Genomic DNA, 72,089 nt, shown 5'->3' with positions numbered 1-72,089 from the left:
ACTAAATCTCAGGTTGAAATAAATGTAAGACCAAGAAATCTTCTGAAAAACTGTTTTTAGAATTTATCCCCTAATTTATGAAACTATTTTTTGAAAAAGCTCTTGGGAAAACAGGCTGAATTTCTCCTATTCTTTCTATACAAGTTTTAATATATCCACAATGTTTTAACCAAGGAGTTATAAAGATAGCTGTTTAAATGAGAGCAGATTCTCTGATTTTAATGGGGTTCTATTAATTAAAAAAATGACCCTACCATGAGAGAAGAGTTGAAAATGACCTTTTATAGTTGCATGGATTTATTTTGCTCCATGAAATCATGGAAGAATCAGCAGTCTTTGGGAAAGCTGGCCATCGTGTGTTTACAACACAGCTATTTAGAAATATGGAAAATTGTTTTAGAAAAAAAATAAAGAGGAAGGACAAAAGGGAAAGAGAAAGGGAAGAAAAAGAACAGGAGAAGGAGCAAAAATAATAAAGGAGGCCTTTTCAAGAAAGTGTAGATGTTTGCACATGATAACCCCTTGGCAACTCTAAATGCTTCCTCCCTCCCTTCCTTCTCCTCCTCTTTTTTTTTCTTAAGGTGTGTGAAGAAAATGAATTACCTCAGTGCTGACACTTATTATGCCAAGATTTAGCCTGGAGGAGATTTTTACTGCTAAATTATAAACTTCAGCAACTGTAGATTATAATGGATAATAGACTGAGCGATGTTTCACTGTAGCAGTTCTGACAGGATATCCATGACTGACCTGGCCTATAAATACTCATTAAATAAATAAAACATATACAAAAGGAAAACAGTGTATTATCTTATACAACAAGCTGCATTACAGGTTGTGCTGATTTATAAAGGGAGCTTTGTTATTAAGATGGGCCTAACATGACTAGGAGAGACTCCCAGTGAGATTCAGGTAAGCCCCTGAGTTCACAGGTAGCCTGTTGACACCATCTTGTTTCCTGGGTTAACATTAACATGACCTCTCTTTGGACCCTGCTTTCCATATTATGTTTAAAAGATGAATCCTGGGAAAGTGATCCAAGTCAGATGGAGCAGGATAGAGGCTTGAATTCCAATTCCAACCTTTTCTTTTATTCTTTTATTTCTGAATTGTTTGTTACAAAATAACTATTTTTTCCAGTCCAACCATTTAGAATGGTCAAGCAACAGAGTATAGATAAAAGCACACAGAAGCAAAGTGTCCTGGTTATAAATAAAACAACTAATGAAATAAGGAAAAGAGAAATCATTTGCCAATTCAATAGTACAATTTAATTTATTCATAATTTACAATTATGAAACTTGAAGCTCTCTTTCCAAAGCATAAAAGACATCTCCATGCTAACATATATGTAATCATTATCATGTTTTAGTCAATTGATTAAAAATTCAAATATGGATTATGTGCTATCAACAGTGCCATTTGCAGGCTTTGGGAGCAGTGATATCAATCCTTGTTTTATCACTGGGAGTAATAATCTAAATGTCAAGTTTCCGAGGTATGGGCTTTTCAAGTGACTCTGAGGCACTGTTTACCTTAAAAGTCCTTTATTAGCCTAATACACCAGCAAATACTTGCTCAAAGGAAGCTGGAATCTGAAATCTCCACCCCTTGCACAATATAATTAAACACAATTCTCCACCTTTCTAATTTTGTCATTAATCATATTCTCCAATTAATTTAAAGAATCAGCTTCCCTTCCGTTAGAAGAACCGCCAAAATCTTATCATCTTTAGAGAGACAAATGGCCTTCAAAGTGCATTCCTACTCTTCCCTCCCACGAATTTTAAACTAAAACAATACACAAGTCTTAAAGCAATACACAAGTTTAACATATGAAATAGCTACTTCTTCATCTCATATCAAGCAATAACATTCGATGTTAGCAGCGTTGACACTAAAACTAAAAGAAATGAGTTCCCTCTATTGAAAGAGGGATTTTTCTCAGAGGAATAGAGGATCCTTCTGTAACAGCTTTTGGGCAGCACAGAAGGTGAGAGGAGAAGGAAAAATCTTGGATGCAGAAGCAGAATTCTGATTATTCAGCAATGGCCAGGAAAAAAATAATGCAGTAAAACCTTTTAGCAGAGCAATTTGTAAATATTGCTTCAACTGGTGCAGAATGCGGCCGCGCGAGTTGTAATGGGGGTCTCCCGATACTCCCATGTAACACCTCTACTCCGCGAGCTGCATTGGCTTCCGGTTGCCCTCCGGGTGAAATTCAAGGTGCTGGTTATTACCTATAAAGCCCTACATGGCCTGGGTCCGGGTTATTTGAGGGAACACCTGCTGCCGGCATCAAATGCCCTTCGCCCAGTGCGCTCCCACAGGGAGGGTCTGCTCAGGGTTCCGCCGGTGAGAGATTGCCGGCGGGTGACACCCAGGGATAGGGCCTTCTCAGTGGGAGCGCCTGCCCTCTGGAACCAGCTGCCGGTGGAGCTGAGAACTGCCCCCGACCTCCGATCATTCCGCCGGGGCCTGAAGACCTGGCTCTTTGAGCTCTCGGGCCCAGGCTGAGGAGAAATTTTTAATTGGGGTTTTAATTGTGTACAGGGTCAATTTAATATTTTTTAATTCGGTTTTAACTTTTGTATGTTGGATTTTTAATTCCCTGTAAACCGCCCTGAGTCCTCAGGGAAAGGGCGGTATATAAATGTAACTAAATAAAATAAATAAATAAATAGGGATTGTTGCTAATAAGACCATTTTTAGACAGCCAACTTTTATATCCTCCTACAGAGGTCCCAAAGGTGCTTTTTCAGGAGGCAACTGAACTTTCTTGTTTTTCTTTGAAGACATTTTGCTTCTCATCCAAGAAGCTTCTTCAGATCTTCAAAGAAAAACAAGGAAGTCCAGTTGCCTCTTGAAAAAGCACCTTTGGGACAACCGTGACCTGGATGATGGAGAATCTCCATAGACACTTCCTACAGAGGATCGATCCTTGGAGAAGAGACTGCAAAACAAAGTTGGTATCAGTCAATACATATTAGAAGACACAGCAAGGAGAGGAATTATTATTCCCAGGAGTTTCTTTCATTCAAAATTGCCTGCCAAACTCTTCACTGATATTAGGTGAAAGGCAGTACATGTTGTTAACTATGAAAGGTACTGTCAACTGGTCCAGCATTTAAGAAGAGGCAGAGCCCACTTATTCATTCTATTTCAACTCACTTGTGAAGAACACTCATTTCACAACTGAAATCCTGAATTCTGCATATAAAATGCACTACTCTTCTAGAAATGTGAATTGCTGCTGGACTATGTATGTCATCAGCACCAATTTCTTTGTACCAAAAAAATAATAATCCTGTAATTCAAGTTAATAACACTATAGTAATAATGCATACAAATTAACATTAACTGTTGTTAATGCTGTGTTTGTTAAGTCATCGTGTTCTTTTCAGTTTAAAGAGCCTTTTAATCTCCCAATTTCATTTTAAATGTTGGCATCTCTTTTGTGATGCAGTGCTTTAACCAGTTTTAGCTCTGCTTTTAATTTCTTCCCCATCTGTAGCTGTTTTAATGTATTGTATTTTAATCTTTCTTTTTAGCTACTAAAGGATAACTAACACATTCCTAAATAAATAAACTGTTATTTAGAACAGAAAAAGTGAGTCCTGCCTATTTCCAAATATGAACTGATACCTTGTTCTATCATGGATCCTTGCAGGATTAGTTATGAGTACACTTGAGGCTAAGCAGGAAACTTAAACCTGATAATGTGGAGAATTTCCAGAACAGTAATTAGTTGTCCAGTTAAGGTATTGTGAAACCAAATCAGACCTCAAAGAAAGTTTTATTTTACTTCCAGCAAATGTTGAAATAAGATTGCTGCTTAAAATTAGAATTAATTAAAACTAGATAGAAAACAAATGTTTTTCATTCTTAATTATAGAACTATTCATGTGATGTTATATTTTGATCAATAGTCTTGACTTTCTTTGTATGTAAGTAACCCTAATTACAAATAAACTTTCATTCTTGGAATCCACAAGTTACAATTGTTAATTCTTGATGTTTCCAAAGAGACTTACGGTGTTTATTTTACAAATATGTGAAAGGGTATATGCCTAATTGCTTCTTGGGATAGAAAGTTTATTTTGTGGTTTTAGCATACATTTTTTTAAAAAACACAGTTTACACTTTTAGGGGTTATGAGTAATTTTTAAAACATGATTGTGATAAATCCCCCAGTACACTCCCCATGGAATGTTTTAGGGAAAAACAAACTTTATGAGACAATGAAAGAAAAGCTGAGTACATTGCTAAGAAGTGCTCTCTTGTCTTTTTTTATGTGTATTTGTCTATGAGTATGTAAGTTTCGAGGGACGCGGTGGCTCAGATGGTCGATCTGAGCTTGTCGATCAGATGGTCGGCAGTTTGGCGGGTCAAATCCCGAGTGCCGCATAACAGAGTGACCGCCTGATACTCTTCCCAACTTCTGCCAACCTAGCAGTTTGAAAGCACGTAAAAATGCAAGTAGAAAAATAGGGACCACTACGGTGGGAAGGTAACAGTGTTCCATGCGCCTTTGGCGTCTAGTCATGCCAGCCACATGACCATGGAGACGTCCTCGGACAAGCGCTGGCTCTTCGGCTTTGAAACGGAGATGAACACCGCCCCCTAGAGTTGGAAACGACTAGCACGCATGTGCGGGAAAACCTTTACCTTTACCTTTACTTTTATGTAAGTTTCATAGTTAACATTCACAAATCAGAAGATTTCAAACATTATCATACTGTGAACCCTGTCAGTTAAAAGATAATCCCCAGATCCCCGTTCAAGAGATGAAGTTCTAATGATAGAAAACACTTTTCTAGTGTTAGTCAAGTATCACTGAGGAGAGATATCCTTAGTATCTAACAGAATCCTAAATTTTAAAAAACCTGTCCTGGTCATTATTTGGTATGCATGTAAGCATAATCATCACCATCATCCAGGCACAGCCACCTAATACCACAGACTTAACAACAGCTGATAAGAAAAAAAAATCTGTATAGTGCAGTACCTGGAGATAGTAGAAGAGTAGAGAAAGAACCGGAGAAAATCCCAAATACAAAGATCTGCAAATAGAAGTAGAACTATAAAAAAGAAAGCAAAGATAGTACCAATAGTGATAGATGCCCTGGGTGCACTTCCAAAACATATGGAGCACCACTTGAATACACCAACATTGACAAAACCACCACCAGTCAATTTCAAAAGGCAACTTTATTTGGAACCACTTACTTTCCTCCGATGATACTTTTAAAACCACCAAACAACAACATCTGCCTATCCCAGATCCTTGGGAAGGAGTTGATACCATAGGTGGATAAAAATGAAAAAATCAGTCTAAAAATATGCTGTGTGTGCAACAAACCATAACAATAAATTATATACTGCCCAACTCCCAAAGAGTCCAACAGTTCTAAGATCTCATAAATTTTCTATCTTATATTATATGGCTCTTGATCTCTTCCCATAATTAACTTCAATTCAGATATTAAGATAGCCTTCTCCAAACAGACCCAATATACAATTCATCTGGCCAAATCCCAGATCTTATTTGTCCAGCACAACTATGCCAACAAGGTATGGCAACTATCGATTTACTCCACTTAAAAGTGGATTTGTCTTTTCAAAATGAACTGAGACTCCCTCTCAAATGACAAATGGACTGCACTAAATCCCAAAAATCTGTGAGTAATTTGCTACATTGGAAGCTTCAGCTATTTGAGAGACAAAAATGTTTGCTATGTAATAACAAGTTTTTATATGGAATTGTTGCCTTAAAGTCAAAAGATTAATTGTAATGTAAATAACCTTTTTCAAAAAATGTAATGTTGGCAATTCTATTTCTATTCCTAAGTCTATTAAGTTTTCAGTGCTTTATTTTGTTAAATTGGACATTACTGAAGTTCATGACTTTTGTACAGTGCTTTTTTTGTAAAAGAAAAAGGTGCCGGAACTCACACATGTCATACAACCTGCCTTGCCTACCCTACAAGGTTCCATCCAAAAAAGGTGCTGGAACTCCATTCTGAGCATTCTATGAGAAAAAAAAGCCCTTCTTTTGTACTGACACTGCTGCAAGTGGGCCTAGTGTTATGCAAGGCTTAAAACTGAGCTAAAATCTGATATCATTCTCCTTATAGAAATACATTTAGCTCAGCTTTTTTCAGAGAGATGATATTTTCCTATATGATGAAGGATGCCTTTTTTAAAAAAAACTGCAATTGATTAGTTTATCCTGGTAAAACGTAGTAAATTAGACCACGGTTTGAGGCCAGATTACCCTACCAAGATAGTAGTTTATCATACTTATATATGACCTCTGGTGGACTTTGGATAGGGGTAACGCCTGGTCATCCTTGATTCTCTCAGTGGTGTTCAATGTGTATCAATACATGATATCCTTCTGGGTCAATTGAGGGGTTTGGGAGTTGGGGGCACATTTCTTCAGTGGTTCTCTTGCTCCCTCTGAAGCAAGTTCAAGTTGGTGTGATGAGTAAGGAGGGGTCCAGTACAACATCTCTGCTTTGCTGGGTGCTACAGAGCTAGACTCTATTTCCACTCCTGCTAAGCAAGGTCATCAGTTGGCAAGGGATTAGCTACATTAAAAATCTTAATAAAGTCAGTTGCATATTTCTGACCTAAACTATCCAAATGATGCCATCAGGATGCTTTCCCAGAGCTCGGAGGCTAAACAGAGCCCTATGAAGAAATCAGGCTTCAACTTAACTTTAAAAGGACCAAGTGGCTATGGGTTTTAGGATCCCTGGGTCAAGTGATCTTCCATAATTAATATTGCACAGGTGACATTTCTCACAGACAGAGTTGTTGGGCAATCTGGGGTTCCTCATAAATGTGTGGCTCCTGTTCAAGGAGTAAGTGGCAGCCATTGTCAAGAGGATCCTTGCACAAATAGTATTGTACAACAGACCCTCGAATTTTTAAAATACAATGAAAAATATATCTCAGCTTATCCATAGGTGGCACATTTTTATGGTATTTTGGTTAAAAATATCTTACCTATCCATCGAACTATTTTTCTTCTGGAATAAGAATAACTATTTTGCACTTTTATACAAAATAAAATACAAAATTAGAAGTTTCAATTTCAATTTATTTTCATCAAGGAATCAGTCAAAAGTTCAGTTATACATAGTCATTTAATATGACCAAACTACCTAAATGTACTTTTTAATATACTGGTTGTTCACTTTTCTATTCAGCCTCTGTTCATTTCTCTCTTATTAATTTACCACAATTATTTCCCAAATATCCATTTCCCAGTGCATTCAAATTACTTTTATGTTTCTCCTGATGAACTGATTTTCATTTCCATATAACAAAATTATTCCACCTTTGTTTCCTTTGACAAACATGCATTCCTTGTAGTAGACACATAATAGTCAGTACTTTTCTCCCAGCATTTGCACATCTTAAAAACTGTCTGTCCATTAACTCATCTTTAAACACCATTCTCCCAAGGAATAGAAATTCATCTCCTTGGTTTAATTACTTGCCATTTTTATATAACCTACAATCACCTATTCCATTTTTCTTGCTGGCCACAAGTTATCTTGGACCTTTCTACATTAATTTTAAAGTTCATATTCTTTGTTACCTCATACAATAAAACATTCACTGGAAAATATGAAGGTTCTCATCCATCAATAACATAATAAACATGATGATTGTTCACATCATCTGCAAACAAAATTACACAGAGTGTTGCCTCAAACCACAAGATGGGTGATGTCAAATAAATTTAATAATAAATAAATAATCATCTAACACCACTGCAAGCATTTTTATACATTCATCTATAAATGTAACTAACAATGGGATATCAGATATACCTGGGGGTGTGTGGTTCCTGCTCAGTGTTAAACATATCATTTATTCTCATGTATGCTTTACTTCCATCATATCTCTATCTTAGATATTTAGTAATCAATCTTCAACTGCATAGTTACATAAAATTCAAACCTAAATATGTTTATTTATTAGAGGTGACATGATAGCAGTGTTCCAATATCTCAGGGGCTGCCACAAAGAAGAGGGAGTCAAGCTATTCTCCAAAGCACCTGAAGGCAGGACAAGAAACAACAGATGGAAACTAATCAAGGAGAGAAGCAACCTAGAACTAAGAAGAAATTTACTGACACTTAAAACAATTGATCAGTGGAATGATTTGCCTCCAGAAGTTGTGGGTGCTCCAACACTGGAAGTTTTTAAGAAGAGATTGGACAGCCATTTGTCTCAAATGATATAGGATTTCCTGCCTAAGCAGAGGGTTGAAGACCTCCAAAGTCCCTTCCAACTCATATTATTATTATTATTATTATTATTATTATTATTATTATTATTATTATTATTATTATTATTATTATTATTATCTCCTGCTAAGAACAAAAGATTGCTAGATGTAGCACTAGTCTGCACTTCCCAATGTTTCTCAGTGTCACCTCTTGTACCCTTTCAGTCAGAATGTGCTAAACACTCTCCCAGGCAGGCTTAACAAAATGAATCCCACTGTGGTGTTTTGCATTTACTCTTCCTACCTTTCTTTTTGTGTAAGGAACAATAATGGCATCCTTCCAGTATTCAGGCATGGAAGTAGCTTTTCACATATACTAGATATACCCTTACTAGTCACACAGCCATTCCGTAAGCAAACAAAATCCACATTTTAATATTTTTCAGTTAGGTCATAAGCATAGCCTTGCCATTTTTTTTCAACATTGTCAAAGTATTCATTATTGCCTTTTCAACATTTATTTCTTGAATACTAAAGTTCATTTCAGTTCTGTTCTTTGACATAACCCTATCATTCTCATTCATATTTCTAAAATATTCATTCTAGCATTGTCACTAGTTTCTTAAATCCTACAAATTCTTAAATCCATTTACTCTGCAATAGGGCCCCTTGCTTAACTCTTTTCCCCTACTTCCAAAACCAAGTTTTATTTCTATCAATATCACTCTGCATTTTTTCTGCCTTTTAATCTTAACCATTCCTCATTATCTTTGACTACATTCTCTGAAATTATCTTCTCTACTCTATAAACCATATACAATAATTTTCTTTTTTTTTTTCATTTTACAGCAATTACTCTCTTATTAGCATTTTTTCCTTGTCCACAGGCTCCTTCGCTTCATCTTTCTTCCAAATATCCTTTTTGATGCTTACTATTAGCATAATTACATACCTTTCTGTGTATATAATATATATTATTAAAAGTATAATTTTAGAACAACATTTATTTGAATTTTATCCATTGCTTTTACTTTGGGATTTTGCTTTGATTTTTATCTAAATGAATATTTATTTGGCACACCATGTATTTAATTAGTATTTATATGTTTCTGAGAAACAAAATATGTAGCTTGAATAGAAATTAACAGCATTAAATCTTATGTTAACAAGTTTCTCTTGTTTTACTCTCTTACTAAAATCAGCGGAGCAGAAACTTTCCTACGTTCGGCTGGAATATGTACTAAAGCTCTACACTCTTTTCTTTAAATGTCTGGGATAGTTCCACTACAGCTACAACTAAATGTCATTGGTTATAGGAATCTGATGTTACCTTCCTGGGAAGAAAGAGAATGTTCAGTTTATACATTCACTATTTAAGAAACATTATAACAATGGTAAGCAGGTAGACTTGAGAAGGGAGAGGAGGCTTACTTAAGGGTGTGATTCAGATTGGATTCAACCTGTAGCCTGGAGATTCTCCATCTTTTTTTCTATTTTCCTCTCCTTTTTAGTAGAGAAGATGTGAAATTATAAAAGTCAAAATACAGTATTAAAGAAAATGCTTAATATTTTTCTGATGACATCGTGTTTCTTGAATTCACTGTACATAAATCCTTCTAAAAACTTCTGCACTCTCAGTAATAACTCTGTTCTTAAATATTGCCTCCAAGTTTCCTTGTCCATGTTCTCCTTAATTTTTTGATTATTAATGTTTGATCAAGTTTCATTCTGTAATAATGAATTTGAGAGTTGCATGAAGGACTATCAAATAAATATAGTATTTTTTTTTAAAAAAATGAACATCCTGTGATTCTCTGGTGTACAGAAATACTAATTAATATCATCCTACCAATTATGATAAAGAGGGAAAATTTTCTTGTAAATTGTTATTGAGGATTCTTCTTAAACAGGACTGAGCCTAGCTCTAAAAGCAGGAAATACCCTCGGTAACCTAAAACAGAACAGAGTTACTTGTGGCTAGGCTGGAGGGACATAGAACCTGTGAAGTGTTCAGGCAGAAAAAAATTAGCTTATAGTTTTATTTCTGGTAGGGTAAGGAAAGAGAGAAGAATGTGAAGGGATGAAGTCTTCACTCTGGACAAAGGAATTGAAAGTCTTTTTTTCTTGATATATTTTGTTTTCTTTTCTTATTTTATCTGTAAGCTGCTCAGAGTCACTGTGGAGCTGGGTGGCCTCAAACTTCAAATAATAAATAAATAAAATATAAAATTAAAAGTTCATAGTATTCTCACTGACGACTCAATATCTATTTATAACTGAAACTGTCCTTGATTAGACAAACATTTAGAGAAAAATCCACCATAGATATTAGCAAGTAAAAAAAAAAACCTCTTGTGTTCAGAAGCAGCAGAGTATTTTTGCCTGCCAAATATTAGGTACCTGGAAACCTGGATCATATGAGAAATAATGCTGGAATTGCTAGGAATGATTAAGAATGAGTTGAGCTGTGGAAGGAGTCACTGGTTAAGGGATGGAGGACACTGAACTTGAGAAGAAAAAAGACCCTTACCTATGGCTGTATAGCAGATTAGGTATGCTTACAGATTGGATTCAGCCTGTGGCCTGGAGATTCTTCATCTTTATTTTTCTCTTTTACTGGGCAGCCTTGTCAATTTCTGACAACTGTATACATGGACCCAGTTCTACCACTTGAATTTAAAAGAATAAGTTTTCCACATTAAAAATAATAATAACAACAATCCTTGCACTTCAGACATTATTTTATTGAGTGGATGTAAAATGGGTTTTCTCTAGAATAACCTTCATCATTTCTATGATATCATATTTATAAAGATTGCAGCTTTAAAGAGAATAATGTGAACACTGAGTATTTTTCAGCATAGACAAACCGTTCTCCCACCATCAAAGAATCATCCTATGTGTGATACTAGTTCAAGACTTCCTTTCCCTATATTTCACCACCTGGTATTGATATTCAGTGGGACTACAGTGACCTCAGAAAATAATAAACAGGCACAGATACCATATTTTCGACTAACAAGCATGGAGTTTATTTTATTTTTCCTTAAGACTTCCATACAGAGAAGATTTTCTGGGAGTGGCAGGGCTGAGAGAGGGAAGTTTGAGTTCTTCTTCCCCATTGCAATTTCTCCTGAATAAACAGATCCGCGTGATAATTTACATTATGGTGGGAAAGACATCCATAGGCAGACGGGATTCGGGGAAATCAGTGTGATAGCTTAAAAAAAACAGTTCCCTGCAGAGGATCCCCTACTTAGCAACGCCAGCAACCTAGCCCCTAAGTAAAATTTTCGGATAACTCGGATGCTGTTGTGAGGAAGAAGAAGAAGAAGAGAAGAAGAAGAAAGCATTGCCTCTCTGAGTTCGGATTTCGACTCCCCAAAAAAGCAGAAAAAGCGGTTCTTGAGGAAAACAACACCCCGTCTCAACCTCCCCGCCCCCCCCCCACGGGAATAATACCACGATTCTCAGTCCCCTGGAAAAATGGGATTTCTAAACCGCAAAAATCCATTACAGCATCTAAAGACAGAGTGCTCGGGAAAGCTCTGTTTTCTTCAGTCTGAAAGTCTATATACGCGAAACTGTCTGCATAAACCTGCATTTCGAGGGGAAGCATCGCCCGGTAAGGGTGCACGGGACTGCAACCCTAAAGACACGTGAAGAGGCGCTCCTGCCCCTTGAGCGGGCTTACGTTTAGCTCCGGTTAAGTTGCCAGTCCTCTCGAGAGGCTTGCGCGCTCCGGATTCAGGAAGCGGCGGAAAGCCCGGCGGACGCGCCAAAGGGAGGCCGTGGCCTCTGACGGCCCCTGGGCTGCCCCGCGATCCGTCGCGGTGAGAGAGAGACGGGCGCCGCCGACCCATGCAAGCTCTTTAAGTCTTCTCAATTGCATCTCTTAACTTCCGGCTGCCAAGCCGAATCTGAAGGAAAGCAAAGCCCTACTTCCTGAAACACAGTGGGCCGACCTAGACTTTGGGAGGGTAGCCTTCCCGAGCCGGGCCCTCCAAAAAGATAGAATCGCAATTCCCATCATCCCCAGCCAGTGGGGCCGTCGGCCGACCGGCCGGCCGGCTGGCTGACGCTGAAAGGAAGCGCATACTGACTGGGTAGTCTGAACAGCGACAGCGTTTGAGGGGAGATAGTTTAGGAAAATGTTTGCATCAGTCTCACAGGATAATACTTGGACGAAACGAACCCACCTCTAACGAGAAGCCCTGGAAACTAGCCCTGTGAATAAGCAAGCAAAAGAGAGAGAGAAAGCTGACAGATGTAACTCAGCAACAATTGTGTGTGTGTGTGTGTGTATACACACACGGATATGCATCTATACACCTACAAAAAGCAGAGTACCCCAAATCTTATCCCATAAGCAATTATATAAATTATATTAAATCTTCAATTATATAAAGTAGATGAAATGTTTGGATCAGTTGCCATTTTCCTCTAAACACTTCCTTTAAAAAAAATTTTTGTTAATAGATTTTAGGTAGTTAATAAGAAATACATCCAAAGACAGAAAAAAATATAGCAAAGCAAGTAGAAAAAGTAGGTAAAAAGAAAAACCAAAAAAGAAGATAGGAAAAAAAGAAAAAAGGCAGCATTTTTAAAAAGTGAGTATCCTTTTCAGGAGTTATGCATACAATCCTGGTCAAACCACTACAATTTCGTCACAATTCCCAACTTTCTGTAACCTATTTTTTTTTAATCATCAATACCATAAATCATAAAATCATTTTCTTTCTGATCCAAAAAAGTCCATAAAAGGTTCCAGTCACTGATGAATGTCAGCAATGACTTGTCTCTAATCAAATAAGTTAATCTCTCTATCTCAGCAAGTTTTGTCAATTTCACCAGCCATTCCTCCATAGTAGGTAATGCCAAATCTTGCATCTGTGCTAGCATACAATGAAATAATCTTCCATGGCTCTTTTCTAACTATTCAGCTATCAATCTTAAAAGGAAAGTTCTAGCTTCAGCTGAATATAAATTTTTAAAATCCTCTGAGTATATGTATATATTTCAATACAAATGTTTTTAGTGTTTCAAATGTTCACCAAGCATGATAAAATTCCCTTCATGTGGTTCACATTTCTAACATACATTTGAAATACTTTTATGCATTCTAGATAATTTCTCTGGTGTCATGTACCAATAACACAACATTCTGTAAAGCTTTCTGAGATCATAACATAGTGTAATTTCTACCCTTTTGCCACATATTTTCCAATTCGTCAATCGGTATATTATAACCAAAATTATTTGCCCATTTTTCTAAATACTTTCTTACTTATTTGACTCATGACCTCTGAACACTCCTATGTACAATAACATTTTCTATGGAAAAAATAAAATATTTTTTGTACATGGGGCTTGACTTTTGGTACATGCTTGCTGTGTGTGAGAGAGAGAGTGTGTGTGTGTGTATGTGCACATATATACACTTAGATCTACTTATTCAAATGTTACACATTCATTCACAGTACAATCGTTATAGCTATTATGCTGTATTATTTTAGTTTTTCTGTTTTGTTCCCTGGCTTGCCTCTTGCCAGTCCCCATGACTTCTTTCTCTGCATCTCTGGTCTTCTTAATTCTTTCCTTACTCTCTTTTCACTAGAGGTAGTCCTTGACTTACAACTGTTCATTTAGTGACCGTTCAAAGTTACAACAGCACTGAAAAAATTGACTTATGACCTTTTTTCACCCTTACAATCATTGCAGTATCCCCATGGTCACATGATCAAAATTCAGATGCTTGGCAACTGACTCGTATTTATTATGGTTGCAGGGTACTGGGCTCATGTGATCACCTTTTGTGACCTTCTGACAAGCAAAGCCAATGGGGAATCTGGATTTACTTAACAATTGTGTTACTAACTTAACAACTGCAGTGATTCATATAACAACTGTGGCATTTCTGTGGCAAGAAATGAGGCAAAATTCACTTAACAAGTGTCTCACTTAGCAACAGAAATGTTGGGGTCAATTGTGAGCATAAGTTGAGAACTACCTGTATTTTTAATGCCTTTTTTCTTTTCATACATGTAATCTATGGTGGGCAGGCTTTGCTTTGGTTCATTTTTGTTATCATAGTCCAAAGGATCATATATCATGCCAAGGACTATTGTCTTCCCACCAGCAAAGTGAATCCTGAAGGAAAGACAAAAATGACATGTGGTGTTTTCTTATACATTTTTACAACTTTTATAGATTTTTGCTTTGTATACAGTGGTTTTTCCAGGATAAGGAACACCTTCCTTTTGTTTATGCTGAAATAGCTGGTTTGTCATGAGCTTCCACATTCTGATGGCCACAGTTTTTGATGACTTCTCCTGTAGCCAAAATGGAGAAAATGAAAAGTTTCTTTCTTGGTTGGGCCCAGCAGTGCACAAGCAGTGAAAGAAGAATGGTGTGTTTCTCCTATCCTTGCTGGCTCAGCAGCCACCTCAATAAATTCAACATAAATGTGTGGGATTTAGGTTTATGGGATGGAAGTATGAACAGCAGCAGTGAGAAAATACGGTGGGATAGAATTCCTTCAGTTTAACATAGAAGCATGATCTCCAAGTGGACAAGAGATATATACCAACATAATATTTCAATTTAAGAAGTTTCATAGTGATTTTAGTTTAGTTTCCAATCAGCAGAACAAATGTTTCACATGATCCTTTAGCATCCCACCTTTTCAGATGTGAAGACTAGCCATATGCTGACTTTGTAAACCAGTTAGAGTGGGCTGCAAAGCACTGTGAAGCAGTATATAAGTCTAAGTGCTATTGCTATTGCTACTTACAGGTGGGGAAAAAAGCAGTCATTTCTCTTCAGATTTATCCTGGATAAAGTGTGCATCCAATTCTGCAGCCAGACAAAGCTTCTTTAAAATAAATGGCTTACTCAAATGGGATCTTTTGAAAGGCTGATCTTATCTATGTAAGCTAAAACATCAAGAGAGTGGGATTAATCTAAAAAGTTAGTAGCAGCAGCAACAATAACATTCCTATATCATCTTAGAGAATATAGAACAGCCTTTCCTAAGGGGAGGGTGGGGGGACGAGCCATTCTGACCACTGGCCAAGCTAGCTGAGGAATGATAAGAGCTGTACTTTAGAGCATTTAGGATGCTACACTTGGTCTGTTTTGTTTCTAATGAAGAAAGATTTTGTTCACAAAGGCTTATGACAATTATGTTACTGAGTCAGTGCAGCCTTTCCAAAATTGGTACAACCAAGCGTCCTGGAACAACAGTTCCCAGAATTCCCAGTACATATGACCAGGGCTTTTTTTCTCATAGAACGCTCAGAACGGAGTTCCGGCACCTTTTTTGGATGGAACCTTGTAGGGTAGGCAAGCCGGGTTGTATGCAATGCATGAGTTCCGCCACCTTTTTCTTTTACAAAAAAAGCACTGCATATGACCATTGGATATGCTGACAGGGGATTCTAAGGATTGTAGATCCAACTACATATGGATGATGTCTGGCTTCTTCCTCACATCCTCCTTGTGGCAGAATGATGCCTGACTAGCCATTTTTGCAGGCCATACTATCCAAACGTTGTCTTTATCTCATTTCCAACTCACTACAAAAGCAGCACACATTCTAATTTAGCTGATTCAGTTTATAAGTATGTTTTCCATCTTCTTCAGATGGAAGTATTCACACTTATGCTGGTGATGAAGTAATTAAAAGCTGGGTTTTACTTGCTCCCATGGGCTACCTGAGGCTTCTGCAGACGTGCCTCTGGTCCCTGGGATCTGTTTCCCACAGCTGTTCTGCTTTTGGAAATGAGAATCTCCAGTTTTCTCAACCTGAGCTCTATTTTTTTTTAAAAAAAAAACACCTCACTCTCCCCACCTCACCTGCCAATCCTGCTAGGCTGCTAGGACTTGGAGAGATGGCAAGTATAGTGGAAGGGAAAAACTGGAAACCAAGCAACTGCTTTCTCCCCCTTCTCTTATTAACATGCGTGAGGGGAGAAAGGAGGGGTGTTTTTGAAAAGTGTCCAGTGACCTTTTGGAAGGCTACCAAACATATGTCAGCACTCCTCAGACTTATTCATGTGGTGAGTGGGCACTTCCTGGCAAAGCAAAAAACCTCTACTCTTCTGCTCTCCTGGGAAGCAATACCAACACCAGTGATCAAGCAACTGCCTTTCTGCACAAAATCCTCCCCTGCCGATCAGGCATTCCAGCACTTAATCTTTAGGAGGAGGTTCTGCTTAGTGAAATGAGAGATATTCTGCCAGGCCAATTTGTGCCTGAATCATGGTGAGGAGGGTGGTTCTGCCCGGTAAAGCAGAAGTTTTATTACTTCACTCATCAAAACCACCAACACAGATGCACGCATACCCACGCATGTACTATGTATTAGTTTCAGATCAGAGTTTGACAATTGGACCAACTTTATCTCCTTCAGAATAACAGAATGACATAGTTGGAAGGACCCCCAACCTCCTGCTCAAGCAGAAGACCCTATACCATTCCAGACAAGTGGCTGTCCAGTCTCTTCTTAAAAGCCTCCAGTGATGGAGCACCCACAACTTCTGAAGGCAATTTGTTCCACTGGTTCATTGTTCTCACTGTTAGGAAATTTCTCCTTAGTTCTAGCTTGCTTCTCTCCTTGACTAATTTCCATCCATTGTTTCTTGTGTTGCCTTCTGGTGATTTTGAAAATAGCTTGACCCCCTCTTCTTTGTGGCAGCTCTTTAGATATTGGAACTCTGCTAACATGTCACCCCTAGTCCTTCTTTTCACTATACTAGACATACCCAATTCCTGCAGCTGTTCTTCATATGTTTTTTGTCTTCAAGCCCTTAATCATCTTTGTTGCTCTTCTCTGCACTCTTTCCAGAGTTTACAATCTTTTTATATTTTAGGGACCAAAACTGGATGTAATATTACAAGTGTGGTCTTACTAAGGCTTTATAAACCATACTCATACTTCACATGATCTTGGTTCTATCCCACTGTTAATGCAGCCTAAGATTGTATTGGCTTTGTTGACTGCAATCATACACTGCGGGCTCATGTTCAAGTGATTGTCTACTAGGACTCCAAGATCCCTCTCACAGTTACTGCTACTGACCCATGATTCACCTAATTTATATCTGTACATTTGGTCTAGAACTTTACTTTTCTCTCCATTGAATTTCATTTTGTTAGAAAGGGCCCAGTGTTTGAGCTTGTCAAGGTCCATCTGGACCTTGAGCCTATTTTCTGGGATATTAGCTATTCTTCCCAGCTTAGTGTTGTCTGCAAATTTGATGTTCCCCTTCTGTTTCTTAAGGGGAAAGGTTGGTCATTGGTGGGGTTTTTTCACCAGCAAATGATACAAGGAGGAATCAACAATCCTTAAAATAATCATCATCGTTATCATTATCATCAACAACATCAACCTCATAATTATTTTAGCCATTGTCTATCCACTGCAAGATAAAGGCCTCTTCTGCATGTTTTCGACCAATATGGTCCTGAGTTTTCTTTTGCCAAATGGGATCGCAATACTTGCTGATGTCATCGACCCATCTTGTTTTAGGTCTTTTTTATGGACACTTTTTTTCAAGTGGGATCCATTCTAATGACTGACTTGGTCCACCTGCCATCAGTTCTTTTTGCTATGAGATTAGCCCATTTCCATTTCAGTTCTTTTACTCTCTTGATGAAATGATATACTTTTGTTTGCTCTCTAATCCATGTGCTATCTTGCTCTAACATATGCCAGTGAAACACGGACACTAACTGTACAATTGATACAAAAGCTAATTGTGGTACAAAGAGCCATGGAAAGATACATGCTCCACATTACAAGACAAGATACAAAGACCTGCACAAGGACCTTTAAATTATCCCATATTAAAATCTGTAAGGACAATTGCTGCAGCAGAACAGTGTTCAACAATGGGGTCAGGCAGATGAGCTGGCATACTTTCATGCTGCCTCATGGACTGGAGGCAATTACACTGAAGTGGCTCTGAGCAAAAGCTCTTCATCATTCCTTTCATAAAAGGACACAATTCACTAACAGAATTGTAGCACAGACCCACTGAACTCAATGGAAGAGTTAACTGAGCTCTTGACCTTGCTTTTCTTCCCGTGAATTCAGTAGGATAAATATATACATATTTAATACTGATGGGATTTGTCCTTTTAAAGACATTGAAAGCTGAGTAAAGTCCACAATATAAGGCACAAAAACAGAACCTAATAAAATGTAAATAGAATCATTGTTTTCTAGATCTGTAGGAGAGCTGTATCAGTTTATGGTGGCAAAAAAATCAGGAGTCCCAGATAGTCCTCAACTTAAGGCTGTCACTGGGACAAGCATTTCCATTGCTAAGCAAAGCAGTTGTTAAATGAGACACACCTGATTTTTATAATCTTTTTTGCCAGGGTTGTTAAGTGAATCAGTCCACTTATTACAGTACATAAATCCAGTTTTCCCCATTGATTTTGCTTGCAGGTCGCTGCCTGTGAAGATCTCAAATGGCAATCACATGATCCCAGGGCACTCCAGCTGTCATAAATACATGCCAGTTGCCAAAAGCCCAAATTTTGATCACTAGACTGTGGGTCTGCTGGACTGGTTGCAAGTAACGTTTTTCAAGGCCATTATAAATTGTTCAAGGTTGCTAAATAACGGTTGTAAAGTTGAGGACTACTTGTAAAAGGTGCCATCAATCTGATGAAATGAGCTGCAGCTCAGGGAGGTTTTTGCTTTTTAATAAAAGGCGTTTGTCTGACCAGGCTTCTGATTTCTTTTTTATTTTTTTTCCTTCCAGATTGGGTGCTTAATAGCTTGAGAAAATACTTGCCATCTCTAAATGAACTGAATAAATGCTAGGGACTTGAACACAGGACCTTAGAAGCATTTTGTCACCTGAAATCTAGGTTTGGCATTTTTGTAAATCTATTAGAAATCAAAGAGGAATTTGGATGGATGAGTTTCAATGTCAGGATATCAAAGATCAATTTTCTTCTTGTTGTTTTTCTTGAATAAATCCCGTGTTGTAATGTGCACAAAGTTTCTCCTGTTGGGGTGTAAATGTCTAAGTCAGGGGTCTTCAAACTTGGCCCTTTTATGACTTGTGGACTTCAACTCCCAGAATTCCTCAGCCAGGCATGCCTGGCTGAGGAATTCTGGGAGCTGAAGTCCACAAGTCATAAAAGGGCCAAGTTTGAAGACCCCTGGTCTAAGCTTATAGCTGATCTTCTCTCTCTCTCTCTCTCTCTCTCTCTCTCTCTCTCTCTCTCTCTCTCTCTCTCTCTCTCTCTCTCTCTCTCTCTCTCTCTCTCTCTCTGTGTGTGTGTGTGTGTGTGTGAGAGAGAGAGAGAGGGGGGGTAACAAAGGCAAGATCTGTGACAGTTTGTAATATTGTTTTACAAGGATATCAAGTGCTAGCACATGGACTATTCAGAACGGCGTTGCTGGACCATAAAACACACTTTTCTCAACAGGAACATCAGCCCGGTCTTCATTAAGCCTCTCTGACTGCGCTATTTGAATGCCTCTGATTTCCAGTCCTACTTATGCACAGCCTGGAAACTGAATTCAAAAGACCGCTGTCCCGCTCCTAAGGACACGTGAATTCCCCGGGCCACTGTTAAAATCACAGAAATGGGAGGGAGGCAGAGCGAGCGCCCTTTGCCTTTAGAGCTGGGTCTTCAGCTCCGATTTCCTGACGGAGAAATGGTGAGCTAAGTTCGAGGGAGAAGACTTCGGAGTGAAGCGCTGTGGTTTTGATTAAGCCTCCCCGCCTCCCCGCTCCCCTGGTTTGAACGCTGCCCCAGGCCGGCTGGGAACCAATCTGGAGGCCAGAGAGCCCCGCCTCCTCGCCTTGGAGAAGTCCTCGCCAAGCCTTCGAAATTGGCTCCAAAGGCAGCGAGGAAGCCGCAGGGCGCAGGCGCCTGCTGCCAGCCGCGTTGAAAAGCCGAGGAATGTCGCTCGTCTAACCTGGAGAACCTTCGCGGGAAAAAGCCGGGAGGGAGGGAAGGAAGGAAGGAAGGAAGGAAGGAAGGAAGGAAGGAAGGAAGGAAGGAAGGAAGGAAGGAAGGAAGGAAGGAAGGAAGGAAGGAAGGAAGGAAGGAAGGAAGACTTAAAACGGCCATTCGCTTGACGTCTCTAAAATCAGAGAAAAGAAAAGAAAAAGGACAAGCAAAATGTACAAGCAAAAGTGCATTTGAACTTTGTATATCTGCAAATCTGGACGGACTTCTCGGGACGTTGAAGCTCAGGCTGAATGCAGTGTTGCTTTTTGCTTCCCAATTAATGTCCTTAAGACCTCGTTGCCTGAATATTTCCGATGAGAGAGATCCGTTTGCTTGAACGTCCTCTTTCTTAAAAGAGGGGTGAAGCAGCCTGAATCTGCCACATGGAAAGTGGTTTCCCCCAGCTATGATTTCTTCTTCACCCCGCTATATCTAGAATTCAGGGATGCGTTCCTAACTTTATGAATGTAAATGCTAGGAGGCTACAAACTACTAAACAAACAAACAGACAAACAAAAAAATAATCAAACACGCCTGTGTGCTCTTAAGTGTTCGAGTTTTTTCACGTTTAGATGTATTCCTGAAGCGTGCCCAGATGCTTCAGGTGCAGCAGGCAGTGAACTGTAGGATTACTTATTTGACTACCTACCTACAATTACGTACTGTAGGTGATATTTGATGATGAATGATCGAAAGTGGGGTGTAAAAAGGAAGGGCCGGTGGAAATCAACGAATCTCTGCCGTGTAAGAAAATAGAGAGGATGTAAGAGGACGCAATTTAGCTTTTCCTCTGTGACTTGAACGGAGAGGAGAGGCAAAGCGATTTTAGAACACCTAGGAGCTAGAAAGGAAATTAATGGTAGGGAAATTCCCCTTTCAAACAAAAGACAAAACGCAAGTTCAGGTAAAACAATTAGTCAAGAATCTCTCTAATCATTTTACATTCAAGCCTCTGTAACTAAAGGTGCTTATGCCTCAGATAATTTCCTAAGGGTGCAGGTAGAAACCCTCGTATTTTGTTTTAGGTTTAATATTCTAATTCCAAGAACGTTCTAGCAGGTGCAATAATTGTTGCCAGTCTGTCGCTGTGAATGCAAGATGATTAATATGCAACTGCTTCTCCACAGAATCTTTGTGGAACAAACGAACATTCCAGAAACAATCTAAAGCCGGGAGGGGGGAGGTTCCCTTGATATTTCGGGAAGTGTCCTGCTCTCCCTCGCGCGGAAATGTTCGGCAGCTGAATAAAAGACTCCCGGCGACTTGAATCTCCCTAGAAACAAAGTATAAGAGAGAGAACTCTTATTTTGGATCTTTCAGCTCTGTAGTCTAACCAAAAGTGTTTCTTTATGTGTTTGTTGTTGTTGTTGTTAGTTGCGAAGTCGTGTCCGACCCATCGCGACCCTATGGACAATGTTCCTCCAGGCTTTCCTGTCCTCTACCATCTTCTGGAGTCATGTGTTTATGTAGCCTTAAAGTTTTATTCCCAGTTTTTAAATACAATTTGATATTTTTTTTAATATTATTGTTTCTGAATTCTGAAATAGTTACTACTGAAGCATAGCATTGATTTTCTCACCTACCGGAAGCGAAGAAACTCATCTGCTCACATCTTTGATAATTACAATCAATATCTAACATTTCTAATAACAGTATACCTAGCATTTTACCAGAGAGGGATAGACCTAAGGCAGCAAAAACTGAAGGGGGAGGGCATAAAATCCTTCAAAGTGAGCCTATAAAATATCAGAAATTAAGCAGGATGCTGAAATTCTAAATGCTGGTTTTAAATAAGAATAACTGAGAAATTGTTGGGATAGGTAATATCTTCAATATGAGTAAAAAAAAATCCCCAATGGAATACTCTTGTAGTTCAAGCAGTTACCAAGAAATAAACCTCACTGGATTCAGTGGATTTTAGCTCCTAATATCAGAGTACAATAGGAACCTTCATTTTTTTTCTTCCATCAGCTCTTTCCCTCCACCCATAAACATGGATATCTGATATGAAATTGTGTGCAATGGTAAAGAAAGCAAACTCTTGTTTGAAGATAATTTACACTGATGGAGGGATGGCTCCAATTCTGTAATGCATATATGTGCAACTGATCTTATTGACTGTTTACAAACATGAATAAAAATTCATGAATTTCAGTTGTCAGAGAAGAAGGCTAATGAAGGCAAGGTCTCCTTGATTTTCAAAAGGGCATAAAAGAGACTCCTTGTACTCCATCTCTCTCTCTCTCTCTCTCTCTCTCTCTCTCTCTCTCTCTCTCTCTCTCTCTCTCTCTGTGTGTGTGTGTGTGTGTGTGTGTGTGTGTGTGAGAGAGAGAGAGAGAGAGAGAGAGAGAGAGAGAGCCTGGGATATACTTTTGTTCCTGGACATATCCACTGAGTAACTTATTAAGTTCATCCACTAGCCATACATGTCAAAAGCACAATCCCTTTGTTATAAAAGGATGGAAGAAAATTGTAAAAAAAAATCTAACTTCTTTTGGTATTGTAACTTGGTTATAGCAATTTTGAAGAATACTAAGGAATCCCAAAGTTACTGTGGAGAAAAAAATAACAGAGCTGATTTACCAAATGATTGCAAATATGGATGTAATTGTTTTAGTTAACTACACTCTTCTTGAAGAACAAGTTCCAAAGATTCCAGTGGACTTTATTTCTAAAAATGCATTGTAACAGATATTTCAATATTACTTGGAAGTAGTTGTATAGATGACAACATGCTTCACTTTCAGATACATGTACCTTCTCCAGAGGAAGTCTTAAATTCTTCCTATTGAATCATCAATAGATCAATAAGATCCTTAAACCTTAACTTCCTTAAACCTTAACATCCTGAAATCTTGCTGAAATCTGTCTTACCAGAAAAGCTGCTTCAACCCCATCAACAAAAAACTCAGACTTCCAACTACCAAGTCCTAAAAACCTGACTCTGCTCAAGAGGGCATTAGCACCTCTTAGAGAGACGAAGTGTAGCTTTAGTCTCACTGGATAGCAGCAGAGGCCTGGCCAAACTGGCCCTTCCTTGGAAGCAAAGCAGCGCTCATATTTAGATATGTCTACCAGGAAATTTAAAACGAAAAGAAATCTAGTTGAAGGCAATACGTTTGTATGGTCACCAGGAAAACTTCTGAAGGTGTCCATTGTAGATGCTTTCTTCAGAGTTGGCCTAACTTCCTGCCTGAAAAGTTTCAGAGTTGTAAGGATAGCAACAAACTGGCCTTCTTCAAGGAAGCTTTGCCTGCCTGTCAGGTGGAAACCTGAGTGCTAAGGAGACCTTTGAATGGTGAGTATCTGCTGTGCTCAGCCTGTGTGGAATCTGCCCCGATACAGACAACCTGAAACTTAGAACTTAGTACGTACATAATAAGAACCAAGGGAGGCCAAAATTCAAAGCAGAAAAAAGCTTTGAAGCTGGGAGCAGAAGCACCGGGAAGCTCTCCTACCCTGGATGTTTCCCCCCTCCCTCTCATGGTGTCTGAAGATAAATGCACACAACATTACTTATAATTAAGCCTGTTTTCTACTGACTTCGGCTCCGCCCTTTTCGTTTGTTAGAAACTGAAAGGGTGGAGGGAAAGAGAAAGAAAGTCTATTCATCTTTGTGTTGAGGCTGCAAAGACCAAAGATTAGAGTTTAGTCAATTTCCTTCTTTCCTTTGGAGTGAAATTTACTTCTTGGAAGAGGGGAGGGGGGAGGAAGGTTACCAAAGGGAAAATGGATGAGTCTCCATTTGATTAGGAAGGTATTATTTTAAAACATGCTACTGATGCTTTAAGAATGAGAGTTTCTAAACAAGGGACACCTTTTTGGGGAGGGGGGGTGAAATAAGATGTGGTTTTGTTGCCTCTTCCTTAGCCTGTCTCATTTAATATTTAATAGGAAAGACACATATTGCCAAGGATTCCCAAGGATTTCTTCTGAGCATTCTCTGTTTCTGTGTCCAGGCTTTTAGCTGCAATCTTACACACATGTTTTAAAGGAATGCTAGACAGACAAGGATCTCAGCTAGCTTCCCCCAGTCTAAATCGCTTCTGTCACATTTGGGACCACAACTTCCACCATTCTCATTCCATCCCTACATAATCTCCCAGAACATAGCTGACGGTGGTGAGAGTTGTGGCTCAACACGTGGGAAGGATTTTAGTCTGGTGAAGATTGATCTCTGCTCTCTACAAGCATATATTAACAGCTCAAATCTGTGTTGGCTTCAAGAATCTCACCTGCATCTATAATTTTATTGCAGTTGTTTTGCATGAAGAATAAAGTTTATGAAAATACAGTCCCTTCTTCTCATTTAATTCTGATCCCATTTTTATTTTCAGTTATTCACACACAATACTTACAAGCAACCCAAATCTGAAGTTGTCTTTAAATGAAGGGACCACATTAGTGGAAAAGACAAGCTATTTGTTTCAACTCACTTTTTGAATTTGGTATTTGGGGAAAGCACTGTGGTCCCCATTTTTGGAAACATCGCGATTCCTAAGGAGATGGAGGGGGGAGGGGGTGTCACGAAAAGCTGGTTATACACAGAAGCATCTTCTTTATGCTTCATATGAATAGAGAGAGTTCGGAAATGTAGGATGGTTTTGATGGTTTTGATTTGGTTCACCTTTAGCTTTTTTTCCCCCTTCTCCTGGGGCTTTCTTTAGAGCTACCGTAGAAGGGAGGAAAAAAGAAAAAAAACATAATTTGTGTGCGCTTATGGGCGCACGAGAGGGGTGTGGGGGGGGGAGAGAGAAAGCATGTGTCAAGAATCATTCAACACACTTAATTTAGCAATTGGATTAACTCATTTTTCTGGATTCATAGAACCAAACCAGCTGAGTTCGGGCAAGAAGTTAAGCCTCCGCCAGCAAGAGTAAACGCTTCTCCTGATGTGATTTGGGACAGCGGCTTTACAAGCACAGCCGGTGCGTTCTGCTGAGAAAAAGCGCTGTTTTTGTCCCTCTTCTTTCCCCCCCCCCCCCCCCACCCACCCTCCACTTCTCCCAGTAGTTGCGATTCGGTGCAGATAAGGTTACGGATGCAACTTTCCCTTTGTTCGATTCGGGCTCCCGAGATCTGTCCCTTTCTCTCCTCTCTCCTTCCCTGCCGCCCCTTTTTACGGCAAGGGCACCTCTGAGAATCCCGCCACCGGTAGCCAGCCGGCATCCCTTTCCCTCTTCAGGATCTTTCCAAACCACACACACACACACACACACACCCCGTCCTAAACATCCTCCCCCTCCCCCTCCCGGACAGAGTCACCCCGGGGTGGTGGAATCTGCGGGCGGCCCTCCCCGTCCCAACTTCTCTGGGGCCGGAGCAGCGGAAGGCAAGCCGAGCTGGGCAGGCTGGCGGCTGCCCTGGGCGGGCGGGGCGGGGCGGGGCGGGCTTGCTTGGGACAGCCCGCAGCTTCTGCTCTCGCTGGAGCCGGTCGAACTGCACAGCCACTTCCCCCAGGAGGTTTGCTTTCATCTCCCCGCTGCTGGCGCCTGCAAACAGCCTTAGTTTGTCTGCCGCGTCTCTCCCGCCCTCCTCCGTCTCTCGCTCCCTCCTGCTCGCCACCCCTCCTCTAGCGAGCGACTGACTTTCAGAAACTGGGCGCATATTTCCCAGCTGCTGTAATTGACCAGAGAGGGGCGGCGGCGGCGGCAGAGAGAGAAAGCGGAGGGGCGGCGAGGCGGGCTGGGGGGGGGGGGGAAGAGAAAGTCGACGCGGAACTGTTCTGGGAGCTCTCCGCCTTCATGGGCCTCTCATCTCCTTCAGGAGGGAAAGTCCTTAGAAGAGCTTGCCCCCCACACACACACCGCTACTCGGCCCCTAGCGCCGGCACAACGGTCCCTTGAGGCCCTGCTCCATGCCCTGCGCGATGTATTCGCATCCAGTAAATAATATTAAGACAGTTCACCATCGGCCCCGTTAATAATAACAAGCAAAAAGTCTCTCACACACACACTCCAGGTTCTCCTACTTGACCAGGAGATCCCTAGAAGACCTCCAAGGTCCCTTCCGGCTCTATTCTATTCCGTCACACCCAACCCCAAACTTGGCGGGCACGTGAACTTTTTTTTTTTTGTTTGGCAGTTTGATCCAACTGGAGCCCTTACAAATAACTTTTGGAACCTGAAATCGTAATTTCCGTCAGCCCCCACGGAATCCAAAGGTAGGTACTGAAGCGAGGCTCCTAAGGACATCGGCCTCCCCCCCCTTTTTTTTTTTTTAACGTTAGCCGGGCGCGTAGGACGGCACATCTCTCTTCGAATGTGATAAAGACAAGTGATAAAGTGATAAAGACAAGTTGCACAGCGCCTCGGAGATGGCTAAAAAAGTGTTCGTGGCAAAACAACAATGCCGATCTGTGCAATCCCGCTTAATTGCCCGAATCGCTAACTATTATTACTGTCACTATCAACCCGATAATCAGCCACAGTGTGTACACACTCTCTGTAGTCCAGAGGCGTTTCTCAATCTCAACCATTGTCGGCAGAAAACGAGAAGCGCTTTGCTGGTGGCAATTCTCGCCTAAATTCTAGGAGGGACTCCTTCTCCTCTCCCTCTTGTATAAACGCCAAGCCTGAGGTAAAAAAAAAAAAAAAAGTAAACTTATTGGGAATCAGGAACCAAACTGGCTGAGTGGCGAAAGCGCGGCTGCAAGCGAATAGCGGGGCAATGTACTGTATGTATTCGTGCCTGTTCGGGAAATCTCCTCCTCCAGTTGAAGAAAATGCCAGCGTTTTAAGGACTGCAGGCCAACAGGGAAGAAAATTCGGGACCCTTGCAGTTTGCGGCCAGGTATTAATTGTGGCCCGAGAGTGCAGTTCTACGAATTGCTCATCCCGGAGGCGGCTAGTTTAACGCGCGGCGTCAGTTCAGGAAAAGCAAGAGCCAGCCCCGCCAGAATCGGCAGCTCCACTTCTCTGATGCTGTCGGCTAGACGCGCATACGCCTTTAGGAAGGCATCCTACCGAAAGACAAACCCACCCCCCCCTTCCTTGTCAACAGGCGAAAGGCCGTCCTGCTGGGAAAGATGTATTGCTCTTTACAAAGACTGTGGCAGCCCGAATCCCTTCCCCCCCCCCCACTCCTTCCAGCTTTTGACTTCAAAGCCCCGGAACGGTGAGAGGTTGACGCTTCCACTGACTTCAGGGGAAAGTCCTTCCACGCGTCGGGCTGCTGCCCTCTAGGCGTTTGGACGCCCTTTGAACTCCTTGGGCCTGTATTGGATTCGAACTCTCCTCCGATCCATTCTGCTCAAGAGCAAACAACCTTCCCATCCAGCCCCTCCCTTTGGCTGTCTTCAGAATGGGGAGGGGAGTGAATCAACAAGCCCTTTCAAAGACATGGAGAGCCTTCCTGCCTTCCCCCCCAATGCATTTTCCACCCACCCCCCTCCGTTACATTTTCTCCATTGAACTCAATGGCCTAGCGAAGGGGGAGGGGGCTAGGGAAGTCCTAGCTACTGAAATAATACTTGGGGGTTATATGGAACGGATTATTTGTGCTGCCTTGAATGAAATGATTGATCCAGTTGAGCGTTTCAAATCCGAACCATATAGTTGGGTCCCCCTGTCTCTGAAGCCTATGGGAATATCCCTCCCTCATTACCATCCTTTAACAAGGCCTTGTGTGCAGGGCGTGGGAGGTGGGTGGGTGTCTGCGAGTGGTGTTGCTATTTCTTCTCTTGCTACCTGTAATAAAAAAATAAAAACAAAGCAAAACTTGCCAGCCACTGAAGTTACCAAATGTGGTTTGAATGGATAAAACTTGCAAATCACATAACAAAACAAAAAAGGGACTCAGCTGGGCAGACGATCAAGCTGAACTCATAACAAGAAGAAGAAGAAGAAGAAGAAGAAGAAGAAGAAGAAGAAGAAGAAGAAGAAGAAGAAGAAGAAGAAGAAGAAGAAGAAGAAGAAGAAGAAGAAGAAGAAGAAGAAGAAGAAGAAGAAGAAGAAGAAGAAGAAGAATGGGAGCAATAACAGGCTAGGAGAATTCAAAAGCCTTAACCTGTCCGTTTGAAGACACAGAGTCCAATACGCCCGAACTGTAAACCAGGTCATTTTGACCTAACCTGATACCTGTTCCCATTCATTGTGGTTGAAAGCATTGCATTGACTCGGGGTAATTATCTGAAGCTTTTCGACGGAGCGTCATTAGCTTTCACATTGTTCCTGTTTATTCACATTGTTCTCGATTTTCATCAATTTTAATTTTCCTGTCACTGAGGGTGGGAGGAGAATCGGGATGCAGGCTGGTTGCCACCCCAACGGTGATAGTTTTGCAAAGAGGACTCAAGTCAACAAATTGGTCACTTTCTGCCACTCGGGTGTTTGGAACCTGTCTTCGGTTCTTGTTGGCTACCTGTTTGACAGCCCTGAGTTTTGAAAATAGCTTAAAAGTGGTACTGGTAGTAATAACTCAGATAAAAGAGGGTGGGAGAATTAGAGAAGATTAACCTCCCCAAGGTTTTATTTCAAGTTGTCTACTCCGGTTTGATGGAATAATTGATTCATCTACCTAATCTAAAATACTTCTCAGACGGAGGCATGTCGTACCAATGGAAGAGAATATCTGTAGTTCAGGGCTGAACTGAAGAATCCTTGATGCTCTCTGAGCCTGGTTGTTTTCTTGCAGACATTTCATTACCTAACTGAAGATGTTAGCCTCCTTGGGTAATGAAATGTGGGAAAACAACCCAGCTCGGAGACAGATGCTTCCAAGTTGGTCCTGGCATTCACGGGGCTTGGTGCTAGGGAGGAGACCCAGGGGTACAGACGTGGGTCAGTTTGGAGGAGGCGTCCACACTTTTATCCAAGCGGCACCCCTTTGTAGATACGCAGAAGCCTTAAAAGTGAAAGGTGGACTTTAGAAGCTTCAGGGCTGGGTTGGCAAATGAATAAAGAACTTTGCGCCTTCTTCTCCGGGATTCAGAACGTTAAAGGGGCTGATTTGAATAACTTGCAGCTCAAACCCGGTGCAGCTTTCCTTAGGATGAGTTCAATAGCTTGTCATCCTAAATTACTACTGCTTTTATGCGATATGTAGCATAAATAGTAGTGGTAATAATAATAACAATAGTAATTGGCTGCAAGACCTGACAATAACAGCAATTACTTTGGAAGTCCATGTGTTTTCTTGCACAGCCTTTCAGGCTCCTGAAGGCACTATGATGAATTCCATAGGGGTGTTGCCATGGTTTCAACGGGAGGTGGACTGTCCACCCTCCGAAGTCCAGCGGTTTTTCTCTCACATCCACTGCTGGAAGTAATGGCTTCGGACTAAGGTGGGGGATGGGGGCGGTGGAAAACACCCGGATCAAAGCAACTGTCTTCATACCCCGCAGGAGAGGGGGCAGCCTTTATTTTCGCCTGCCACTCTGACAGCCTTCTCATAAACAAGGAAATGGTGATCTCTATCATCTTGTGTAAGGCAGCAAATTAGGGTGGTTGGTTTTTTTTAGCATTAATGATCAAATGAAAAAGGCAACAGGTCTTATTTCAAGAAGAAGTGAGTAAGCAAGCCAAAGCCATCTGTTTCTCCGAAACCACTAGAGCGGGCTGCTCAAAAAAGTCCGGGGAAGCAGAAATTCAGATAAATTCGGTGTGCATAGCCTCTCCCCCATAAAGCTGCAGGCCGAGGTTCCGGAGGGGGGTGGGGGGGAGAGAAAGGTTTGGCTTGAAATACCATTCGCTTTTGCCCTTCTAGCTAATGATGGAAAGTCCAGCAATGTTGGGGAGGCGCCTAATAACTGCGATAATGGCAGATTTATCATTAAAACCAGCAGTTTTACATAACCGACCAAGCGCCAGTTCTTTATTTCTCCCAGTCTCTTTATCCTCTGGGCTGGCTAAAGAAAGCTGGAAAGATTCGAGTCGCCTTCGCTTGAACTAATCCTAAATTAACTCCTTGGAAAATAAGTGTTTATTGAGATCAAATTAAAAGGGCATCCCTCTTTCTCACTTTTTGAGAATGGGGGCTCGAGACCGGAGAATATTGTTCTCCTGTTGTGGTTCTGCCTCTCCCCCCCTCTCGAAAACACCGCCATCCGATCGCCCTCCCCAACGCTTCCCCAGGCTGCCTGCCTTCTTTTTAATAGCCACAATAGTTATCAGCGAATGATTAGCTAGCTATCATCAACAGATTAAAATTAATTGCCAAGCCAAAAAAGAATGATCCACTTTTCTCGAGCTGCTAATTGCAATGCCATTTAAATTGAATCCACCTCCTTGGCCTTAATGGCACGTCGTGGTGGAGGAAAAAAAAAGCACAGGGTGACAATTGCCCTCCTTGAGGCTGTTTGATGCGCTCGCAAGTGAAAGAGTGCCGACTCAGGCTTATTAAAAATGCATCTGTTTGTCATCAGAGCTTAGGCGCCTGTTGCAACTGAGCATTACCGACATAATTATTTTTTAAAACATTTTAAAACACACACACACACACACACCAAAAACCCAGGTTCTCTCCAACACGCTTATGTGTCCCTTAGAGCGGCGGGAAAGGATTCCTGGACAAAGTGAGAAAGCGAACTCCAAGTCCCAAGTATCTTGGCGAGGTGGTGGGAACAAGTCGGTTGCCTCTGATGAAATCCCCGAAGATCTGCAGCCTCGGGAGCTCATCCCGCCTCCCACTCACTCCTTCCTTCCTTCCTCGGGGCAGTTTCGTCCTTGTCCCGCGAGGGTCTCCTTTCATCGTTCGGAGGGGCAGAGGAGTTAGCGGAGGCGTTGGAAAGGCCTCGTCTCGGAGCACCGCCGACTCGCGTCGGGAGACTTTGCGCAGCTCGCCGGTTTCACACACACACACCCCCCTTACCCCAAGGGAGCCTCAGTATCCCGGGCCGCGCTTTGAGACTGCGTGGGCTTCGCTTCCACTAAGAGAAAGCTCTGCCCAGAGGACGTCCATTTCACCTCCCTAACCTGGAAGTGATTCGTGCCATTGCCTTGTGCCACCCTTCCTCCCTTCTCTTCCTCTCCCCCCCCCCACCCCGACAGCAGTGGCTCTCTAGAGTAAAAAGAGATCATTATTTTCCATCGAGTTCTCGTTGCACTTTCAGTATGGGCAAAATAGATGGCAGCCTTATTATGTAAACTCCTCAGTTCGGACTTGACTGTTGTCAGGGGAAACGGCTGTCTAGTTTTCAAGTGATTCTGGTTGAAAACCCAGCGGTCTCTCTCCCCCTCCCCCCTTTTTTCCCAGGGTGAGTGTGTGTGTGTATAAAGGGGGGGGGAGGCTGAAATCTGCTCTCTGAGTTTCCTTTTGGTATCATCAGTCCTAATTACTCCACTGACTTTCCTGTTGTTTGGCAGGGTTACAGAGCTGGAAAGCTCCCTAATAACACAGCTCCGTTTGCTGCCCAAGTCATTAACTTCTAATTTATTTAAAAGGAGGGGGAAAAAAAAAACTCCACTTATGCTCCAGGCCGCTCAGAGCCAATCACATGAGTCACCGCCTTACGTCGCCATCCCGGACAGCTCTCATTTGCTGAGCCGCGCTTACTCAACTTCCCAAAGGAGGAAACAGCCAGAAGTCTCCCAAAAAAGGGGAGGAAAAAAAAAGTTGGTCTGTTGTTGGGGGCTGAAGTGAGCGGAGGTGGTGCGTCCAGGAGCGCCTGAGCGAGAGATTGATTGAGAGGTCTGGACTCGGGAACAAGAGGAGGAGGAGGAGGAGGAGGAGAAGAAGAAGAAGAAAGGCGGCGGAGGAGGCGGCAGCGGCAGCGGCTGCTGCGGCGGCGGCAGCGGCGAGACGAAGGGCGGCTGCTTCTCTACGCAGGGATCTTTGCGAAGCTGCGCCGAAATGTCTTCTCCTTCCAAAGCCAAGGAGGTTTTCTCCTCGGACGAAGAGGGCCCCGCTGCTGGGCCCGAGGATCCCCACAAAGTCAAAGTCTCCAGTTTGCCGTTCAGCGTGGAAGCGCTGATGTCCGACAAGAAGCCGCTGCGAGAAGCCAGCGGAAGCCTCGAAGGGGCTGGCTTGGGTACTTCTAGGAACCTGCTCTTGCCCACTCACGTCTCCAGGGAAGCTCCCAGCCCCGGCGGGCTTACGAAAACCTTCGAGACTTCGTCGGTGAAGTCCGAAAACTCCGAGGATGGCTCGTCCTGGATTCCAGAGGCCGGCAGATACTCCCCTCCCCCAAGTGAGTGCTTTAGCCTGGGGGAGGGTCGAAGGGCGCTAGTAGAATGAAGTTGGGAGACCAAGTCAGCGGGGTGTGTGTATGTGTGCTGGTGTGTGTGTGTGTGTGAGATGTGGCTTCACCCCCCTACAAAACTGCCATCCCGCCGTTGTCCGGACTTTAGAACAGCGGGAGGGGACGGAGCCTGCGAGTTTTTGTGTTGTGTGTTTTTTTTTTTAAGAAAAAAAAATTCCGAGAAAGAAAGCATTTACCAGGCTTGAATCCCCCAGGCAGGCTTCACGTTAGGCAAAGCGCTTCGGTTTGCAGGCGAGCGAGGCGCATGTCCGATGAATAATTTCGGCGCCGTCTCTCGGCCTAAAGTTTTAAAACGGCTTCTTTTGTTTGTGTGCCGCGAGTTAACGTTTTTGACTCGCTGGCGACGCGGCCTTAAAGTTTAAGCTAAAGCCGCCCCCTTTAAGCTGCCGAGTGCCCGGAACTGTCCAAAGAGACGCCGCGGGCCTGGCGCCACTCACTGACGCTTCGCAGTTCAAGGCTCAGCTAGATCCCGTCCACCACCCCCCCCCCGCCCCCAAGTCCGAGCGACTCTCTCTCTCTCTCTCTCTCTCTCTCTCTCTCTCTCTCTCTCTCTCTCTCTCTCTCTCTCTCTCTCTCTCTCTCTCTCTCTCTCTCTCTCTCTCTCTCTCTCTCTCTCTCTTCCCCTCTCCCCCTCTTCCCCTCTCCCCCTCTTCCTCTCCCCGATCATCCGGACCCAACTTTACCTAGAATTTTCAGCTTCTGCTTTTCGAGAGCAGAAAGGAGCTGCTCACGCTGTCTTGCTTAGACCTCAATCACCCCTCGCCACTTTATTTATTATTTATTTATTTATTATTTAAATTTATATACCGCCCTATTCCCATAGGACTCAGGGCGGTTTACAGAGAAAATTTGATGCTTGATGCACTTGGACGTGAACATTTTGTCCAGATACTTGTCACCTGCCCGATCCCCGACATGCAAGCCAGAACCCGCCGGTGCGAGCCGCCCCGTGACTCCCCCACTCCCTCCAGTCTCCCCCCCCCGCCCCTCAGTGAAAAGTCTGCTTCTCTGCTTAATTCCCTTAGTTCAGTGGCTTTACCCCCCCCCCCCCTCCACTTTCTCCATTGCTCCTTCCTTCGCCGCCAAAATCGCGGCTTGCTTTCTAGCGGGGCGAGGGACGATCCTTGCGCTCAGCGCCCTCCGGTGCCTTCTTCCGTGCACCTGTAAGCAACAGCCGCCTCCCAGGCTTCGCTGATTGCCTTTTTTTTTTGCCTAGTCCCGTCGGCAGAGTCCAGGCCCGGGAACCAAAGAACTCCGGATGGTGAGGAAGGTTCGCCTTGCTCTTTTATATAATCCGCCGGCAACTTCCCGCTCCGCTTCGCCTGGACCGCGCGAGTGATTCGCTCGAGGTCGGCTGGGTCGGAAAAGGAGCCTCGGCAGCGTCTCTGCTTAGGCGGTTCAGCCGCACCTTCTTTCCTTTTTCTCGTTTTGTCTCCAGGAGCCTTTCTGCCATCCTGGTATACCTCCCTAGCTCGTCTCAGGCAGGCTTTTGAAATGAATATATTTTAAAACTCTCTCTTAACCGAGTTCCCTCTCTCCCCAAAAATCAACTGAAGGAAGGAAGGAAGGAAGGAAGGAAGGAAGGAAGGAAGGAAGGAAGGAAGGAAGGAAGGAAGGAAGGAAGGAAGGAAGGATCGCTCCTCTTTTATATTTTTGACGCAAAAACAGTTCCTCAAAAGATACTTGTTTCCCCTGTGTCAGCCTCCTCTTCTGATTCGTTGGAGGAGATGAGAAAACAACTTATTTTATTTGCAGCTCTCTTAATTCCAGAAAGTGAGTGCAAACAAACTGCAGTGTCTTCTCGATAGTCTATCACATTTTTTTATGGCCCTTAGTGCTGTTTTGGTCTTACATCTGACAAATGATGGAGTCTGGCCAATGAAAACTTGTGTCAAAAACTGGGTTTGATTTTAAAGGTATTGTGAGACACACTGTGCTTACCAGTTTTAATGGAATATATTTTCTACTAGGTAGGTTTAGGATCAAAGTACACTTTAAAAAAACAGAACAAAAAAACACTATTGTTTTATACTGTTGAGTATAAAACACTTCCAAGGGGAACCTTGTTTGGAGGGGAAAACACATAAAGTAAGATAACCTATAGCCATCCCTTTGTTTTCCCACACACCTTTCTGTAAAATCATCCTGAAAGCAGTCAAAGATTGTGCCTCTTTTTCTTTTTCTATTGCCTGGTCATATTCAATCAGTCTTAATTCCTGAGTAAATATGGATAGGATTGCAACCTGATCATTCCCTTCACATGATCAAACAACCCCAAAACAGTCTAAATCTGACTTGCAGCCCAATTTAGAAGGTCTGCCTGAGCAAATATGAAAGGATAGTCTTGAAAAAATAAAGCAAAGTAAAATAACTTCTGCTAAGCATACATTGACATGTCTGCTTATTTTTTTTTCCCTATGGAGTGAATTCAGATTTTAGAAATGATGAATTTTTTAAAAAAAAAAACCTTTTAAAATAGTCCCAAACTCATCTTAAATCATTTTTACCTAGAAATTAAAATTGCACTAGATTCCAGTATGACCTAAATGTGTTTTCAACTGAAAGAAAAGTGAAATGGGGAAAAAAAAATCATAAGACAATATTACTTTCTGAAAGGTGGAGTATTCCTGCTTGAGAGTCTGTCCCCTTTAGTGAATTATTTTGACAAGTAATCTTACCTCTGTATAATCAAAACATAACTTTTGTTAACTTCAGTGGAATTTGCTCCCATGGATTGTATCTTAAAGTCTTCCTGTAGTATTCAGGCCTACTAATTTGCAAATTAACTCTCATTGCTCCTGAAGAGGGAAAAACTTATCTGGAGGAGATCGGGTCTCATCAAATAACCAAATAAACTGAAATTCACCTGTGGTATAAGGGGGAAAAATGCCCCAAATTAGACTGTTTGGAAGGAAATGCTTCTGATAAAATTGCAAGGATAGTTTCCAGCTGTTGCTCAATATATATTTTGTAAATAGTAATAAAACTTTTTTATATATAGTTATACTATGGTGATGAACTGTGGCAATAAATGGAATGAGACCATATGACAGATGGCAAGCTGCTGTAGAAGACAATTTAAAAATTACAGCAATTATAGTGATTATATATATTTTTATAATGCACATCATATTTTAAAAGCAGATGTAATGCCATTTGGAACCGTAGTTATTAACCAACTTCCATTAAGTAAAACTACTGCTTTGTGCTTTATTGCTTCAGTCAGAAGATATATACCTTCCCTTCTTGTCCTCTCTATTATCAATAGGGGCATAACACTCTAACTGAATTTATGTATACTTTCCTAACCTAAGCCCAGTTAAACCAAAGTCATCTATTCATTTCAATAGTTTGATAGTTTAGCACATTCTTCGTAGCTTACCAAAACTCTTATACAAATATGAGAACATATTAAATGTTGCCTTCTGATAACGTCTTTGAGTCAGTAAGATTTCTTCATTTACAAACAATTTATGATTTTTAACAATATCTTAAACCACAAAAGCCGTTCTTCCATTTATCAACTTTATTCATCAACATGTAGAATCATTGTTTACTGGACCACTTGTGCTTTGCTTTAGCTAGGGAGAACTGAGGAAAAATGAAGGATTCTTTTAATATGGATCATAATAATAAAAAAGCTACTTACATTATCAGAAACCTATTCCATTCACAATTAATACACTTTAAGATAAAGCCTTTATTTCTGCAGCATGCTGGTGACATTTACAACATAATCCTAAATGAAATATGAAAATAACTTCATTTTTTTTTAATTTCTGTGAAAGATTTACTTGGGAGTGGCTTCTCCCTAAGTGTGCACATAGGAGTGCAATCTTACTGTATTTCGTATTTCTGAACATTCTTTCTAAAGACCAAGAAAAGATTGGCAAGCGTAAAAGAAAAAAGAGCCCTTGCAGACCAGTGACATGACATCTTTAGCATTGATTGTGCAGTGCAGCAACTACTTACTTTGTTCTTGAATTCCACACTATTCTGGATTTATACTACCCTCTTGGTCACAAACTGGCTAAACACCTAATGGGTTCTGTGAAAAATAGCCTGTGTTATTTGTTTGTGGAGTAGGAAGCTAGGAAATTGAGTCAGTTCAGGAAACCATGTTAAGGATATGCATAGGTAAATCTGGCATGTAAAGATAGCCAAAATTTGCCTCTTCCACCACTAGTTCCCTCGAGCTTATTCTGCAACCCTAAATATGTTTATAAGGGAGCAAGCCTAAGTTGAACACAAGAGACTCACTTTTGAGTAAACCAGCAGAAGTTTGCACTCTTAAGTTTACAAGTGGCTACCTTAAGACTGTGATTTTCACAAAGTGTGTTGGAAGTAAGTCACCATGATTGATGTGGCACAGTAGGAGTAAGAAATGTGTGGGTTTTGATGCTGGCAGTTATTCTTTCTCCAAGGAATTGGAAATAATAGTTCATATTATTGAACCTCTGGATATATGCAGAGCGTGCTGCTGAAAAGAATCACAGCCTCCTCAATTAAAGGTCTTGAGTAGTAATGGAATATGATAAATCTCATATTTGTTCAGAATATATATTTTCAGGATTAGCACATGTCACAAAAAACTGTATGTTAAATCAATACATCGGCTTTTTGATCTCCATCTCTTCCCCTCCCACCTGCCACTGCTGCCTAAACATACAAGAAACTAAATTAATTTCATCAGAGAGGCGATAATCTACTCTGTTCAAACATCACCTATATATCAATCAAGCCTTAATTTCAGTGGAAGTCATATAAGCGAACATAGACTTGAACAAACAAATTAAAAAACATATCAGCTTTTATACTAGTGCCTGTAGGCAAAACTTCAAAAATATTTCGGCTAGATAAATCATAACATGTAGTGACTGATGTGATATCTAGTTTTCTACCACTTACAAGACTTAAAAAATAAACTCACCTAGCTGAGTTTCTTTTAGTATTATGTTCCCCTTTTGCTTATAACCTATTAAAATTCTTTTTTCCCCAAGATGCACTAAAATGAACATATAGGCAGCATATGATGTGCTTATTCTTCCAAATGGAGGCCTTTCAATGTCTTCACCTTCCATAAGTTTCCTTACTGTTTTATTGGACTATTGTACGCAGCCCAGGGCCACTTTCTGTGAGATGGTCCAATCAAAATAAAAAAAAAAATAACTTATTTTATCCAGGCTATCTGGCATGGAATAAATTATTGCAGAGAGGACTATGTATTGACTATGTAACAAGCTGATTTCCTTCCTTCCTTGATGTGATATTGGGGATACAGAATATGAAAGGATAAACTTGGGCAACACTTTGCCATATAAATTGTGGGCTGTTCTGTCACATTGCACATTGTGCAATGTTATACTGACATACTGTTTCTAAATATGATAATTCTCAGTAAATCACAACTTTTGTTCTCTACTCACTTTCTTGGAGAAATACACATGGTCACTGGATTCCTGTAGTGGAATAAGACATGTATGATAAATGTTAAACTTCTTGGTGTAATTCTAATATTTCTAATGGAGGAATTTAAAGTATTGCTATAAAAATATAGGGCGTTGTTTATTATTCCATTTGCATTGTTTTCTAATGGTATTGCCAGAGTGTGCAAAGTGTACACTTCAAACTGGGTTGTTGATACTGTGTCAAACACATGTATTGCATAGATAAAGTGAAAACAACAATTGGCTACATATCCCTGTCAAGTGTGTGCTTGGTGATAAACCCCAAATTTGGCCGCTAAGTAATGTGTGTGAAATAGCTCTCACACCAGGAGAGTTTCTAAATAGACTGTTAAGGACAAAGCAACTCTTGTGCCTTTGATTTGCTAAGTTGCAGAAGACTTTAAACACTGTAGATAAAGACTGACTTAAGTGGATTATATTGGCTAAATTAATAAACACAATGGATTGGATGGGTGATTGCTTTGATCTAGTGTAATATTTTAATGTGTGGGCATGGGAGGTTTATCTGATAATTTGATTTTGCTAAGAATAATCTTAAGACATTCACATTATGAAATAAAAGGATATTAGAAGCCAGAATTTCACAATTAATTCCTTCTCCATTTTAAAACTTCCGTAACATCTGGAATGTTCTTATTCTATGTTATTTCACATACTCTCATCCGTGTTCTTTTTCAAAATGGAATGTTTTATCTTATTGGCATCAGTGTGCGTGTTGCACATTTTGTGAAATAAGCTTAGTTGCCACTCCTGTACAGGCTTTTATGTTCCTACTTCATTAGGCTATGGACATTATATTTTCCCCAACAATTTATGCGGTTTATATGCTCTATAATGTATAAGGGAAAAAAAAGTTGGTATTCCTAGCATTTGGCCATCTAATTCTCATCTCATCAAGTAATTGGTCTTTGTTTGCTTTACTTCCAGGACACCTGAGTCCCACAGCCTGTACGTTGAGAAAACACAAGACCAATCGGAAGCCCCGAACACCTTTTACAACTTCCCAGCTGCTAGCTTTAGAGCGCAAATTCCGTCAGAAGCAGTATCTATCCATTGCTGAAAGAGCTGAATTCTCAAGTTCCCTCAATCTTACAGAGACCCAAGTCAAAATATGGTTCCAGAACCGGAGGGCCAAGGCAAAAAGACTGCAGGAAGCAGAGCTGGAGAAGTTAAAAATGGCAGCGAAGCCCATGTTGCCATCCGGTTTTAGCCTCCCTTTCCCTATCAACTCGCCTCTCCAGGCAGCCTCTCTCTATGGAACATCGTATCCCTTTCACAGACCTGTGCTTCCCATCCCACCTGTAGGACTCTATGCTACTCCTGTGGGCTACAGCATGTATCACTTATCGTAAGAAGACCAGAAGAAAGGGATGATGGAGTGTACTCAATTAAAAAGTGCTGTACAGAACCGTGACTGGTCATTTTTCACCTACTTGTAATGTGCCTTATCAAATATATACCTAGGAGTTTGAACCCAGAACCCGTATTCCGCAACTTGGGAACCAACCAAATGTGAGCTCACCAGCTAGAATCTGATCTTGAATGCAAGTTTTTTTTTTAATATGCAGACTTTAAGGAATATAGTTTATTTATATACTGCATAGGGAAGGAGGATTAGAGTGATAACTATTCCCATGAAAATGTACGATTTAATTACCAGTGGCCTCGAAGAAGTTCCCAGTAAACCTGTGGAATATCATTCACACTCACACTCACTCACACACACACCTTGAAGTGAGAAACCTGCAGTCTTTTCTTATGCCTGTTTACTGAGAAGGAATATATCTCACTTTGTTCAGTAGTACTTATTCCCATAGAGTGGTGTGAGTGCAGGCATGGAGGTAAAAATGCACATATATTCTTTGATTGATTAAGGAAGCTTAAACATATAGATGATCTTTATTTATAAAACCAACTTCAGAAATAAAAGCTGACTTGAGACTGGGTTGGTTTCTGTATTTCTCTTTGGACCCTTCACTGCATTCCAGTCCTGGAAACTGAAATGCAACTGGAATACTTCAGATGCAAAAAAACGGTGGATGGGGTGGATTGTTCATCTGATCTGGCAAAGTGAGTTTTCCATTCCTTTATAAAATTCCATCCTGGAATATTTCCTGTAGAATGGCACCCATGAAGTGGGACTCCCCATTTCCATCTTGTAAAGGATTTCTACAGATGCAACTTTTGCCAAGTTTCTGTCTGCAGTTTATTATTGTTTGTAAGGCAGCCTTCCGATGGCTACAGGGGTATGCCGTGGCAGAGGAAAACCCGAGAAGCCTCTTTTAGATTTGTCTCGATCCCAGTTGCCCCATGTCCATTTAATCATTTAAATCAAGTCTGCGTTCAACTGACATTTGGATATTGGGAACAAACAGGTTAGTGATAGGAAAAAGAGGATATAAGAGTTGTGCATATGTGCAGAGACATGATGAAACCAGAGTTGTTTTGTGTTGCAGAGTTTTGTGTTTATTTCAATAATCTTATGATTTAACCATTATTAGCTTGTAAAAATGAATTAAGCTTAAATGAGTCTTGACACACCACAAACCCAGAGAATGAAACAAAGCTATGAGAACAAAGTTGTCTCGCCCACTCTAAAGGTAGGACGGCTCTCCTCTTTTTGACTTATTCCAGAGGTGGGCAGGGAGGAAAGAGTTCTGCTTGGCATATAAGGTACTATATAACCCATTGTTTTGTTTTAATATTAATATGGCTAAACCTTGTGGTAAAGTGTCTACAGAGGAGGCGGGTTACTGAAGACCAGATGTTTCCAAGTTGTGTCTTTAGCATGTCCTCGAGAGTGAGAAGGAATCTGCCCTGCTACAGGCTACGTTGTGAATCTTTTGTCTATTAGTTCAGTGCTGGCCTTTTACCCACCCCATCCCTAGCCTCTATGAAAATCCCTTTGAAAGGGACGCCTTGTACAATTTTATATATTTTATTGAAGATTTATTATTTCTTATCTCTTTATTTAGAATTAAATTAAAAACATCTTGTTTAATGGTGTGTTGATTGGTCAATGCGTGGAGTGAATTTGTTTCTAAAAAAGGTTAATTTTGTCTTGTCTGTTCTGGGTCAAAATCAAAGACTTTGGGGGCAGGTCAGAAAATTTTAAGAAAATCCAAAAAACAGACATTGCAAGTCCTTACCAATTTACTTCTAAAGAATTTTTTCTTTGGCACCTTTACTACAGACTTCTTCATTACTACAGTTTGTGATTTTGGTAGGATGACTTTATCAAGATGTTCAGAAGGGGGAGAGAGGTGAATAGTATTCACTGGTTCTATTCAAAATGGTGACATCTAAGATCTGAATTACTTGCTTTCAGAGTACCCAGATCATTAGGACATGCTCCCTAATAAGTATTAAAAGGTTTCACATCCTGTTGGGATCTATTTGCAGGGTCAGATTAGGAGATCCTAATAGTGAGGGGAAAGTTCCCAAAGGCTGTTAAAAAAAATCCAGCTTAAGGGATATCAGACAACCTGGTGGGTGACAAAACCATGCACACAGCTGTTTTCTCTTAAAGGGTCAAAAACATAAGCACAGTCCATAGGAAAATATAAAGTGATCTTTTACCACTGGAAATTGCTAGATAAGAATTCATGGAGATGAGAGAATGTTACCTTAATACTTCCAATCTAAAAAAGTCTCTAGGCTGCACACCTGCACACCTTTTAACAGAGAGTAAACTTAGATTCTGTTGAATTCAGTGGCTCTCTCTCTCTGTGTGTAATTATACTAGTACAGGACTAAGACAATGACTTCACCATCCTTGTCTTTGATCAGGAAGTGCCTCTTGTGTATTCCCAGTTAGTTCAGCTGATAAGTCTTGTAGGGGTTTTATTTTTGTCACGAAGGGACAAATTGTAATAACAACAATACCTTTTGTGTCATTTCTGACTTCTGGTGGTTGTCTAGAAAAATTCCTGCAAGATTTCAGAAGTGGTTTGCCATTTCCTGCTTCCTGGAGCTGTGAGACAGTGGCTGGCTCAAAGTCACCCAGCTGGCTTGGTGCCATAGGTGGGACTTGAACTGCCTTATGGGGGTCTCCAGGTTTCAAGCCTGGTGCCTTAACCACTTCACCAAACTGGCACTCAACCAAATTGTGACTTCTCTTTTTGTCCATGGTTCCTCTTGGGATTGTCTTCAAAAATCATACTTTAGAGATATGGAGCTTCACAATCTTGAGATCTGAAAAACCATAATTTGAGTGGAACATCTGAATTTATTTTGAAAATGAAACTTCTAAAAAAAAGAAAAGCAGACCAGGTCAGCACTACCAGTTAATTGCTGGGGGAATGTGCTGTTAAACAATAATCCTGTAACCCAGGCCCTAATCTTCCACACAGTAAGTTCTTGCAGAGGAAGCCCTGCTGAGTTTAACGGATCAAATTCTTAAATGCATAAGAAATGCTCAAAAGGGTTTCACACCCATCATAGTCTTATGTTTTTATTAAAGAATAACTCCCACTAATTTCAACATGGCCTGCTTAGAAGAAAAAAAGAAAAAAAACTCGCATAGAATTGCACTGTTTATGACATCTGCAGCATCCCAATTGGATCAGTGTCTTCCTTTAGGCCACCGATTGAAACTCTGCACCAGTTTCCTTAGCAACAAGCCCTTCTGTAACTTTGAATGGACAGCCTTACACTGCAAAAGTGGCCTGAGTTTGCAGCAAGAGAAGAGAGATGATCCTTGATTTGGGTATATGGGAGAAGCTCCGGCCCTTTCTTGGAGAATAATCTGGCCTCTCCAAGATTGTTCCTTCCAAGGGTGGTATGATAAAAGGATCCAAAGGATCTGCTTTGACAAGAACAGGAGGAGCACCTAGCTGTTTGTGCAGAAGGGACAAGTGTCTACACTGCCCAAAATATACAAAGTCTGCTTTAGTCCATTGCAGGGATTGTTTTGAGTTGTCTAAACAAAAGCCTGCAAGAAAACAGATTAAACCCCTTTACCTCTGAGCTATTATCAACTCTTAGTCTCTAATTTCTTCCACCCATGTTCTCCATGGTCTGGTCCAATTATTCCTCTAATATGTATTTTTTTTAAAAGTACTCCTGAAACATACAGCAACAAATAATGTCAACAGACATTTGCCAAAGTGGATGATTTTTCTTTGTATAAAGAAAAGGGGATTTACAGTTATCAAATCTATACCTGCTAGAATTAACCAGACTCCCCTAGTTTCCACCAATTAAGGGCGCAGAACTGTGGAAACATTCACAGCAAGACCAAAAGCAAGATTGGCCTGAACTGAACATTCACCGAGAGTCGATGCAGTTCACTTAATTAACGTAATTAATGACGGGGGGTGGGTGGGGAGAAGGGAAGCAAGAGGCTCCAAACCGCCTGGCTTTCCTGAGAAAGGGTTGCCGCGAAGGGTGGGAGATACCACCGAAGACGGGCCAACGGGGTTGGGCGGGGATTCCCGGGAAATCTCTGCGCTGGAAAGTCTCGGAGGGCTAGGAGGCAGGGAGGGACCGCAAGGGCGAGACCGCTCCCCAGCTGCTCTGCCTCCCTCGACACTCCTCTAATTTCACCCCGGCCTTTCTGTGACTGCTGCGATCCGAGCCGAGCGAATCGCACCTTGCCCTTTATGGGCAGATTCTGTCGCGGCTCCAAAGGGAGCTGTCCCGGAGACAGGCAGATGGTTGCCGCAGCTCCTGGGAGTCAGGAGTCCTCCCCACCCCCACCCCTACCCCCTCTCCGGCCTTTTCGTAGGAAGCTGCGAAAACTATAAAAAAAAGGGGGGGTAACTGAATCGGAACCTCCGAATCGCTATCAGAAATTAGTTCTCTGATGGGGGGATCGCAGAGAAACAAGATCTTCCTGATGGTATATAAGCACAACGATCCCGGTCAAAGCAGACAGTAGCTGGGGCAAAACTTGGGATTTTAAAAAGAGAAAGCGGAGGGAATCATCCGCGACGTAAAACCTAGTTCCAATCTTGGGGAAGCGCGGTCCCCAGGTTGGAAAGCAAATTCCCCCACCGAAGCCGTCGACATTTCTTCGTGGCAGAACTCTGGGCTTAAAGGTCCTCCGGCGCGACAGACCCTCGACGGAGTGGCGCTGCGGGAACAGCGTCCCCTCTAATCACGGTCCGGTCCTCCCCTCCAGCCTCCTTCTCCTCCTCTTCCTCCCCCCCCCCCCCACCCTCAGGTTGTGCCAACGCCGAGGCTCTGTTAATTCCAGGCGTAGGTTCAGTCCGGGCTTATTAAAAAAAAAAAAAGCCAGGTTGATCTGGCACACCGGTTTGGTTCTCTTTCTCTCCCACCCGCGCAACCCCCCACCCCCACCCCCAGGGATGGGCTCTCTTGAGTCCGAGCTTGCAAACTCCCAAGTAAATCCCGCTGGCTTCTCCGGGACGCGTTGTGCTGTGTTTGAGTTCCCTCATCTTCCTAGATCTCGAACAGATCTGCTTTTTTTTCGGACTAATTTCTGGGGGTTGGTTGGGCTGGGCGGGGCGGGGCGGGAGAATCTCCAAGAAAGCGCTTCTCCGGCGCGGTTCTTCCGGAAGATGGACAACTTTGGCAAAGGCATTTCCTCACTAGTGACATATAGCATCGCGGCGTCGGGGCGATAATAAGCTTCCCCATCGCGGTGGCAGGGATGTTCCCTTCTTTCAAGAGGCTGCTTGAAGTTCTGCCTCTCCGAACAAGCGCTCCCTCTAAAGGAGGAGATGGCCATCTTCAAATCCTCTCCCCCCCACACACACACCTTTTGGACTGCTCCTTGCGGACCGATACAGGGATGAGACCATCAAGGCGTAGGCCAATTTCCCTCCCATCTGAGCCACCCCGAGTTCCTGAAATCTCCCCCAGGACCAAGTCCTGCGATGTGCATTTCGGACACCTTTCCAAACAGCTTGGCTTTCTTCAGGCAGCAGCTTTCCTCTCGCCCGAATCGGCCGCTGGTTCGGGCTTGAACCTCAAAAATTCCGAATATTTAACGGACAGTCAAGGAAAAGTTCTTGGAAGTAGACACTTCTCTATTACAGAATAATAAGCGCACACACCTCGTCGTCGTTGCTGTTACTACAATAACTACTCTTTCCAATTACCATCGGCTTTATGACCTTGTGGATCATAAATGACCTTGTGGGTCATTTCTGGCAGTCCAACATCAAGGCAGGTTTACGCCCATACTGGGTTAATTGTAGGAAAAGGATTTTTCTAACCTTGTGGTTGCATGTTTCTTTGAGCGGAAGTTCATCTCCGACTCAATTCATCTACTTTAGGAATTCCTTTGGTGTCTTCCTTGGATTGGGTTGCACGCCTCCCCCTGTCTCTGTAGTGGCTCCCCTTCCAACTCCTGGCCCCAAAACTGTATTGCTCGCGATGAGCTCTCTCTGCCTCTTCTCTCTCTCTTCGGCATTAGAATCCCCTGGGGGGGACAGGTGGGGGCTTTTTTGTTATTGTTGATAATTCCAGGACACAGAAAAGCTAAAAGCAAAACAATTCGATCCTATGCCTCGACTAAAGTGAAATACAAATATTTATGTGCAGTTTCAGAAATGGGTCCGAGTGAGTACAAGAGATCCCGTTCCCCGTGAAGACAGAAGGAGGAGTCCTTTCGTCCCGTGGCACTTGCTATTGCAACCCATCCCCATCCCCACCCCCTTTTCCCTCTTTAAAGTAAGTCTTGCAAAGGCTTACTTTATATGTTATATGCCTGGCCAGTATAGGTTCAGTATATGATGTAAAACTTGCAAAACTTTCAGAAACCTTTATCAATCGTATCAATAAGTTGATCTTATTTCAAATCCTCACAGCGTAGAAGAAATTCTCCTGAAAGCCCAAGAGGTCGCTAACTATTACTAGGGAGGACTCATTTCTGAATCTGCCCGATCTGCTTCGGGGCTCAGTCGAGACAAGGCAAGGGAAAAAAAAAGCTTGGAAATCGCATTCATGCCTTCCTTTCGCACTGAACTCAGACTAAAGTGAACTTAAAAGAACTTGCACCTGCACTAAGAGGGGGAGGAGGAGGAGGAGGAGGAGGGAAGAAGGAGGAGGAGGAGGAGGTGGTGTTTTTGTTGTCGTTGTTATTGTTGTTTTGAAAAGGGGAACACTCAACTTGAAAACGGAGGGCTGTTTTCTGAGGCAAAACCTGGTCCAGAAAGGAGAGTGTCTCGCCTGTTGATTTTCACGGGATGTTTTCTCTACTAAAGCTCGTGTTACAAAGAGCTGCCACTGTACTCAAACCTACGGAATCCAGTTAGGATCCCACCTGGGTGGGGGAGAGATAGAGAGACAGCAAAGACGGTCCCCAGGCAGGCGCAGCTCTTCTGCCCGCCTCTCTCTCAATCTGATAAACCACCTGGGCTGGACCCCTCACTTTTCAGGGAACAGGAGATCCGGCTTAGCCTTGCAGCTCATTGAGCTTGGCCATTATCCTATCGAGGAAAGGCCGTGTTCCGTCCCTCTGGCCACTAACTATCAAGTTCTCGACTTCCATCTCAAGGATAAGGGGAAAAGCAAAATGCGTGTTGCGAGAGGCACACGCTTGTGTTGTTGTTTCTTTTTCTTTCTGTTTGCTGCATCGCAAGTTTAGATTCTGGAAAGGGAAGGTGGCAGAGGCAGGTTCTAAAAAAAGAAAAAAAAAGTCCTCCTTACCCTTAGGTAAAGGTAAAGGTCCCCCCCCCCCCCGCACATGCATGCTAGTCATTTCCAACTCTAGGGGCCAGTGCTCATCTCCGTTTCAAAGCTTGTCCAAGGACATCTCTGTGGCCATGTGGCTGGCATGACTAGACGCCAAAGGCGCACGGAACGCAAAGGCTGTTACCTTCCCACCGGAGTGGTCCCTATTTTTCTACTTGCATTTTTAGGTGCTTTCGAACTGCTAGGTTGGCAGAAGCTGGGACGAGTAACAGGCACTCATTCGACCCCACCAAACTGCCGAGCTTCTGATCGACAAGGTCAGCGTCCTAACCCACTGAGCCACCGCGTCCCTTACGTAACCACAAAAACTTCCCTACCTGCCGCTTTCGGGGGAACCTTCTCGACCTCTAAAAATCCCGAGGACACCCCTGCCCTCTCCCACCACAGCAGTGAATGCCAGGGCTTTTTTATTTTATTTTTAATTTTGTTTTCGAGGGCTTGCAACTCTCCGCATTGCCTTTGGAGAAACGCCTCTCGCCTCCATCCCGCACGACTGTTGGTGTCCGTGCCGGCCAGCATCGGGAGCGAAGGGAGCAGGTTAGAAGCCGCGCTTGGAAACGAAGCCCGCTTTCTACCCCTCGCAGCGGGGAAAAACAACTCTCCGCTGCAGAAACAGCGCTTCTTTCCTTTCTTTTAAAAGAATGCCCGATTCGTCTTTGAAATTAGGAAGAAAGAAAAATCACAACGAGAAGGAGGCCCACGTTCCTTAGAAAGGGAATTCCCCATCTGAAGTTTCTTTTTGCTCTCTCTCCCCCCCGCCCCAAGATTCATTATTGGGGGGTTGCTTTAGAAACGTTTCAGGACGAAGGAACGGGAGGGAAGGGAGAGTTATTTTGCTTTTTAATGAGCTTGAATAGCCGATTTTGGACTATCAAGGTGTTGTGCTAAATAACGAGTACCTTGGAAACAGCAAAGAGGTGGGGGGGGAGAGAAAAAACGCCGTTTGGAATGAAGTAGAAACAGCCGAGATAATCTCCCATTGGCGAGCCAAGAAAAAAAAATATATGCAACGAAGCTAATTTAAGACTGTCAAAAACTTCAAAGCTGAGAAAAAGAGCTTCTAAAATAACGTCCCTTGATAAGGAAATAATAAACGCGCGCGCGCGCGCACTCACACGACGCCCCCCCCTCACACACACACACACACACACACAAAATGTCTACTCGATAAACTCCCCTGGATCTCGAGGTCTGGGCTATATTTTATTTGGTGATGAAAGCACTTTGATGTCAGTGTATTCCAAACAATTATTATTATAATTTGAAACAACCTGGTGTTTTCCATTACTAACGGCTTACGCTTTGAAGTTACACCTCATAATTTCTTAAATTAAATAAATCATTTTAAGTTTGCACTGGGAGCCTTTTAATAGCAGAGAAAGGAATATCATTGTCTTATTGAGAGGCAATTGCCGCGGCTCCAGTTTGGCTGTAGCTGGGGGCAAAGTGGTTCTCCCGAACAGACATACTTTATTAGCCTCCCATAACTCTTGAAAGAACATTTTTATATTTTCTTTGATTCGGCCCCCTCCCCCCACCCAGCGCTTGTTTTCAAGCTGTCCCAACCTTTAATTACTGCCTAATATGAAAAGCATTATTTTTTAATGCTGTGTAATTTACCAGAGGCAATAGGCCAAGCTAACAATTGTGTTTACGGGACTTGTTGTTGTTTGCAACAGAGGCGAAGAGTGTGGCTTTCAACCCACCTTTTTATGGGTGGTTGCACTAATTAAGACAGTGGCTGGGACTCCCGGGAGGGGAGGGGGCTTAATATTGAAGCCGGCGGGGACGGAAGGCTTTGGAGAAGGCCGGATCCCGCTGGCGCCCTCCTCCCCGCCCCCTGTGCCGCCTCCTCTTCTGATTTTCAGCTCTCAAGTTGTTTTGATCCTTGTTGAAAGTCAGCGGCTCTTGCTTGCTGCTGCTCCGCAGGCCTCACCGAGTGCTGGGTGCGCGGGGGGGGGGGGAAGAGTTGAGACAAGAACTCCCCACAGGCTTTGGATCCGGACGTTCTTACTCCAGGGGAGGCGGCGCCCGTCAAATCCCTTCAGGCGAGCTCCCACAGGCTTGAGGCCCTCACTCCGCTGGGACAGCAGCCATCCTACGCATTGATCTGTACAGAGCAGAACGGGGCCGTTGGCTCTTTTTGAACCATTGACACTTTTCTCTGCATGTAATCCCAGCACGTGTGAATGAATTTAGGCCGGTCTCTCTTGTCTATGGCTTGTCCTCCTTTCTGGACTGCTGGTGCAAGCCCACCTGACTACACTATGTCCTCATTTAAGTTTACTCCAGCCCTTATATCTCGGGCTGCACAGGGAGCATTGGGCTGGGGAAGGCTGATCCGAGGCCACCTCAGAGGACCCCCTCTTCCAGGCAACTTTATCTACTCAGCACCTGTTGCAGCACCTTGTGGACCTAGTTCACAAGACACCCCTTCCCCAGGTCGTTACAGCTGCTTTTACACGACCTGCTAAGCTTGGTCAGACAAAGCTCTCTTCTGTCAGCTTCTGTGACATTAAATGTACCGGGCAAACTCGGTTACTTAGTTGGTAATTGGTAGGTGGTGGTAGGATGTATTGAGAAAAGACCCCTGGAAGTGGGTTAGTTCAGTAACTTGGTTAAGAGGGTTCTGTGATCGGAGATGAATAGCCTGCATCAGGTCCCAGTGGAGGCCGGGATGCGCCCTCTCGAAAAGTGGGATCCCAGGCCCTCCTTCTGAGCTGGAGGTGTTGTTTTTTCCCCCACTGGGTGAAAAATACGAGAGGTTAAGAAAATGGGGGGGCAAGGGCAGTAGCTCAGACAGTTCTCCCTCTACCCCCAAAAAGTAAAGCTTTCCAGCCAAAGTTTGTTTGAAAGCAGAGGACAGACTGTCATCTCGGGAATCAAATTAAAAATCATAACCAGATACATAGAAAGCATGTGAGAAATGACTTCTGTGTATTTAGATATAGTGGCCATGTCCTGCATGGGAAAAGCATGCTTCTGAATACTCCCTCGTCAAGTTGACCCCCAAATGTTTTGAATTTCTCAAGCTTAGGAGCATTTCTTTGAATGAACAGGCTACATAAAGGAAGTAGGAGCTGTGAATTTGCCCCCAGGACAAAGGAAGGAGCAGTAGTTAGATAAGGACAGGCCTTGCTTTCAGAAGGCTAGCTTTGGACCCATTATATGGTTTCTCTGGAGTATGAGAAAAAATGGCTTGGGTTTCTTAGTTTAGTGGCAAAGGCGGGGATTTTAAATTCATGGGACAAATATTGTTAATTTGATGGATTCCTGTGTCTTATTTAGAAATCCTTCATTCCCATTCCTCTCCTTCAAAGACTCAAAACAACTCAGGAAGCATTCCAACCTATCTTCCCTCATCAAACAAACCTGGTTTGCTGTCCACACTGCCCTGAAAGGGGCATCCTGGAGAAGCCCAGCACCTGCAGATTTCAAACACCTACGGAGGACATGCACCCCCTTTTCAGCTATACCCCTGGAAATACTCTTAGATGCCTCCTACTTAGTTATCAAGATTGCCACGTCAGCCACCACAGCTTTAGGCATCCTCAATATTTAGCAGTATTAGCCATCTCCCTCGAACAGGACCTCATGTGTGAACAAAGGCCAGGTAAATGTTAAGGAATTGCTCAAAGTCACACGTTTGGGGATGTCTTTTAAACCGTGGTTTTACGGGGAAGGAGGCTACGCAGAAGAAATGAGTTCCAGCATCTGTTCCGTACTCTTAGGGGGATTCGATTTGGGGAAAGAAAATTGTCCCGCAGGCAAAAAGCTCGGTCTTTATAGGATGCCCCCCTATAGTCATTTCTCCCGGAGTTAACAGCACGTCTTGAAAGTTTGGGTTGCTCTGCAAATCCCTGAACGGGCGCGGGGCGGATGCTGCTGGATGTCCGCTCAAAATCAGTCTCCGTTCCTTTGGAAGCTCGATGGGTAAACTTAGCTAACCTCTAGCTAGATTCGCATCTTCCTTATCGTGGTTCACTCATTGCAGTTTAACTAATAACGCACCCAACACATCAAGTCATTCAATGTTTAAAACCAGGCTGGCTAGGTTCATTCAAAACACGCTACACCCAAAAGGAACATTTTGGTTTAGCGAGAGGCGTGAAGCCAGAATAGTTTGTCTCTCAACCTAACATCCCTCATAAAGTGTTGTGAAGCTAAAACAAGGAGGGTAGACGGGGCGGGAGCACTATTTCCATTGTTTTGAGTACTTTGGGTGAAGGTAGGTAAACAATAACAATGTCAACAGCCCAGTGACCCCTACATCCTGGTCTCCGGGGCCCAATTTGGCTGGAATTTGGAAGCTCAGTGTCTTCCCGCGGTTTCTACGTACTAAGAAGGGAAGAGCCGGGCTGCGAACCGATGACGGCTTGCAGCATTGCGGCTTTGGGCTCACAAGAGAACTTCTTCCTTTAAAAGATTGGGAAGGTTGAAAACGATGGGGAGAACCAACGCACCTAACAACCTCTCGAAAGTTTTATGAGCGCAGGCGCAGTTCCCAAGGGGATGGGGAGGGCCGCGAGGAGCGGTTCTGCGAGCCTTTTGGCCGCGCAGGCGCAGCCCTATTTTTGTTTTACTTTAGCTTGGTGTTTGAAACGGTAGGCAGGCTCGGGGTTTCAAAGAGCGGAGTCAGTCACCGAGGAGTTTGCTTTATGTTCGGGCGGATCTCTGTCTCTCTCTGTCTCTCCTCCCCCATCGCCTCTCTTCTTCTTAGTTCAACTCCTTTAAAAAGCCTAATCCGCCCAACTCCATTGCTATTTTTCACGCCGGGCTCCAGCATTTCTCGGCTAAGCCTTTTTCCTTTTTGATGTAGCGAGTCAATTGAGGAATGCTGGTCTCGGTTATCAATCACCCAGCTGGGGCTTAAAGGGCTCCGACTAATCAGATTTAATTGCTCATGTAGCGCCACTCCTGCCCCGGGCCACGACCGACTTGCTCAATTAAACCCCCAAATACCTCCAATCAATAAATAAGAAACGACAACACGTTTAAGGGATTTATCCAGCCAAGGAACTGAACTGGAAACGGATTACAACCAAGAAGGGGCCTTTCATAATTAAACATACCCCTCTTTCAGATGGGGAGGGGGAGGGAGAGGAGCAAGGGGAGAGAAAAGAAAAGGTTTCCTATTGGAGAACTTGTGATGCACCTGCTTCTTCTTCTTTTTTTAAAGGGGGCATTTAATTTATTATTTAGCTGTTGTAACCTCCAAAACAAACAAACAAAGGAAGTAACAGACCAGGTTCAAATGGGGGACAGTGGGAGGGGATTTGGGGAAAAATAATCCTTGACTTGCTTGCTTATTTATGCATGTGTGAGTACTTAGGTAAGTGGCTCCAGCATGTATTTGACAAGTTCATTTAAGAGTGACACCAGCACAGTGGTTCATAGGTGTTCTCTCCTCATCTGTCCATAAAATTAATAATAGCAAAAGCAACATTTGTATTTAGTTGATTAAAATGTTTTGCTTTCATTATCCAAGTGTAATCCTTACAGCCACTGTTTAATACAAATTAGGAATTATCCGACAGGTTGTAACTGGAAAGACTGAGGTTGAACAAGTGGACCTAGCCTATGGCCACCAAGTGAAGCCACAAGAGGACATAGATAATTCAGTATAGGAACTTCTTGATTTTTAGCTGAGTTTCAGACACTCTAGAATAGATTTAATGCTGTCATACCTCATTCTATTTAAACACGATATTTTTTTAAAAAAATATATAGTAAATATTTTTTTTAAAAAAAATACCACCAATGCAGATTATCTGTCTTTCAGTGAAATGCATATATATACAAAAGGCATCTCAACTTCTCCTACTATTCTTGTTTCATCCTCTCTACATAGATAAGCAAGAGACAATATTCAAGAACAAGGGATGATATAAATTTAAGCCTACTGGATAGGGTATAAGAAAATAAGTAAATTACTTATTTACTTGAGATCTTAGAAGCAAGGGTTATCAGAGATAATTCCATTACTAAGGAGCAACCTTCAAAATGGGGATATCCCAGGATATTGCCACTTCATTTCTCACGTGCAAGCTTTAGAGCTACCTCAATATGTTTTTTTTTTTAATTCAGGCTATAGAGTTTACATATATACATACATTCTCCCTCTCAAATAGGAGAAGGTATACATTCAATGTCTGTATAAGTCAATTTATCTATAGACCAGTGGTGGGATTCAAATATGTGAACACCCGGTTCTCTGTGTGGATGCCACTTCCGGATGTCCATTCTGGGCCTGGGCAACAAAAAATTAGCTACTGGTTCTGCCGAAGTGGTGTGAACTGGCTGAATCCCACCACTGCTATAGACATGACGTAACCTTTCTATAGGCATTTTGTGAGTTATTTGGTGTGATGCTAATGGAGAGTTCCTGGAAAGAGAACTAACTGATAATTAAACCACAGGTTTAATTGTCCTTGACTTATGACCACATCTGAGACCAACATTTCCATTGCAAAGCAAAAAAAAGTTGCTAAATGAGTCATGCTCCATTTTATTACCCATTTGCCATGGTTTTTAAGCAAACCACTGAAGTTGTTAAATGAATCGTGTGGTCCTTCAGTGATTCTGGCTTCCCCTATTGGCTTTACTTATCCAAAGCTCCCAAAGTAGGTTGCAAATGATACTCCAGGATCCCAGGATGCCACAAGCATTCATAAATATATGTATGTGGCTAAGCACCAAAGTTGGATCATGTGACTGTGGGGATGTTGTAATGGACATAAGCCACTTTTTTCAATGCTGCTATAACTAGGAATGGTCATTAAACATGGTTGTATGCAAGTCCAGTATTCTCCTCTCCATGTTGCACAAAGCAATTGGCAGACATTTTGCTGCTCCCTTTTAAGACATGTGATCTTAAACATAATTATATGGAATAACAGGAAACCAAATATTTCTATATCCTAATATTTAATTCTTGTTTCTTAAGTAAATTGGAAGCCTCTGTAGTGTGATTGTAGCTCTTAGGGGCATTCATGAGAGATGAGGGGGGAGGGGTAGAGGGAGTGACATCATATGTTCAGGACAAATGACAAGAATTACCTATTTGTATATTATTTGCATCATGAAGTGAGTTATGCAAAATACTTAATTCATGCCTTTAGTTGCAGGTTGCAAACCTCTCCCAATCAAGGCAGCAGAATCTGAATTTGAATCCATTTTTTGGAAAAAGAAATACTCTTCCAGTCACATACAGGAATGAATTGTTCTTCAGTCTCTCCCTCTACTGAATATTTGTAGTTCTGATCCTTTCACAAGAAAGGCAAAAACTTGGTTCTTGAGCTAGGTGAATGAGAAATGTAGCACTGTTCTCTTAAATCTCTGATTTAAAATTGAGAATTACAACAATCTTGAAAAATTCAGGGAAACAAGCCAAAAATGTTCACTGCAGAGATCCATTTGTCTCTAAGGAATAGGTAAACAAGTCTAGCCAGAAATAATCTTTATTTTTCCATGTATTTTTTAATTTAAGTTTTATTGTTAATGAGGCTTATTTCTCTGTATAAACTCAATAACTATGTCAGATGTTATCACTTCCCAACATTGCTTCCCATAATATCAACAAACCAATATCATCTTATTCTGCTTGGAGACTTTTTCTATGGGAGATCCTTTTGAATTACTGTATGCAATTTAGTCAGCTCAGAATTTTTATCCTGTTATCACTGAAGGCTTAATATTTTAAGTTTTATTTTTAAAATTAAAAATGCTGCAAGTTATTGCAAAATTTAAAATTAAAATTGATTTTTAATTTTCTTTTTAAAAATAAAGTTATATATTTTATATATTTCTTGTCAGATTGACCTATCTTTGAAAAGTAAGAGGGGGATAGGAATGCTTTTGATTTTGTATAAAACTCAGAGATGGCATTATAGTATTTATTATTTTAATCTTTTTCTTTTTAATTTAATTTAATTTTAATTTTAAGCTGCATTGGCTTCCGGTTGCCCTCTGGGTGAGATTCAAGGTGCTGGTGATGACCTATAAAGCCCTAAATGGCGAGGGTCCGGGATATCTGAGGGAACACCTGCTGCCGGCATCAAGTTCCCTTCGTCCAGTGCGTTCCCACAGGGAGGGTCTTCTCAGGGTGCCACCGGTAAGAGATTGCCGGCGGACGACACCCAGGGATAGGGCCTTCTCAGTGGGGGCGCCTGCCCTTTGGAACCAGCTGCCAGTGGAGCTGAGGACTGCCCCCAACCTCCGGTCATTCCGCCGGGACCTGAAGACCTGGCTCTTCAAGCTCTCTGGCCCAGGCTGAGGATTAATCTTAATTTTAACTGGGGTTTTATTTATGCAGGGACAAATATAATTTTTTAAAAAAATTGTTTTTAACTTTTGTATCTTGGTTTTTTTAATCACCCAGTAAACCGCCCTGAGTCCTTCGGGAAAGGGCGGTATATAAATGTAATAAAATAAATAAGTAAATAAATAAAATTTGCTAGGAAAGCAAATCAAAGGTTGTGAGAACCCTACTTCTTTCATATACAGAGGGATGGAAACTAATGAAGGAGAAAAGCAACCTAGAACTAAGGAGAATTTTCCTGACAGTGAGAAAAATTAACCAGTGGAACAACCTGCCTCCAGAAGCTGTGGATGCTCCAACACTGGAAGTTTTTAAGAAGAGACTGGACAGCCATTTGTCTGAAATAGTATAGGGTTTCCTGTATGAGCAGGGAGTTGGACTAGATGACCTCCAAAGTCCCTTCCAACTCTGTTATTATTATTAGTGGAGTAGAGGAGGAGAAAGTGATGGCAGCATTAACTCTAAACCACTACTCCAAATAAGAGGAGGTGTGACCAGGTTGCAAAGATCCACAAGAGTCATAGAACTTCTTGTATAATGGCTCAGTTGTACTGCTATGGTGTCTTTTATGGGATGACATCATGATATGTATTATATTACCATAATCAGGAGTGTCAAACTCGCATCGTCACATGATGTGTTGCAACATATCATGACTTTTTTTCCATTGCCAGCAATGGGGTGGGCGTGGTTTCGCCATGACACATCTGGCCCATGAGCCGGCAGTTTGACACCCCTGCCATAGCTTCTATGAGATAGCTTACAAAGTGGTTACATAACAGCTGTTTTAGGCTAGGTCTGTCAAATTCAGCAGACATCAGTGAGGCTTCTGTGCGGCATAAGGGATTTCTTCATGTATGAGCTACAAAATAGGAATGGGGATACTTAGGCTGAAAAAGAAAAAAAGAGCTTAAATTGTGAATTGATTGACTAGACATTAAACATAGATCTAACCTTAGATGTTTTTAACAATGGAAGAAACTTCCTCAAGATATGGTGAACTCTGTTTTACTGAAGATGTTTAAACAAAGGCCAGAAGGCCATCTATCCAAAAACTGTAGTAGTGAACAGTGAGGTGGACTAGGTGATCTTTGTTGTTAGTTGCGAAGTCGTGTCCGACCCATCGCGACCCTATGGACAATGTTCCTCCAGGCCTTCCTGTCCTCTACCATCTTCTGGAGTCCATCTAGGCTCACGCCTACTGCTTCAGTGACTCCATCCAGCCACCTCATTCTCTGTCGTCCCCTTCTTCTATTGCCCTCAATCTTTCCCAGCATTAGGCTCTTCTCCAGTGAGTCCTTCCTTCTCATTAGGTGGCCAAAGTATTTGAGTTTTAGCTTCAGGATCTGGCCTTCTAAAGAGCAGTCAGGGTTGATCTCCTCTAGGACTGACCGGTTTGATCTCCTTGCAGTCCAAGGGACTCACAGGAGTCTTCTTCAGCACCATAAATCAAAGGCTTCAATTCTTTGGTGCTCAGCCTTTCTTATGGTCCAGCTTTCACTGCCATACATTGCAACTGGGAAGACCATAGCCTTGACTATACACACTTTTGTTGACAGGGTGATGTCTCTGCTTTTTAGTGTGTTGTCTAGATTTGCCATGGCTTTCCTCCCAAGGAGCAAGCGTCTTTTAATTTCTTGGCTACAGTCCCCATCTGCAGTGATCTTGGAGCCCAGGTGATCTTTAGTACCCTTCAAATCCTTACATTCTTTGATTTGATTCTCTCAGCACAAATTATGATTGTTATTACATATATTATTCTCTCTCTCTCTCTCTCTCTCTCTCTCTCTCTCTCTCTCTCTCTCTCTCTCTCTCTGTGTGTGTGTGTGTGTGTGTGTGTGTGTGTGTGTACCCAGATTGATTCAGAGAATCAATTCACCCTGGCAATTCACAACTGGCAATTTGATTCTGATAATCAGATCCTAAATAATCTAATTTCTCTATGCTATTCAAAAATTTGGGCTGTTTTCAAATAGTATGGGAAGTTTAAATCAAGTTGGATAGTAAACCAAAACTTAAATGATAAGCTGAATCATGGTAGCTGTGATATGCAGAAATTTTCTAAAAATCAGGAAGATGGATTTAAAATGAGAGGTGGTTAGATTTTTCTTTCTGAACTGTTTGTTGGGCACAGTTGCTTCATACTCTGTTTGCCTTCAGTTTTCAAAGCAGTTAATCAACCCTTTTTAAATTCTCCATTTTGTAATAAACATTTTCTCAATAATCTGCTGTCTTTGTTCTGGGAACATCCTTAAAGCTTCTGTTTTCTTCTGAGCTGGAGAGGGAAGAGTTTAAAATTAAAGTTTAAAGTTAAAAATAAAATGGAGTATAAAGTGTAATCAAATGGAATTTGCTATTAGGGACAATTTTGTTAGAATGTTATGATACATCAGAATTTGATGTGGTAAAGCTGATGATTTATAGACATTTTGGGACTGAACTCTATCTATCATGAGTAATAGAATAAATGTGTTGTTTCAAATTAAATTTCTCCATCCTTCCACATCTGGAAAGCTACACGCTTGATTAGATACAGGACACATTGGAGCAATGGGCTGATGCTCTTGTTGTTGTTGTTGTTGTTGTTGTTGTTATTATTATTATTATTATTATTATTATTATCATTATTATTATTATTATTATTATTATTATTATTATTATTATTATTATTATTATCTACTTTGGTAATAGTTAAGGCACCAGACTAGGAAATGAATTCTGCACCTGCCTTAGGCATGACGTTGGTTGGGTGACTTTGGGTCAGTCACTCTCAGTCCCAGGAAGGAGGCAATGGCAAACCACTTTCAAAATCTTGCCAAGAAATCTCAGGGACTAGTCCAGGCAGATGTTATCAGTGACTTGAAGGATTATTATTACTATATGGTTGGTCACATAGTCAGTCAGATGTCTAGACTGGATTTGGCATTTTTGTCTACTTATCAAGTACTTCCCAAGGATCTGCAAAGGGGGATATTGTTGTCTGATGATGTTAAAGGCATTGCCACAGGACACGACCTTTTCCAAGTAAATCTGCCTTTTGCAATTAACTGATGTTGATTTTGTCAATGCCAATGGTATTCAAGTGGTGTTCCAGATGTTTTTGTGATTGCACCCAGGGCACCTATTACTGCAACTGCTGGCCCTGGTTGCTCAGCGAAAAGTCCTGACTCCTGTAGCCCATTTATCATCAGATGTCCAGGAACTCCAATGTCCATCTGGCTTCTCATCCTCCTCAGAGCATCCTCCCACAACCATGTCAAGGTAGTTCCTCACGGCAGGATTATTTTTTATTTATACTGGAAATTATCAAGATAGATCAAACCCAATTACATTAGTAGTAAAGTGTCTATTTTTTAAAAAAAACATGAGGTTTTGAGAAACAGCCAAATACAGTACATTTATCAGATTGAATGTCTCAACTCTGAAGATAGTTGTCACCATAAAATTGGACATACTTTCTTTGTACTTAAAGGGTTCAGCTAAGCCCCTAAGAGAAACGGTGGATTCATTTTTCTTTTTTGAAGTGATGATGGTGGTTTGACTGCTCATGAGTCACAAGGATAATAGCTGTTATTTTAAAGAGTGCACAGGAAGTAGAAGAAAGGTTATCTGATGTTCCCATCTTTAGTACCTGCCTGATGTTTAAGACTGTCACAGAGACAGCTTGAGGTTAATAGTTTTACAGAAACATTAATTCTGAACGGTAGCAACCTTAATGTTATCTCCAATACAGGGAAAACATTAACCGCAAGGAGAAGCAAAAGAAAAAAAAAATCTGGCTTGTTTTCATTCAGATTATGCTGCCAACATTTCTTATGTATCTGTAGTACCTCCTTTCATTGATATTGTGATTGAAAATGTAACATTCAGGGACTACTACTACTATATATCCCAGGATAGCAATTAAAGAAAACTGAAGTCCTCTTCTCTGGTGAACGATATCTATTTCTGGCCAATGTACAGGTCCTGCATACTGTCTGATTAGTATTGTACGGTATTACTGTACTGTAAATCCCAGCATCATATGCAGTCCCCGGACACCATTTTTATTGTCTGTTACTGAAAATTTTCCATTTATGAATAATGAAAAACTTTGGCCTGAATTTCTACAATTTTGAGGCAGGAAATGCAAGCAAGTATAAGCCCTGTGGTGAAATTCTCATGGATATTTTACAGTTAAGAAAGCAAACTGGGGAAAAACGTTTCCTCATCTCTTCTAATATTGGAATGAACTAATAATGTCCATGTTACAACCTGCCATTTCAAACTTCTTGCCACTGGAGGTGAGATCTGCCCCCACCACCTTGGCCTTCAAGAAGGACCTCAATTGGCTGGGATCCTTAATGGGGGCCCTTTATGCTGAAGGTGGCTGGTGGAGTAACAGAGAAGATCCCACCTCCATACTGCTCTTGTTTTTGGTTTCTAGTTTTAGCTAATTCTTGTTAATTTTATTTTTTTATATTTTTGCCTTTATTGCATTTTAAGCTACCCAGAGTCGCTTGGATAGCAAAATGGCCAGCGTATAAATAAAATAAATAAAAATATTCTACCTACATTCCACCTAGAAGCCTAGCTGAGGAAGCTGTATCTAGATTTCCTATGGCCCACTAAAATAGTCTCCAAGTAACCAGAGAACAGCAAAACATGGCTCCTGCCAAGTCTTTTCTTTGTTTTATTGCTGTTTTCACAGGAGAATGTTACAGACAATTTTTGTGTCCTAAAGATATACATGTAAATGTACATTTTTGAGATATACATCCTCAAAAATAGAGGAAACACAAGGAGGTAAACTGAATTGCTTTGCTGTATCTTATTCCTGCCCCAGAACTGGCAAGAAATCAGATCACTCTAAATCTTTCTGCTATGCATCTGTTCTGTATTGCTGTGTCCATTGAGCAATACCACATCACTGTTTAAGTTTGGTGATTGGTGGTTCCCTTGACTGAAATTCTAGCCCTCTCAATTTTATCTCGGTGAAATTAGGATAAATGACAGTGGCTTAAATAGCTGGTCTAAAGAAGATATGCACTAGTGCAGACTTAATGCGCAGTTTAGAAGAAATTAGTCTTTCTTGGTAAGTTTGTCTGTTGCTGATGCAGAAGATATCCTTAAACATTTGATAGGTCTATGGCTTCTGAGCATGAAAAACACCACAATTTCCTATTTTGTGTGCCATTGGTTAGAAGGATCCTCCCCTAGCTTCAGTATAATTGTTGCTGATGGTATGGCACTGGTCATAACTGAGCCAGATTGCGTACACTTGGTAAACACTCCAGCATGATAATTACTGGTAGGCTGCCATCATCCATATGTAGAGTGGCATTTGGTCATGTAACTGTGGATCAAAATAAAATTGTGTGCTGTGTGTTTCCTCAAAACCTATTCCAGTTGTGAGAAAGCTGAACTTTCTCTCATACTTTGGTCACAACATATTAATAACAATCATTTCAGAAGGCAATTACAAATTACTACTTCTGAACTCTTGTGTCAACTTTCCTTGATGGCTTACTCAGCGCAATATTGTTGCCACACAGATCTCAGATTTGCATTGCACTGTTTATATTCCATTTTCCAGAGTGCATTAACCAAGTATTTAGCCTTTAGGAACATAGGAAGCTGCATTACATAGCATTACATCAGTCTCTTATATAGTCATCCAGACTTGTCTTCCTCCAAATCTTCACGTCCTTTAGATGAATTGGACTGCAATGGAAATTAACATGTTCAAACTGATTACATTTACTTTGAGAGTAAATGCGATGTATTTGTAGCAGAGAAAAAATTGGCCGTCTAAATTTATTAATAATAACTATACATTAATTATTAATGCAGAAGAGGAATGTTTTGGACACCTCCAGCACTGTGTGAATGTGTTGACAATTGAAACTGTACAGGAATGGACCTTACTGGTATAGATTGTTGTTTGCTGCTCAGTTGTGGTTGTCTTCATTCCCGTGACCGGCTGATTTCCAGAGATACCCAAAAAATGCCATAATGAGTGATGGAAGGTCATTTCGGAGTATTCTGAAGTTATCTTATCTCAGGGATATTTTGCTTGTCATCGAAACAAAGAGCATTCCAGAGAATGGCTGAATAAAGAAAAAAGAGAAAAAGTACTAGATATCAAACTGCTAAAATAACTGAAAACTTAAATGCACCTTTAAAAATTGTTAAAATCAGAAGCTGAAATAGTTAAAAGCTAGGAATGTCTTCAAATTTTTAACAAATGAATTTAGTAAACTTATATACCCTCCTTTAGTTAACTGAGCTGAAAAAGGAGTGCATTCCAAGATAAATTAAAACCGACTTTGTCTTTTAAAACACCTGTTGCATACTGAGTTGACACTTTCCCAAAGTTATTGCATGATGATCATTCACTGTCAATTCAGGGAATATTAAATACAATATTGCATAGGCTTCTCCCCTCAGCATGAATCAGCTGAAGCCGATTTGCACTAATTCACATCTGCCATTTTCTTTCCTACTTGTTAGTTGTGGAGAGGTCCTCTTTCACATTTTCTTTAATTTTTTTCCCATCTGAAATAATTCAGACATTGACAAACTTCAACTGTAGTTGAGAGCCAGTTAATATGTTATGTATGGTAAACCACCAAGACACTGGCAGTAGAAAAAAAAACCCACTGTCTTTTTCTATTCTTTCATTTTCTTTATCTGAGTAACAATCCAGAAGAAGATCCATTCTGATCCAGTGATCTCTTTGTTCACTTGGGAGACTTTCTTAAGGAACTTTACCAGAAGCTGTTAGAAAGTACAAGCATCCATTGTCAGCCATCCAAATGCTTATTAACACTTTCAAAGAACTCTGAAAGGTTAATAAGAGAAGACTTAGCTTTGAATAAACAAGGACAATTATCCTTTAAACAAGACTTCTTGTCGCTATTTGATCATCTTTAATTGTAATAGCGCTTCCCCAAATATCTCCAGAACAGATGTTAAGATAAATCATCTCAATTTAATTTCCTGGCTTCTTCTTGAATCCTTTTTAAAATTACCACATTTGACTACTTTTCTGCTTATAAGGGATGATCTAAAGGGATGAGAAGGCTATGATGATGTTGAGGGAAAAAGCATGTAATTGGAGGCTTTTTATTATTATTTTTGTCATTAAGAAACCAGATTCCAGAGCTATCATTATAATTACAAATATAAATGCAGAATTTATAATAGAATAGGCAAGAAAGATTAAAATAAATCCAAGTACTTGTTCTAAAAACATGCACGCATCATCTATTCAGCTAAGACTTTCTCAAAGTCAGAATTGGCTTAGAATTGATGTTTAGGGGGTTTTATTTTATTTTATTGATGGCAATATATAGTTATCTGATGTAGGAAAATAACATTAAAATGGATACTAAAACAGGGGAGTTTTAGTGCAAATTGATTATTAGGGCTAGCTTTCAATTGAAAATTCCAGTAAATAAACACAAATATGTGAATTTCCTATACTCTGCCAGTATTTAAAAAAAACATTTGAAAGTTTTCCATTGTAAGGAACAAAACTTTTACAGAAGCCTCAGCTGCAAAGCAATTTCCACATTGTTCTGTGGGGTTTATCTGAAGCAGGCACAGGACTACAACTCTCTCCTCCTGACTTCATGATTGCAATTTGCAATGCAAAACCCAAATGAAAGGTGCAGCCAAGATCCAGGACAAAGGAATGATCAACTCACTCTTAGAGGAATGTCTGCCCTAATGGCTGCCTGCTGCGAGAGAGAGGCTGCTGGGCAGAGCGCTATTGTCTATTGAAAGAGAAAGTGGCTGGCCAGTCAAATCAACTTTTTTTCATTCCCACTTCAGACAATTCCAGCTGCAGACTTTGTGGCTTTGACATTTGCCAGCTTCCCCCCCCTCCACCTCCCGCCCCCATGACCTGATTAAAAGTTGTGAAGAATTCATAAGCTTGTTCACTGTTTTGGGAAATTTGGTAGCTCCTGATAAAGGTACTTACTGCCCAAATGGTTGAAATAAAAAAAATGATAAAGGTACAATGAATATTCAATGATTTTTTGGGGACTCCAGAGTCTAATAACAGAGGACTCCTAAAATCAGAGGACAATATGTATCTGCTGCCTAGAGAGGGGATCTGAGATTTAAAGGTGACAGATATCTAGATATTGCAACATAATTTGGTTCCTGCCTAGTGAACTGTCCAAAGTTAATCTCCAGAATTCTTAATTTTTTTGAAAAGAAAACTTCTGTTTTCTGTCTTACAAGATAGCTGTATATCCTTTGGCTCAAAGGACACATTTGTGAAAAAACAATTCCATCGATCTGTCCATCTGTCCATCCATCCATCCACCCACATCTTCTGTGAGCTAATATTCTGCACCAGCAAGGCATTGTAGCTTTTCAGTGGCATACCAAAAGTGAATCTAGAAAGAGTACAGAGAAGAGCAACAAAGATGATCAGGGGACTGGAGGCTAAAACATATAAGGAACGGTTGATGGAATTGGGTATGTCTAGTCTAATGAAGAGAAGGATGAGGGGTGACATGATGATAGCAGTGCTCCAATATCTCAGGGGCTGCCACAAAGAAGAGGGATTCAAGCTATTCTCCAAAGTGCCTGAAAGCAGGACAAGAAGCAATAGATGGAAACTAATGAAGGAGAGAAGCAACCTAGAACTGAGGAGAAACTTCCTGACAGAACAATTAACCAGTGGAACAACCTGCCTCCAGAAGTGGTGAATGCTCCAACACTGGAAATTTTTAAGAAGAGACTGGACAGCCATTTGTCTGAAATGGTATAGGGTTTCCTGCCTGAGCACAAGGTTGGACTAGATGACCTCCAAGATCCCTCCCAACTTTATTATTATTATTAAACTTCAAAATAATGAGGTCAGACAAAACCTAACTTTCATTTCCATTTAACATAGCAACAGTAGCATGATTTTTTTAGTCACCTATTTAACTTTCTTCTCTCTAAAATTACAGATTGCTACCAGTTTTGAAAATCTCAAAATTCTGAGGCATCTGGGGAGGGCATTCAAAAATATTTGTGGAATTTGCTGCATGTGACCCTAAAAACCACAGTTTGGACATCACTGTTTAATCTATTACTAACCTACAGGCTTTGCAATTTTTCCTGTTTCCACTTTTACGTTTAGCTTTACGTCACAGTGTGATAAAATATTTTGAACAATCTGAAAGCTTGCTTATTCATTGGTCTACTGCAGCTGCTGCATCTGGTTCCACTCCTTCCTCTTGTAACTGCTACTTGGTGTGAATCAACTTGGAAACTGGGCTTCTGCAAGCTCCTTTCATTATAGCAAGCTATGGAAGTAGCTCTCAACTAACCATCATTGGCGACCAGTCAAAGTTACAATGGCACTGGAAAAAAAGTGTCTTATGACTGGTCTTCGCACTTGTGACTGTTATAGAATCCTCACAGTCATGAGATCAGAATTTGGATGCATGGTGACCAGCATGCATTTATGACAGTTGCAGCCTTCTAGGGTCATGTGATCACCATTTGCTAATTTCCCAGGGAGCTTCTGACAAGCAGAGTCAATGGGAGAAGCTGGATTTGTTTAATGATCATGTGATTCACTTGACAATTGCAGTGGTTCACTTAACAACCCTGTTTAAAAAAGGTCATAAAATCAGGTGTGACTCCTTATCAACCATCTTGCTTAGCAATGGAAATTTTAATCCTCAATGTGGTCATGAGTTGAGGACGCTTAATTAATTAATTAATTAAGTTAATTCCATTTATATTCTGCCCATTGGGCACTTCAAAGCAACTCTGGGCAGCTACTTGTATTATAGTATTTTAGGTAGTATTAACCGATAGTATTATATCTCAAGCTGTTTCATTCTCCTTTATTTCTCCCAGATAGTGATGAATAAATTTAATTGCATTATGTATGTCCAAACTGAATTATTTTTTAAAATCATTATATGGATAGAGGCAGATACATCTTCGCCCCTTGTGTCTTCCTATCTGTGTTTTACGTAATTAAAGAGCTACATGCAAAATTCAGAACACAGTAAAATACCTGTATAGAAGAAAAAAAATACATTTTAGGTCACGTGGTGATTTGAGAAGTGTGATTTTTTTTTAAAAAAGTGCTTTGAAATGAATGAAACCAAATGAATTTATTTCCTATTTTTACTCCAGATGGCTTCTCATGAAGTTGTCAGAAGAGAAGGCTTCTGCAGTCCAGGGCAAAAATCCTATATGAGCTCAGAATGAAGTCTATTGGCCCTAAATAAGGTATAAAGCAATATTTTTTTTACTTTAAGAGCTAAATCTGTGGCTAGGTTAGGGATCAGAGTTGCCCTGTGGATTAGTAAAGATTGTGCATGCACTCAGACATGAAAATTCCTCTCTTTCTCTCTGAAATATCTTACATCTTCCTGAACTCTGTGTTCAAGATCTCAGGTTTCCTGGTGCCTAGGGGAATGGGAATGTAGCACTCCAATCATGTGTCACCTGGAGAAAGCATGGGTCTCTTATGTGCCTGTAGACCACCTTTTCTTATTGCCATTAGCAGCAGAAAAACAGCACAATGTCATGTTTCTGTGACGTTATGCTAGCCATTCAAGAAAACTCTTGAAAAATCTCTTGGTTTAAGGATGTAAGTAGCCCTTCTTAAATAGACAGAATTGCGGTCTGATTTAGTTCTGTATCTTTTTTCTTATGGCATCTGAAATAGTCATTTCTTATGGCATCTGAAATAGTTGTTCCTGATACTTAAAAAAATAATAATAAAGGGTTAAAGTCCATATCCTTGTGGCAAACTATGAAAGCATCCAGGATCTTCCAGACATTTTTAGACAAATACTGCCATTAATTCCCAGGAGCCTGGCCAATTTAGGGAATAAATATATCTGGAGGGAACTAGTTTGAGGGAAGCTGTCCTATTGGCGGTGTTCATGAATAGCAGGTTTTAATTATCTGTTTTCCATTTCTTTTACTGTTCCAGTCTGATCAATTTTTGTTTTCATTTCCTTTTCTCCAAGACGATGTCCATTATTTAAATTGCACCATTAAAAAAAAACTACTTTTCATCAATGGACAAATGGAAAAACAAAGATTTTTTAAAGCACATTTCAGGAGAGAGCTGCCATTGCTAAGAAGCTTTTATCGAGTACTTTGCCTCCTAGCAGTTCACATATTAGGGTCACAAGATAAGAACTGTTTCCCAGATACAATTCACTTACTTTGTACTTCACCTCTAATGGGCAGTTTGGAAAAGAGCGTTCTCCAACATGTATTTAAAATGATCCATTTGAAAGATAAGTAAATTGTAGCCACTCATTAAACCCAGGACTTCATGCCACACTGCAAACATATATTTAACTAAGAAAAGAACAGCACTGGGACCTCTCTGTTTTCCTCTTTCCTCCGAGATCCTGAAATGTTGTGATTCATAATAATTTCCAAAAGCACTTGAAATTACAGACCAAACCAAATTGCTAAATGCTGCAAGGATCCAGGATCTCAATGCTTTTTCAAATGGAGTAAGCACTTTCCACCCAGCTGACAGGCCTTGTATCTGGATTGCTTTGATCAATAGGTTTATCTGATCGCTACACTGGAGGGGAAAAATGTTTTGAAGAGTGGCCTATAAATTTTTTAGGCAAAGAAAATACAGCACGGTGCATGTGGTGGTGTGGCTCCCTAAGGGCCACAAGGGGCTTTACAGCTCAGGTTGAGTATAAATTTATTTATGACTTAGAAGGAAAGCCCAACCAGTTAAATTTGGTGTTCTACCATTAGAGTTTGTATAAAACTGCAGCCCAGCTTGGGGTTAGCCATCTACATTGGGCCACGTCACCTAGAAATTTCAGAGGATTTAGTCTAACACGTTAGCAAAGCAGATCAGAAATTAACAACCTTAGAGATAGTCTCATATGTGTTGTTGCTCATCAAGAATTCAAAGGGAATTTTTATACAATGATTATATTCAGAAGTGAGGTAGGTAATAATCTACTGGAGAGTTGTGAAGATTGCAATCTATCCTTGTTTCTGCATCAAAACAACAGTCTATGCAGGAGACATTACCAGGTCAAAGCATTTATTTCTATTACTTACATTCATTTCTTGATTAGATTGTAATTAAAGAAATAGAGGCTGATTTACTTTCCTGGTGACTTTAGTCTGTAAGGATGCACAAGCAGCTATTAGATGAATGTCTCAATGACTGTGTTAACACTGCAAATGAATTTGGCTGAAGCCATTTCCACTTCGTTTTCGGTTGCCACAGAATTGGGAGAGGGGATGTGTATTTTTAAGTTTAGATAAAACAATAAATTGTCTTGTGGGAACCAAGGTTATTACTCCTGAGTTTTGGCGGGCTGAAGTTTCCATTAGAAAGCCCGCCAAAGTAGATTATTGGGCAATGTGTTTTATGACCTATTACTGGGGTGGGAAGTTCAACTTTGTAACATTGTAACTTTTGGGAGGGAACTTCAGTCTTGGTTTCACTTTTGATCATACCGATACTATGTAACCAATAAATATGTTTAAGAAAACCTCTTGCCTTGGAGTTCTGCTTTTACTAGTCTCATCTATCAGAACTATGACATTAAACCAAGACTCCAGTTCATTTTTAAACACGGGGTCCTGAGCCTACCTAAACCTTTGGGAGGACAACAAAAACTCAAGGAAGATTACATTGGGGGGGCTGTGTGGAGAGAGTTTCCTCCTTTAAATTTCTGGGAGTCTACCTCTGTGAAGATCTGACCTGGAAAGTTAATACAACCCAGGTGGCCAGAAAGGCCCAACAGAGACTCCAGTTCCTCAGGGTCTTGCAGAAGAACAGGGTAGAACAACGGCTAATGACTCTCTTTTACCGGTCTACTATAGAGAGCGTCCTCTCGTACTGTATTGTGGTTTGGTATGCTGGTCTGACAGCCCCGGATAGGAAAATATTACAGAGGGTGGTGAGCACAGCACAAGACATTGTAGGCTATCCCCTGACACCACTGGATGACATCACGAGGGCTCGCTGCCTTGGAAGAGTGAGGAAAATTCTCAGGGATGACTCACACCCTGGACGGTATCTCTTTACTCTCCGACCATTGGGTAGGAGATATAGGAGTATAGCCACCTGCACCAACAGGCTGAAGAACAGCTTTTATCCATGGGCTGTTAGGCTTTTGAACGGGAAATAATTTTATAAACTTTAAATATGATTGAATTGTGAGGCTGGTGTGTTGTGCAATTAGCTCACCTGGTGTAATAAGATGGAGGGTTTGTTGTCACTGTGAGTTGGGGGGGCACGAAGGGAGGCTCAGCCAATCTCAATGTGTACATGGTTGTACTTTGACAATAAAGGTTCAATAAAGATTTCAAGATGGAGAAGAAGAGGGAAACTCATTATGAAATAAAATGAATTCTTGATTCTAGAGTGTACAAGGGGAAATTGCAGTATTTAGTACAGTGGAAAGGATAACCATTATCAGAGGCCACTTGGGTTAAAAGTACTGATGTCAAAGCTGATAGATTGATACATAGATTTTTTTTATAAGCACCCTAATAAGCCTCGGGGAGATTCCTAACTCTAACTATTCTTTGTCTATAGGATTTTTCTTGGGGGATCCTACTGTCAACTCTGCAAATGAATTTGGCTTGAAGCCATTTCCACTTTGTTTTCTGTTGCCACAGAATTTGGAGGGGGGATGTCTACTTTTAAGTTTAGACAAAACAATAAATTGTCCTGTTTATTGTTTGAGACTGCATTCTCAGACATCACATATATCATGGCTAGTCCATAAGTATGATCTTGGTTACTGTCACAATTTTTTATGACACAATAAATCAGAATAGCTTTCAAGGTTCCTTTCCTTTTCTTAGTTATTTTTGGATTAGAATGAGTTGGGTTAAGAGGACTTGTGGTTCTCCAGCCTTCCTTTAAAAAAATGCAAAACATATGACAACATATTCTGTTGCTCTCTCTTTCCTATGAGCAATTGTGCAGATAAACAAGATTAGATTTTGATTTATTAGTCTTATCAGCAGTGCTTTTTTCTAAAAAAAAAGTTGCTGGAACTCTCATCTTGGTGGGCGCAGGAGGTGGGGGGGCTGGTGCTGCTGCGGTCACAGGTGCGAGCGGTCTTGGTGGTGGGCTCCCCCCCAGGGCCAGAGCCAGCGCAGCTGGTGCTGTGGGAGCAGCTTTATATGGCGGGGCTACGTGGGGCGGGCAGCGGAGGTGGTGCGGGCCAGGTGATGCAGGGCAACCATTTAGGCGTGCAGGGCGAGGCGACGGTGGCGCAGGTCCAGCACCAGGTAGGCCACCAGCCTGGCTGACATGGATGAGCACAAGGAAGGAGTGCACATGGACTACGCAGAACCCACCTCCCACCCCTTGTCCTCTCTTACTTACCTAGTTGAGATGGTGTAGTTGGGCAGCAGGGAGGGATGCAAAGTTCCTGCCTACTCGCTTTCACTGCAGACAACTTGCCGGTGCAACGTTTGCCAGCCAGGTCTTTTGGCGTGCTCAGCAGCAATTCCTATTGGCTTTTGAAAGCCAATAGGCTTTTGAAAGCCAATAAAGGGAGTAGCATAGCTTGTGCAAAAGCTTTTTTTTTTTTGTGCAAAAAAAGGTGCCGGAACGCCATTCTGAGCGTTCTATGAGAAAAAAGTCCTGCTTTTATGTTTTAAACTTATGATTTTAAAATATATATTTTTTCTATTGTAAGTTGTCCCAAACCTTGCCATGTGGATTTCATACAAATATTATATAATTGGTAAATAAAGGTAGAACACATGTTAAATATACATCAAATGATAATATGCTTCCCTACAAAGTCAATTCTTGCTCAATGACAGACCAAGGAGTTAACTTGGAAAGGCAAGAGGAAAATCTAGAAGAGATCTGTGCAACTTGTAGACGGGAAAGGCCCACACTGATAAATTAAAAATCTTTGTGGTCTGCAAAGGAATGCTGGTAGGCTAACCAATGATTTGGTGACTAGAGGAGCATCTACAGTGTTGGAGTTCGTGGTCATGGTAAGCCATGGAGGCACTAGGCAATGTGACTTTCAGGGCAGTGGTGGTGATCTTATTACTTTTTTTAAAAAAAGTCTATGCTCTGTCCAAGGGTGCTTGGTAGGCTGCATGTACAGGTCTGGTCTAGAATTTATTTTGGAGCATTCAACTATCTAGAGCAGGCATGTCAAACTCATTTTCTTTGAGGCAACTTTTTATAAAAGAATTGCCATTAATTTGTTTTAATAAAATAATTTAAACCAATTTTTCACTTGATTTCAGATTAAACGAATTATATTGGTTGACAATGAGATTTTTTTAGTACAATTGCCAAATGCAATAAACTGGTTTTAGGTATATGTTACTGGAAGGAAAAAGCAATCCCTGCTGCATTATTGATCCCAGAGAAACGTTTGAATGTATGCAGGTATCCTTAGGGTGCCTTAGTTATGGATGGGAAATATTGGTTGCAAAGTTGGCATTTCTGGATGTAATACAGATATTTTGGACTTATTTTTGTTTCTTTGAATGTTTGATATTTTTAAAAAGGCATATCCTACTGACTATGCTTATGCACATATGTAACATGATCACTGCTTGTCCAAAATTTTACTATACAGATAATACCACCAGAAATTATTTTAGCATTTTTAATAAATGTTGTTATTGATGTTAAGCTCACCAGGGAAAACATCATATATTGTTATGTATATACTGTATTAGGTTAATTATTTAAAGACTGAAGTGCAACATAACTAGATTCTAAATAATCTATTTTTCAAAACACACAACAGTCCAAATAGTAAAAGTAAAGTCCAAATTAAGAATATTTCATTCTTAAGAATTGTTTAGATTCAAAATAGTTTTCAAGAGTGTACAAAAGATACTATTTTTTTCTAGAATCAGCTAAATTAGACATATTACATTGAGAAAAATGTTTCTCATTTCTTTCCTGTTACCTTTGATTTCATTGCAGAGATGTTAACATAAGAAATAGATTATTTTGTTATCTAATTTTACCTTCCAAAAGACAGAAGCAGATGAAAAATGTGAGGTTCTTTCTTATTGGCTTTTTTGAATTAGCTGTTTTAGATTCTAAAAGTTTAGTTCCTAAAGAAGTAATCCTGTAAATAATTTTAATGTCCTCCTCTAGTGCAGGCTCTTTTATGACTCAAGGACTTCAACTCCCAGAATTCCTGAGCCAGCATGGCTCAGCTTGGAAACCTCTCCCTTTCCCCTCAGCATGGCTGGCTCAGGATTTCTGGGAGTTGAAGTCCTCTAGTCATAAAAAAGAGCCAAGATTGCTAGCCCTGCAATAGGTTTAGGAAAGCCAATAAGGGAGCTGGTTTTTTTTTTTTTTGCAAAAAAAGGTGCCGGAACGCCGTTCTGAGCGTTCTATGAGAAAAAAAGCCCTGCTTATCAGAGTGGAGTGAGAAAGGATTGACCTGTATAGTATTAGGAAATAAGTACCATTGTCTTACAGAGAAATATCAATGTGAATCTCTAACTATCTAGGTTTAGCAGGTTGCCTTCAGACTTGAGAATATTTACAGAAATGAAAAAAGGGACACTGTGGTGAGCAGCATCCTTTTCTTCTTTTTAATGTAGAAACATGTCAACCCAACTTGCTACTGCGCTCATCACTTTCCACTCTCTGTGTAGTCATTAAAGTCCCCCTTAATCATTATTTAGGCTCAGTGGATTAGGATGCTGAGCTTGTCAATCAGAAGGTTGGCAGTTTGGCAGGTCGAATCCCAAGTGCTGCGTAACAGACTGAGCGCCTGTTACTCATCCCAGCTTCTGCCAACCTATCAGTTTGAAAGCACGTAAAAATGCAAGTAGAAAAATAGGGACCACTATGGTGGGAAGGTAACAGTGTTCTGTGTGCCTTTGGCGTCTAGTCATGCCGGCCACATGACCACGGAGACGTCCTCCGACAAGTGCTGGCTCTTCGGCTTTGAAACGGAGATGAGCACCAGCCCCTAGAGTCGGAAACGACTAGCACGCATGTGCGGGGGAAAATTTACCTTTACCTAATCATTATTTGAGGCTGTGAGATGCTGTTCTACACCCCTAAGGTTTAGCAACAGTTGCACTAACACCAATAAATAAATCAATGGGTTTATGCTCATGCAAGACTGATTTAGAAGTTGTGATCAAGTCGACCTGCAGCATTGAATTAATCTCTTTTGATTGAAGAGCATAAATGGAAACAAACTGTTGCAGCAGCAGAGACTCCTTAGGACTAGT

The 72,089-nt window shown here is 41.3% G+C and overlaps 1 protein-coding gene across 1 annotated transcript; it reads left to right on the top strand.

Moving 5' to 3' along the window:
- Positions 1-32,020: 32,020 nt before the first annotated feature.
- MSX2 (msh homeobox 2) lies at positions 32,021-39,249 on the top strand (the record flags this gene model as incomplete). The annotated part of the gene is made up of 2 exons (XM_083354936.1): positions 32,021-32,357; positions 38,825-39,249. 2 exons carry the CDS (start codon positions 32,021-32,023, stop codon positions 39,247-39,249), a joined length of 762 nt encoding a protein of 253 aa, XP_083211062.1.
- Between the last annotated feature and the right edge of the window lie 32,840 nt (positions 39,250-72,089).

This window comes from Vipera ursinii, assembly GCF_947247035.1.
Source record: "Vipera ursinii genome assembly, chromosome: 2".
Lineage (NCBI taxonomy): Eukaryota > Metazoa > Chordata > Lepidosauria > Squamata > Viperidae > Vipera > Vipera ursinii.
This window is presented reverse-complemented; position numbering and strand designations above follow the sequence as displayed.